The sequence below is a fragment of the Artibeus jamaicensis genome, unplaced genomic scaffold (assembly GCF_021234435.1).
Source record: "Artibeus jamaicensis isolate MK-2021 breed Jamaican fruit bat unplaced genomic scaffold, CSHL_Jam_final contig_415, whole genome shotgun sequence".
NCBI classification, from domain to species: domain Eukaryota; kingdom Metazoa; phylum Chordata; class Mammalia; order Chiroptera; family Phyllostomidae; genus Artibeus; species Artibeus jamaicensis.
In genome coordinates, this window is record NW_026521823.1 from 37,625,429 (window position 1) to 37,685,134 (window position 59,706).

At 48.2% G+C, this 59,706-nt stretch overlaps 3 protein-coding genes across 8 annotated transcripts; 2 read left to right on the forward strand and 1 right to left on the reverse strand.

Annotated features, from left to right (window-relative positions):
• The first annotated feature begins 588 nt into the window (after positions 1-588).
• Positions 589-14,859, forward strand: MED4 (mediator complex subunit 4). Its single transcript, XM_037129639.2, has 7 exons — positions 589-762; positions 3,053-3,119; positions 7,922-8,092; positions 10,152-10,209; positions 11,294-11,380; positions 12,455-12,586; positions 14,026-14,859. The coding sequence occupies exons 1-7, from the start codon at positions 638-640 to the stop codon at positions 14,196-14,198; spliced, it is 813 nt and encodes a 270-aa protein (XP_036985534.2). The 5' UTR covers positions 589-637; the 3' UTR covers positions 14,199-14,859.
• Positions 11,346-26,915, reverse strand: NUDT15 (nudix hydrolase 15). 6 transcript variants are annotated; one of them, XM_037129598.2, is made up of 5 exons: positions 26,740-26,915; positions 22,991-23,187; positions 13,831-13,945; positions 13,469-13,731; positions 11,346-11,435 (listed from the first exon to the last, which is right to left on the reverse strand). In XM_037129598.2, exons 1-5 carry the CDS (start codon positions 26,895-26,897, stop codon positions 11,428-11,430), a joined length of 741 nt encoding a protein of 246 aa, XP_036985493.2. In that variant the 5' UTR covers positions 26,898-26,915; the 3' UTR covers positions 11,346-11,427. The 6 variants fall into 6 exon arrangements, with proteins under 6 accessions (XP_036985493.2, XP_036985512.2, XP_036985485.2 ...); XM_037129590.2 differs by lacking the exon at positions 11,346-11,435 and adding an exon at positions 12,580-12,694; XM_037129617.2 differs by lacking the exon at positions 13,469-13,731 and having other exon boundaries at positions 11,358-11,435.
• Positions 26,916-34,435: 7,520 nt separating this feature from the next.
• Positions 34,436-55,050, forward strand: SUCLA2 (succinate-CoA ligase ADP-forming subunit beta). The gene is made up of 11 exons (XM_037129578.2): positions 34,436-34,561; positions 36,987-37,167; positions 40,667-40,766; positions 40,953-41,115; positions 44,152-44,280; positions 46,379-46,517; positions 49,572-49,733; positions 49,832-49,974; positions 50,929-51,049; positions 51,382-51,470; positions 54,282-55,050. Exons 1-11 carry the CDS (start codon positions 34,472-34,474, stop codon positions 54,354-54,356), a joined length of 1,392 nt encoding a protein of 463 aa, XP_036985473.1. The 5' UTR covers positions 34,436-34,471; the 3' UTR covers positions 54,357-55,050.
• Positions 55,051-59,706: the final 4,656 nt, after the last annotated feature.

The window sequence follows — 59,706 nt, forward strand, 5'->3', positions numbered from 1 at the left end:
GCCCTGGGGAAGGGGAATGGGGTGCGTAGGGAGTCTCAGTGTCACGGAATGAAAGGGGTTCTGGAGCTGGGTGGTGGATGATAGCACAATGAGAATGAATGTATTCAGTACTTACTGCTACCGAATCTTACATTTAAACATGGTTAACACCGTCAACTTTGTTATGTGTATCTTACCACCATAGAGAAAAACTGAAGGAAAAACAGGAAGGATTATGGTTCCGGTGCCAAGGTGCGTACACCCTCACAAGAGGCCAAACAGCTGAGCGGGAATAGTGTTAGGGAAATGCAGACTAAATAGAGGTTCACACTGCGCAGACACAGTCCATCTCACGAAGAAGCTGTCACAAGAGGCCATCACATACTTTCTTCCAATGCTTAAAATGCGTAGAGCAGAAGCCTTCCATTCCAGCTCGCAGAACAAATGTTTGCACTGAACTTGACCTGGTGGCACCTGCCCCTTCTCTGGCTTGAAACCGAGAAGCCCTTCCGGCCCTGCAGATGGCGCCGGCGTCCGCAGTGCACCTCCAGACCCACAGGGGGCGCTCTGCCAGAACTTCACCGCCTCGCCCGCAGAGCCTGCCCACCTCCTCGCCAGCGCGCAGGCGCGCAGAAGCCGCGGCGGGCTGGTGGGAAGCATGGCGGCCTCCTCGCTGGGCGAGAAGGAGAAGGAGCGGCTGGCCGGCGGCTCGGGGGCGGCGTGCGGGAACAGCACGCGCGAGCGGCTGCTGTCTGCGCTGGAGGATCTGGAGGTCTTGTCGAGGTAAGGCGGAAGGCCTGGGGGGTCGGGCCGGGCTGGATCGGAGGACTGACTCCGGACCGGCCGGGCGGGGCGACTACCGCTGGGTTCGGGGTCTCGGCCGAGGAGGGAGACCCCGGCGCGCTTCCCGAGACAGGGCGTGGCAGTCGTGGCCGTAGCGTCCGTCGTCCTCCAGGGCTCCGAGACGGCATTCCCCCCGGTAGAGGACAGGTTAGTGATGACAGTGACCCTGGCACCCCAAGACTGTCAGAGCCGTAGCGGACCTTAGCGATCGCCGGGGCGAGTCCTTCGACGGCGACGGGAGAATGGAGTGACCGGCCGACTCAGGGTCAACAAAGAGTTGCTCCCTCGCTGCCAGCGGGGAAGACGGACGGGCAAACAGGGACGCAGCAGCCGAGTTTACCGGCTCCCCTTGGGACGCGGTCCCGGTCCCCCGGCGTCATCTGGGCCGGCATCGGGGGGAGCGGGGGAGGACTGGCCGCGTGGGACGAACGCGTTGGCCAGATTGATTCCCTGGGCGGCGTGTTACCGGAGAGCCGAGTACGCACGACGCGGGCCGGTGCCGGTTCGGGATGGCTGGACGCATCGTGCGCCGCAGAGGCGACAGTTGAGATCCCGCGTCCTCCTTATTCCCTCCTCCTTCGGCAGGGTCTAGACAGTGGTAGCCCCTCTTAACGTCCTCACGTTCACTCGGATGTTAAAGTGGTTTTGCTCAGATTTGACCTCTTGTTCCCATCCCCACAGTTGTACGTCGCCATCACAAGTCTTTCTTTCTTTCTTTCTTTCTTTCTTTCTTTCTTTCTTTCTTTCTTTCTTTCTTTCTTTCTTTCTTTCTTTCTTTCTTTCTATATATATAAAATCCATTATGTAAATATATATATAAATAGACATGGATTTGCTGTTCTGCCCATCCATGCACTCACTCATTGGTTGAGTCTTGCCTGTTCTCTGACCCGGTGGCCCCATCATAGATCTTACTTAATGTAGCCCCCCAACAGCTCTAGTTGCCTTCATGCATCTTCACTCTGTTTTGTCCAAGGGCAGAGAGCTGTCTTTTTAAAGGGCATCTCATTTCACTTCTGCTTTGAAGTATCTGTCAGGGTCCCATTGCCCCATGAGCTCAAGTCCATATTCTTCAGCTTAGTGTGTGATAGATGAAGCCCTTCTCCACTGTTATTTACCGCCGCCTCCCTCTACCCCCACGCCCCTCAATGCTGCCTCCCCCAGGCTCCCCAACCTCTAGGAGGGCCTTGCCCTCCACCTACAGCTTGATCGATCCTTCATTCATCCTGCTCAGCTATCCCCTTTTCTGCAGCCAGCATTCACTGACAGCTTTGGAATAAACTTTATATATTGTGTGACCAATCAGCATTTTATCTGCTGCGATTTAGTCCTTGCCACAGCGAGCATGACTTACCAGATTACTAGGTCAGTACACCAAGAAATGATGTTATGGAAGCACACAGACAGCACAAGTTAAATAGGGCTGAGTGGTAGCGTCAGGTAGCAGTTGTGAAGCTGTTCCGTCCTGCGTAATCTCTGAAAAATCTCATCTCTCAGCAAGTTTGGAATATTACTGCCAGTCACCCTTTCCTGCTCTGTATACTAGTTTTCTTAAAGGATTGGCATCTCTACTAAATGAGCTTTCTAGACAGACAGGATTTTATTACAGTATGCAAGACTCCCTTTTGTCTGATACCTGTTTGGTTAATGTAAAAATTTCAGTCATTCCCTGGCCAGGTGGCTCGGTGGGTGCATCGTCCCACACAGCCAAAGGTTTGGCTTGCAGACGGTCCAAATGTAGAGTTTTCCGAGCAGAAACCCCTGATGCTTCCGCTGCCAGTTCTAAGCCTGGTTTCTTTAACGTGAAGTGAGGCGCCCTCTGCCGGTGTCTTCGGGCAGATCTAGCGGAGCGTTCTGACTTCCCCCTGGTTCTCACCTTGTCCTTTTCCAACCTCTGTGCAGTCTTCCCGAGCATGTGCCTGTGGTTTTTACAGAAACAACTTTTCCATTCACTCACAGTCACATTTCATTGCTGTTGATGTATGTGTTGGATATTGATTTATACAATTACTGTAACAAGTAAAACTAATAAGTCTGACAACACAGCTGGCGAGAGTGTGGTGCAGCTGCTGGGGGTGGAGTGGGAGGCAGTAGCCATGCGCTGGGGGCCGTGGATGCTGTGAAAGCTGCGGGGCTGGTGGCGGTAAGCCGAGGGGGCCTCTCATGTATTGACTTTGCAAAGGTTTGGGGTTTTTTTGTTTTGTTTTTTAACTTTTTCATTTTTTTTAAGGGAACTTATAGAAATGCTGGCAATTTCAAGAAACCAAAAGTTGTTACAGGCTGGAGAGGAAAACCAGGTAAGTGACTTCCTTTTTAAGGAAGTACCAAATCAGTACCTTTCAAAACAGTACCAGATCAAACCATAATTTCTGCAAGTTTCCAATTTACTTTGTGTGAGAACAGTAAAATCGGACCTTTCTAAGTTACTCATCGAAACTTTTAAATGGATACCTGTGTCATTTCGGTAGGGAGACTGTGCTCCAGAAAACAGTTGTCAGGGCTTTCGAGGTGTTGTTTTCTGTTACAGTTCTAGTTCCGGTCACACAGTTGTTCATTTTTATCTTTTGAATCAACCGACAAAGCCTTGTTAGATGGAGAGGAAAACGGGTTCTGGAACCCAGAGGGTCAGCCCTGCATTGTGGGCTTGCTTTGGCCAAGGCAGCCTGTCGGAGAATGGAGGTGGAAGAGCCGAGAGTGTTAGTGAAGGTTACTGGCTTTGTGGATGCTGAGTTTACGGGTTGATTTCCTTTTCTTTATGCTTTTCTGGGCTTCCTAATTTTCTTCAGTGAACACGTTTTTTTCTGGTTTAAAACTTTCTTTCCTTTATTTTTACTGTTGACACTACGACAGATGTCCCTGTTCCCCGCCTTTGCCCATCTCCACCCAGCCCCCACTCCCCTTTCCCCCCTGGTCACCCCACACCGTTAGCGGTGCCTGTGTATCACGCATGTATGTTCTCTGGCTGATCCCTTCCCCTCGTGTCATCCAGTCCCCGCTCTCCCCCCTCCCACCCTCACAGCTGTCAGTCTGCTCCATGTGTAGATGCCTCTGTCTGTTTTGTTCGTCAGTTTAGTTTGTTCATTAGATTCCACAAATGAGTGAGATCACATGGTACTTGTCTTTCTCTGACTGGCTTATTTTCACTCAGCATAATGCTCTCCAGGTCCACCCCTGCTGTCGCAAAAGGTAAGAGGTCCTTTTTTATGGCTGCATAGTATTCCGTTGTGTAAATCTACCGCAGCTTTTTTATCCACTCCTCAGTTTTGGAAGATTGTATGTTTCTAGGGGTTTATGTATTTCTTCCACATTGTCCAATTTGTTGGTATGTAGTTGTTCATAATATTTTCTTACAGTCTTTGTATTTCTTTGGTGTCGGTTGTTACTTCTCTTTAAATTTCTATTGTATTTATTTGGGTCCTTTCTCTTTTTTTCTTGGTGAGTCTGGTTAAAGGTTTGTTGGTCTTGTTTATCTTTTCAAAGAACCATCTCTTGGTTTCACTAATCTTTCGTGTTGTCTTTTTTTTTAGACCCTGTGTCATTTAATTCTGCTCTGATCTTTATTATTTCCTTCCTTCTGCTCACTTCAAGCTTTGTTTGTTGTTGTTTTCCATTCCTTTAAATGTAAAGTTAGATTGTTCGGAGATTTTTCTTGTTTATTGAGGTAGGCCTATAATGCTGTGAATTTCCCTCCCTAGGATTGCTTTCACTGTGTCCCTTAGGTCTTGGATTCTTGTGTTTTCATTTTCATTTGTTTCAAGGTAACATTTGATTCCTTCTTGTTAGCCCATTCATTGTTTAGTAACTTGTCATTTAGCCTCCATGACTTAGTGTGTTTTTTAGTTTCATAACATTTGTGCCCAGAGAAGATGGTTTCATGCAAATCCTTTGTGGCCTGAAATGTTTCTGTGGAGAGACTGGCTGACAGTCTTATGGGAGCTCCCCTGTAGGTAATTACCTGCTTTTAAGATTTTCTCTTTGTCTTTAACCTTTGGCATTTTAATTACGATGTGTCTTGGAGTGGGCCTCTTTGGGTTTATCTTGCTTTGGATTCTCTGTGCTTCTTGGACTTGCATGCCTTTTTCCTTCAGCAGGTTAGAGAAGTTTTTGCTCATTATTTCTTCCAGTAGGTTCTCAATCCCTTGCTTGTTCTCCCTTTTCTCCCCTTGTACTCCTGTGATGCAGATGTTGGTAAGCTTCAAGTTGCCCGCCCACCCCCCCACCAGCTTCCTTAAACAGGCCTCATTCTTTTTCATTCTTTTTTCCTCTTGCTGCTCCATTTGGGTGTTTTTTTCTAACTTCCAAATTGCTGATTTGATCCTGTGCTTCAGCCAACCTACTTTTTATTCTTTCCAGTGTGTTTTTCATGTCAGGCATGGTATATTCTTAATTTCCTACCCGTTCTTTTTCTTGGTTTCTGTGTCCTTTCTCATGCTGTTGTAGTTCTCACTAAGTTCCTTGAACAGCCTTGTAACCATTACTTTGAACTCTGCGTTTGGTACGTTGCCTGCCTCCATTTTCTTTAGCTCTTTTCCTGCAGATTCCTCCCATTTTTCCCTTCGGGGCCTGCTTCTTTGTCTCCCCATTTGGGCTGTTCGTACTTGTTTCTGTGTATCAGATCTGCTGTGACTCGCAGTCTTGGTGGGGTGGTCTTATGTAGTAGGTGTCCGGGGGACCCAGTGGTGCAGTCTCCTTGATCTCCTGAGCCAGGTGCTCTCGGACCATCCCGTGTGTGGGTGACTTTGGTCCTCCTGGCGTGAGCGAGTCTGGATTGCCGTGGGCCTGTGGGTGCCCAGGCCCGCCCTCGGGCTGGCGGCCTGAGAGGCCCGACCCTGACCGTGGCCTGTGAGCTGCTGTGCTGGTACAGTCTCAGTGCGGTACAGACGTAACTACTCAGCTGGTCTTTAGTTGGTTATTCGGGGTGATTGTTCCCTGGTTTAATTGTATTTCCAGTTTGGTCCTGGAAAAAGGTGGGTGCAACATCCACCCCTACTCTGCCACCATCTGGAAAAATCTCTCCTGGTTCAAAATGTTTCATAGAGGCTAAATTTCATAGTATGGGGGTGGGGGGGTGCCACCATCTTTTTAAAAGCTTTATAGGAGAAAATAGGAAGGATTAGCCTTTTTAAAGATGTCGTACAGAAGACAGTGTCTGGTAAACCTCTTCTCCCGACCCCGTACCCCGTGATTATCTTCATTTCGCTTCACATCGTGTGTCCAGGGCGGAGCAGCCTGATGCAGTCGGCACAGAGGGGCCTGGACTGGTTCCTTGGAGGACGAATTCTCCCAGCGGGAGGGGGGACCAGATGAGGCTACAGGTTGAAAAAAGAGGGGGTGCTAGGGTGGGGTTTTTTGTTTTGTTTTCAGAAAAAGAAAGAACCTAGAGACAAATGTGTTACTAGAAGAATCTCAGTTTCAGATGCTTTATTAATAAATAGCATCTGTGATTAATTTGTGGTTAATTATGAATTTACACAAAAAGAGCAAAAAGTGAAATGCGAGTTTTGACCTGGTTCCCAGGCACTTAGTGAGCCAGGCGCCCGGGCTGCTCGGGGCTCCACCGAGACCTGCACAGCCCCACTCGCCTCCCGCACACCGTGTGAGAGCAGGCAGTGCCGGGAGTCGAGTTCTGTACTGAGTGCTGTGAGTTCCTGTACGGTGTGCATTAAGACTGTTTAGTGTCTGTGGGGTAGCCCATGTGAAAACTGTCTGACCGCCATGCTGTCTTTATACTTGCATACGTGTGGACTTCTGAAGTTAGAAGGGACCTTCGTGGCCTTCCAGGTAACCTCCCGTGAGATTGCTTCAGGGTGAAGGAATGAGCTAAAAGTTCATGGACAAGCAGAACTAGATTCCAGTTCTTCTGACTTTAGTTGAATTATGTTCTCTACTCAACAATAAAATCTAAAGAAAATTTTCCTACTCTCTGGTAGCATATAAAAAATAGGTCAAACTGTGTAAACTTCTTACAAGTTGTCATGGAAATAATGTGTACTGCTCACTTTGGTGTATGATTTCTTCTAAATAAAGCTTTTATGGAAACGGAAACCTAGTTCTCCTGTGACTCGAGAAGAATGTGGATTATAGGCCTGTTAGGTACACTTCGTACAGAACACACTTCCTGGAGTTAAGTAATACAAGTTTTCGGTTCAGGGTGAGACTCAGCCTGTTGCGTAGCTCACAGAAAGGAGAGGAATTAAATAGCAGAAGGAGCTTGGGAATGCATCTGTATTTCTCCATCTTTAACAAATTTATGGTCATATTTTTAAATTGATTCTGAATTTTTATAGCAATTTCCTGTGGGATACATTACTTCCTATTACGCAGTAAAATAGGGGTGTTTAGGTCAGATGGCATCTCCTGTAGTGGGGGGGTGATGACTCCCCTCCATTGAGCTTTCCTATGTGTGCTTGGTGTGCATGACATCACGAGTCCTCGCGCCAACTCTGAGTGCCCAGGTGCTGCTGTTCCACCCTCTTCCCAGTGAGAAGACAGACTCAAGGGTCAGGTGACCTTCCCCTGTCAGGCTGCTAACCCATGAGAGCCTAGAGATTTGAACCGGAACTTTCTGCTGCTTAAACTTCACAGTTATTGCCAAAATTGATTTACTGTGTTTTGAAATCACCCTTTTATCCCATTAGAGAGGACTAGGCATTAAGTCACAAGTTCTACGTGACAGTTATACTTTTCTGATATTAGTGCAAATATGTAATAGTGAAGGATTTTTTTTTAAGTTCTTGTTGCCAATGAAAATCACCTCAAGTACCAGAATTTAGGGGAACCTTCACTGCATTATGTTTTCAAGGATAAACAAATTTTTTCTTCCCTGGGAGATGAATAAACTAATTCCCTTTGGCATACTGCTAGTTATGAAAGAATAGTTTTGTTTTGTATGAAAGAATAGAGTATAATTACAAAAAGAAGAAAATCTTAATCTGTTTCCCAGAGTAATTACAAATAGGCTATTTTTATTTTTAATAAGGATTAAACATATCTGGAGGTGTTAAAATTTTATGTCCCCACATTAGCAGGTGGAATCTTTGTTTCATTGGAATGTGCTTTTTAATATTGTTACCTCCTTTAATCAACTGTTGTTTCGCAGGTGCTGGAGCTGTTAATTCACAGGGACGGGGAATTTCAAGAACTGATGAAACTGGCATTCAATCAGGGGAAAATCCACCATGAGATGCAAGTTCTAGAAAAAGAAGTTGAGAAGAGAGACAGTGATATCCAGCAACTGCAGAAACAGCTGAAGGAGGCTGAGCAGATACTCGTGAGTTGGCAGTCGGGTCATTTAACAGGGATATTGTTTACTTAGTCTGTTTTTATAAAGACTTTTAACTCATTTATTTTTAGACAGGGAGGAAGGAAGGGGGGAAAAGAAAGGGAGAGAAACATCAATGGCAGAGAGAAACATGAGCCAGTTGCCTCTTATTATGCACCCCAACCAGCGGACCAAACCTGCAACCCAGCCGTGTGCCCTGACTGGGAGTTGAACCCAGGGACCTTGCAGGATGACACCGAGCCCACTGAGTCACACCAGTCAGGGCTATTTAATGTATTTTTGAGAAATAAGTCTATTATTAATATTTTGAAGTGGCAGAACTTGATTTTCCAAGTCTGAAAGTGACAACTTGTCATTTCGGTTTAATGAATGGCTGTTGTCATTTTCTTCATTTCCTGTTCCAGACAGTCCCATTGCGGTTGAACCACATTTTTATTATTTAAAGATCACATAGTATTGAATTATAGAAATAGGAAGCTTTACTCATGTCCTGAATCAAGTAGTAGTAGTTAATACTTTAAGTCTTTACTTTAGTTATAAAAATCTGTCAAAATATGTACCAACTTTATAAGTAAAAATTACGTCACTTAGTTTCCGTCCTACACCAGGTGGGGTCAGGGTCATGTCAAGGGCTCTGCTTTCCCTTTCCCTCCTCGTGGCTCCCGTTTTGAAGAGGCAGTTTATCTGCCATCAGTGGCCCAGTTATTTCACTAAGTGCGAACTGATGTCATTGCTGCGCGGCCTTGCAGACACAGCTGAGTTTGAGTCTCACACGGACCAGGCGTAGCGGCCTCCCCAGCCTGGTAAAGCTCTTCAGAATGTCTCGGGAGGGGCTCCGGTACCCAGGGGCCAGAGAGGTTCAGGGCGATTAACCACTTCTGCTAGAGAAACAACCCCAAGTAGATATTTCTTTAAAAATATATAGTCAATCTCGTTTTCATTAGGAAAGTAATACTTTTTTATTAAAAGATATTCAGAAAATGCAAGAAAGTAGGAGAGAAAGAAAGGGCCTTTAGTCCCACTGCTCCGGGACAGCCACTGTTCCCGGTTCGGTGCAGAGCCGCAGTCCCAGATGCGTGCATTTCTCACCGAATCGTGATGAGCAGGGTGCCGACAGACTTTGTTACTCTTTATTAACACTTACCCATTTTTCCCATAATTATATCCTCGTTTAATTTTCTAACTTTCTGATACAAATAATGCTGTGGTAAATACCCTTCCAGAAAAGCTTTATGCCCTGTGCATTCCTGATTGTATTCTTTAGGCTAAGTTTTCAAACCTGTAAGCCCTGAGCCAAAGACAGGCGCCCTGGGTTCCTCTGTAGACGCCGCGGCAGCCGGCAGTCAGCGGGCACTCGTGCGCCCGCCAGGCCCCGTGCTCCACACGCCACGTGCGTTATCTCGGTCTGCACAGCGATTCTGGGCGCCGGCACCCTTTTCTCATTTTAAAGCTGAAGAAACCGAGATTTTAAAGGACTTCCTTGCTCAAGAAGGGTGAAAAGTAGAGATGGCATTTAACCCTAAATCTCCCCAGTGCCGTACTCTTAACCACTGGGTTTGGTCGAGGGTGCGTGTGCCAGGCTCCCCCCATTTACCCATAGTGTCTGTGCCTTTGTGGGGCCCACAGCAGGCAGTGAGCTTGGGCGTGGTGGTGTAAGGGAGTGAGAGCGTCCACCCCGGGAGATACCTTGTAAATGACAAGGATGTCGAGGTATTTTATCCTCGAACGAGGTGAAAGGATAGTGGTTCGTGGTCCGTATCTCTTCTCTGTGATTGGAGACATAAAAAAATCGTTGGTGAACAGTCCAATCTGTGCAGTGTTTCCAACAGCTAATTTGGGAATGAAGACCCATTCGGGAATGTGTTCCTTTCCTTAAGTGTAAGGGTGATGTCGGTGACACTGAGCGCTGTTTCAGAGTGCCGCACGTGAGCTCTGGGGGGTTCCAGACTGGATATTGGTTCTGCAGGATAAACGGTGTTGTGAATTAAGGGAAAACTGTGCCTGGTGTAGTTAAGAATAAACCGTCTTTCTCTTCAATGTTCTTTAGGCGACAGCTGTATACCAAGCAAAAGAAAAACTGAAATCAATAGAAAAGGCAAGAAAAGGTTAGTATGCTGAATGACCTGAAAAAATCCAACTGTTAGTCTCAAGAAACTGACGACAGTGTTATTAGCGATCATGTGCTGCTGTCCGAAGGTTCTGATTAATTTTCACTGTAAACAGTCTGTGTCTCCTGGCGCTCTGCCTGTGCATCACATCGTTTTTCAGGTTATAGGCGGCAGTTACGTGGGGCCAGTTGCGGCTGTGGCCCCGAACGTGTAATAGAGACAGTGGGTCTGCAGAATCGCTGGGGGAGAGAACGGCAGGCCGAAAGCAAGCAGGAGTTGCACTGGGTATGAGAGTCAGGACAGAGATGGGCAAATACCCGTGGTCCACCTCAGTGGGGCTAAGAACCTCACGGAGTCGGAAGCACGGCTTTGGGGCGTGTGCACGTTCTGCGGACCGTGGCCAGCTCACCCTGTGCTGCTCTCTGTCCCACGGGGGCCCTTCGTGTGCCTGCTGGGGTCAGTGGCAGTGACAGGTCTGCTTACTTCCTCCCAGCAGCCTGTACTTCGTGGTCTCGACTTGTCTGACTTTGCTCTTCTTGTTTCAGAAAGCCACTGGTGATACTTGGTACATGTCCTTCCGGACTGTTCTTAGATCTATAAAACATATGTACCAAGAACAGTCTGCATACAAAGATGTGCATGTATTCTAAAAAGTCAGGTTAGGCTGTCCATACTGTTCTACAGCTTACTCTTCCCAGTCCGTGAGGATGTAGTGAATGTCTTTCTCCTCCGGTCAATGCCGAGTGGCAGTGTGCGCCGCTGCCCTGGTGGTACGGCAGGCGGGCCCCTCGCTGCCCGTGTGTGCTGGCTGCTGCCTCCAGAAGATCCTCATTGTCGGGGGAGTTAGGCACTGAGGTCCCTGAGCGCTGCCACGTGGCATCCCAGAGTTACTGCTTTGGTCACGGCAGCCGTATGTCTCGCTCTTGAGCTTACCTATGATTTAAGTTTACGATGTACACGCAGATACCAGGGAAGGCAGGTGACGCAGATCGTCTTATCTTCAGGTGACGTAACATTAAGTACCGTATGTGGCGGCCTCGAGCATGTTTAAACCCGTGTGTCCTTGACTCCTGACTCGCAGGCGCCATCTCCTCGGAAGAAATCATTAAGTACGCGCACAGGATCAGCGCCAGCAATGCCGTGTGCGCCCCGCTGACCTGGGTTCCCGGTAAGGACGCTCCTCTCTCTACTAGATTGATGCGGCTCTGAGGATCCTTAGGTGACTGTGCGCAGAAATAGGGGAAAAGAGTTAGATGTGGAATGCATTTAAACATAGAACGTGTGTAAATCTATATATTTTCATATCTTTAAAGTCATAAGAATACAGCTCATGGGTTTTATCAGTTTGGATTTCTACAGTGTGATTGTTGCTATGGACTGTGTTTGGTTTCTTTTTTTTAAATAATAATCAATTAAAAAAATAAATTAAAAAGTAATAATTTTTAGAAGTACAATATATGATGATTCTAAAGCTATAGATTTATGTATATTAAAACTCCAGCTGGTTAGAAGCCAACTTCTGGAGCCAGTAGGATTTCCACGAAAGTCCCAGCCTGGGACACAGACAGTCCCGACCCCTGGTGGCAAAGGTGAAGCCCTGGGCCCCCGAGGCACACGTGCGGGGCCGGGAAGAGCCAAAGCCAGAGCCAGAGCAGGACCGACGGCAGAGGGGCCGCGGCCACGGCCGAGCCACCAGACGGTGGACGGACCATTTGCGGGGGACAGCCGTCTCAGCTTCAGTAACTCCCGGTGGTGTTTCAGTGCTTTTGCCATAGTAAAAAAACTAAGGGTAACTACACTGTTTGGGCTGTAACAGGAAGTTTGTGAGAAATATTACCGAACAGTTGGTCCAAATCTGGCCAAGATTTTATCAACCCCAAACGCTATTTAGCCCGCTTTTGTGGTCGGAAGTAACGACCACTGGCTCCCGCTGCCCCGCACACCAGAAGGTTGCGGTGGGGTCCCAGCTGCGGGTCCCCAGCTGCGGCAGCTTGAGAGGCGGCTGGTCAGCGTTTCTCTCACTTGCTGTTTCTCTCCCCCCCCTTTCCTCCCTCCCTCCCTCCAATCAATCAGTGTATCCTCACTTAGTAGCAGTTGATAAGATGACCTTTGTATTCCAAAACTAAAAATACAGATTGAGTTTTTCAGAGTGAACCAAGGAAAACCAGTACTTCAGGGGAGGCATGAATACTTAGTCCCGTGTGATTAAACTAAAAGTCCTCTGTTTTCGGGTATTTTTTAGGGGACCCACGGAGACCGTACCCAACTGACCTGGAGATGAGAAGTGGGTTATTGGGCCAGATGAACAACCCCTCCGCCAACGGCGTGAACGGCCACTTGCCTGGGGACGCACTGGCCGCAGGCCGCCTGCCAGGTGTGTTAGCTGGGAGGGCGCCGGCCGCGGGGCCGGCCCACCTCGTCCTAACAGCGAGCCCCCCGCCCGCTTATTCCGCTCTCTGCTTCCTCTGGTTCAAAGGCAGTTCTAGAGGAGGTTACGAAATAGGGTAAACTGAGTTTTCTCCTCATTCATGAACGTGCCATTTTCCTCAGGCTTCTCTTTTATCATATCTATTGTTCTAAACATAATTTTTTTAATTGTGAAACATGCTGCATAAACAGTAACAAATACATATGTTCGGTTTAAAGATTATAAAGTAATGCACTCCTGAAAGACCCCCAACTTAACAAATGCATAAAAACCTTCTTACAGGCTTTTAATGTTAAAAATAGCACTTCTGTGAGACTTGGTCTATCCTGAGCTTCAGCCTTCCTCGGGCTTTGCACGTGGGTTTGTGCTGTCGTTTTAGGTACCTAAGGTTCCCCTATTTTACCTGTTGTAGAAGTGGCTTGTTTGATTTGGTAGAACATTTAGAAAGTTAAGGAGAAAGCCGCCCTGTTCATCAGCCACTTTTTGGTTTTTACCCGTGTCCTTGCTCCCCCGGAACATTCGCACTGTTGACAGCGTGCTCCGGACGACGCAGCCGGGGCCTCCCCACACACTTGTTTCCCCGGGGGCCCCTCACTGTGTCCCTGGGCTCTGTGCCCCGTCACGGGAGGAGCGGCAGCCGCCACCTCCAGGAGCAAGGCAGGGTGCCCAGGGTCCCCCCACCCCTGCCTGAGGACTCCGCTCACGTCGTGACGCCCTTGGTACAGGGGCTGTTGCCGTGGCCCCTGGACGGCAGAGCAGTTCCGTGACGGGTCACAGGCCAGGGCCGGCAGGCAGGAAACGACCCACTAGAGTCCCAGGAAGACTCACCAGAAGGCCACACTTGGGGGAGTGGTGAGACTTGCCGGGAAGCCGTCCTGCGGGGTGCCGCTGAAAATGGCCAGGGGGCAGCAGCAGGTGTCCAGCAGCTGGGTGCCACCGAGTCAGGGGAAGCACGGGGTCCCAGAGGAGAGGCCCTCCAGTGTCCTCTACTGACCAGGCTTAGTATTGCAGCTGCTGGCAAGGGAGCCATGGTCTCAGTGTTTCGGGGTCCAATGAGAAGAGTGGATCCGAAGGTCAAACCGCAGTTTAAACTTGTAATTTGCAGTACAGGTTATATTAGCTACTTACATGTGTAAAGAACACACAGAGCTTTCCCAGACGGCGGTGGAGTAGGTGGATCTTGTGCTCACCTGCCGGACCAAACTGGGGTGACTCCCGGAAGCTGCCAGGCCGACACTGCACGGCATGGGGCTCGCTCACAGGCTGTGATCGGGGTCGGGCCTCCCAGGTCGCGTCTCCCGACACCTGCGTGGAGGAAAGGGGCACCTAGAATGAGACGGTCACGGGGAGAAATGCTGTTCTGATGTGCGCCTCTCCCCCTCCAGACGTCCTTGCTCCGCAGTACCCCTGGCAGTCGGGTGACATGGCCATGAACATGCTGCCGCCCAACCACAGCAGCGACTTCCTGTTGGAGCCGCCGGGGCACAACAAAGAGAACGAGGACGACGTGGAGGTGATGTCCACCGACTCCTCGAGCAGCAGCAGCGACTCCGACTAAGCAGCGTCAGGGCTGCACTGCTGGGGGGGGGTTCTCGAAATGGCAGCCACCCGGCGGGACGAGCTGGGCGGTGCTGGATGTGGTGGGGTTGCGCCCCGATGAAAGATCACAGTGGACTTTCTTTTAAAGCAAAGATGTTTTAGTTCCAAGTCGTTCGGTGACTATTTAGAGGATAATCAAAATGGACTCTTGGGGGAAGAGGGTTCAGTGCAGTCCAGCCTTGCCCTGCTCCCTTCCAGCTGGGTTGGGCTTGCACGCAGTCGTTCGGGGGTGAGATTGGAAGGAAACGACCCGTGTCCCTATCACTAGTAGGCCTCCTGGAATTATCTAGAAGAGGCGGCGGATCACGGAATGTGCACCACGTCGATATAGCAGCAACCCTCACTGAGAGTGAAGGCTGTGCCCGGGGCGGGTCACTCGGTGGGTTGGGGTGTGGTCCCCGGTCAGGGCACACGCACACGCGAGAATCGACCGGTGAGTGTGTCAGCAAGTGGAAGAGCAACTTGGTTTCGCTCCCCCCCACCCCAACCTCCTTCCTCTCTTTAAAGTCAACAAAGAGAAAAAGTAAAGGTTGTTGGCTTCTGTTAACAGAAACAGGAGAAATTGCCTCAACTTGTACTACTTGTAATTTCTGTAAATAAACTAACTTATTTGTACTCCTTATACTGTTATCTTTGGTGTAGTTTAGAAAATTGTTTCTGTAAATCTAGTTGCATCTTACACGTATGTCACTGGTAGGACTCTAGCGCGTGACTGAACAGGATGCGCTACGTACCGCTGGACTGGCCATCACACCTGGCAGGTTTCTCGAAGGCTCACACTGCCATTCTTTATCTTCTAAAAGATGATAACCTTTTACTCATTTATAAGTAACAAAACTCATGTTAACACAAGTAACTTTCATGAAAAGTAACCATGAAAGAAAAACAAGAGGCACTGTCTCCCGTTTTCACACATTTCTTTAATGTCTGGTTCACGCCAGCAGAAGAGGGCTGGACTCACGCCTGCTTCTGCCTTCATTCTGTGACATCACAGGCCACGTGGCCTTGGGAAGACGGCTCTGTACACCCTCGGAGTACAGTGCGTAACGTACTCCTTGAACATTTTCCACCAGCACTGCCCGGAGGGTGCGGCTGTACTGAGAGAGAAAAGAAACCGCAATGCTAAGGGACTTTGTGGATAAAATGGAGTTGTTCTGGAACACAGACACTCCCTTCCGACCGGACCCTACTCTGCCCTTTTCAGTCAGGCTGTCTGGTCCCCCCGCAGGTGACCCCCTCTGTAGCCCCGCAGGTGGTCCAGGTCCTCTTTAAACGGGTCGTAGCCTTGCTCCTTCAAACCGCGCAGCGCCCAGAAAAGCTGGTCCAGTGGAGGAAACTCTTCCCAAGGAACCCACTCCCAACCTAAAAAAGAGACACCACAGCTATTTAGTTGAAAGGAAACAAAGGTTATTCGTTTTGGCAAATTAACCTAAACTTCAAAAATTAGTTAAATTTAAAAAGGTTTTTAAACTGTGGCACTGACGAAAGTGCCACAGCGGAGCGTGGCTACACAAAGGGTTTCGCGTTTAGAATGACGATTGGAGAAGATGGTAGAGACCATTTAAAACATGCTGTTACTTGAACACGAAGCCGAGTGTACAAGGCCCACTTTGTGGTAAAACCCGGACTTCGTGGGATTCAATTTCCATCCGAGTGTTGGGCTGAACAAAGTGCACAGAACTGGACGTACTGGAGGCCACACTAAACTAACGGCAGTTTCCTCACCTACAAGGAAGAGCACGTTTCCAAGCTCCCCTCCGTCTCAACACAGTAATGGAAGCTGCTGCACACAGAGGAAAAAATACTGGGTGCCAAATACACAGGGGAGTCGGGTTTTTTTTGAAAAATCTATGGAAGCAAGAAAGATGTAAGGGGGTCTCTTAGTTGTAAAATACATGAAATCCTAGAGAAATCAACTCTGTTTTGGTGCTAGTAACCTTGGGGCATATAAAATCACACTGCTTGATACTAGGGAATGGGATTTTCTTTGGTGATTTAAATGTAAATCGTGGACTTGCGGCCAAGATGGAGGCGTAGGTGGAAACACTGTGCCTCCTCCCATAACCAAAATTGAGGACAACAAAGATTTAGAAACAAAACCACAACCAGAACAGACAGAAAACTGAACTGTACAGAAGCCCAACAACCATTCAACCAGACGGGTAAGGGGGGGCGGAGCGGGGTCCTGGCAGGAAAAAATGGTGGTTGGTGGGCCCAGGGCACAGGGAGGAAAGGAGCAGACCCAGTGAGACACACAAGGCGGCTGGCTGACCACGGTCAAACATCCCCGTGCAGGTAAACCAAGCAAAAACGGGCAGCGAGACAGACTGCACAACCCAGGGCCCCAGCGATGGGAAATAAAGCTTAAAAGCAGCAATTGAAAAGGTGCCAGGAGAGGCTCCCAGCCTCACAGGAGAGTTTGTTGGAGAGACCCACAGGGTCCTAGAACGTGCACAAGCCCACCCACTCGGGAACCAGCACCAGAAGGGCCCAACTTGCTTGTGGGAAGCGGCAGAAGGAACTGAAATACGAGCAGAGCAAGCACCATTGTTCCCTCTCTGGCCCCGCCCCCACGTACAGCATCACAACCCAGTGACATACAGGTGGCCCTGCCCTGGTGAACACCTAAGGCTCTGCCCCTCATACGTAACAAACACAACCAGACAAAAAAATGTATGGCTCAAATGGAAGAACAAATCCAAGCCACAGAGCCAATTCTTTTAAGCAACCAAGAGATAGCCAACCAATCAGACACACAGTTCAAAACACTGGTGATCAGGATGCTCCAGAACTGGTTGGTTTTGGTCACAAATTAGATGAAAAAATGAAGGCTACACTAAGTGAGATGAAGGAAAGTACGCAGGGAACCAATAGTGATGGGAAGGAAACTGGGACTCAAATCAATGGAGTGGACCAGAAGGAAGGGAGAAACCACCAAACAGAAAAGAATGAAGAAACAAGAATTCAAAAACATGAGAGGCTTAGGAACCTCCAGGACACCTTTAAACGCTCCAACATCCAAATTCCAACGCCAGAAGGGGAAAAGGAAGAGCAACAAATGGAAAACTTATTTGAACAAATAATAAAGGAGAACTTCCCCAATCTGGCAAAGGAAATAGATTTCCAGGAAGTCCAGGAAGCTCTGAGAGTCCCAAAGAAGGTGGATCCAAGGAGGAATACACCAAGACACATCATAATTACATTAGCCAAGATTAAAATGAAGGAGAGAATTCTAGAAGCAGCAGAGATAAGGGGATAGTCACCTACAAAGAAGGTCCCATCAGACTGTCAGTGGATTTCTCAAAAGAGACCTTGCAGGCAAGAAGGGGCTGGAAAGAAGTATTCCCAGTCATGAAATCTAAAGACCTACATACAAGATTCCTCCATCCAGCAAAGCTATCATTTAGAATGGAAGGGCAGATAAAGTGCTTCCCAGATAAGGTCAAGTTCAAGGAGTTCATCATCACCAAGCCATTATTACATGAAATGTTAAAGGGACTTATCTAAAGAAAAGGAGATAAAAAAGATGAACAGTGAAAGGATAGCAAACTCACAGTTATTAACAACTACACCTACTAAATTAAAAAAAACTAAGCAAACAACTAGAACAGGAGTGGAACCACAGAAATGAAGATCACATGGTGGGTTAGCAACAGGGGAGTGGGAGGAGGAGAAGCAGGGAGAAGGTACAGAAAATAAGTAGCATAGACGGAGGGGAGAAAATAGACAGGGGGAAGGGCGAGAACAGTATGGGAAATGTAGAAGCTAAAGAACTTGTGACACATGGACATGAACTAAAGCGGGGCAATGTGGGGGGAGGGGTGTGCAGGGTGGAGGGGAATGAAGGGGAGGAAATGGGACAACTGTAATGGCATAATCAATAAAAGATGTTTTTTTAAAGTAAATTGTGAAAGCACAAATGCCCATGACAAGTGAATGTATAAATATAAGATGTACATTCCATGCTTTAAGCATGTTTCTTTATGACTACATGAACAGACCTATGTGTAAGTACCGTTTCTGCCATTAACGAATTCTCTCCCTATAAAACACAGGTATGTAGTTTACTCTGGCAAGGGCGGGGCAGAGAATCATGAAACTGGAGTAAGTTCAGGAAGGGCTGATGACCAACTGTGACCACAAACTAACACACGCACACACGCACACAAAGGGGAGAGACTGCCCCATGGAGGGTGGGAAGGTGCTGAACTGAGTCTCAGGAGAGCTGTAGGTGAAGTTGATCCCATCTCCTAGAAAAGGAAGTGTCTGGCAGACCCCCTAACGATAAGCAGATGGTTGGGTCGGACGGCTGGAGGGAGGCTGCACTAACGGGAAAACGGCAGCAGGACTCCGAGATCCAGGCCCCGGTGACCATGGGGCAGACACTGCATCTCTGCATTACAGAGAAAGCAAAGCCTCATCACTCCATTGCCTTGGTCAGGATGCAACTGGTTATCAGCCAGAGCTTTCAACTGGGGGAAAGTAAAAGTGATTTCTGCTGTATTATTACTAAGGAATGCAGAGAGGAACAGGTGATTCTGATCAACTCTGACCTGGTGCTAGTGACCTTGGGACTTACAAAATCACGCCCCCTGACTTGAGATTATTAGCATGTCAGAGGCAACAAAATGAAGATGGACACGCTCAAAAAAGTTATACAAATGAAAAAAATCACAAAGCATATAGAAAATACTGAAGATCACTACATTCTAGCCTGACAAAGTGGCTCACTCAGTTGTCCTGTACACAAAAAAGGTTACAGGTTCAATTATCCGTCACAGCACATCCCTGCACAATGGGTTCAACACCCGGGGCAAGTATGGGAGGCAACGATCGATCGATCAATGACTGTCTGTCTGTCTCTCATCAATAAACATGTCCTCAGATGAGGAATATAGTAAAAAAATTACTATATTCTAGGGGAAAAAACAACCCATACGACAATGTAGTAGCAAAAACTCTTACTACAGAACTTCATAAAGCAGAAGAGTGATCTCTTAGAAGGTCATTTAACGGGCCGATCCGGCTGCCGTACTGCAGAACCTCAGAGACAGGTTTGCTCACACCTCTTCCCCTGCTCCCTCTTCACCCCGTTCTGACACTGACTACAAGCCAGGCCCACAGTGTCAGCCCCGAAGAGTCAAAGATGAGTGAGCCCAGATCCCTGCTCTCTGTAGGCCCGTTAAAGGGGGAGAAGCATGACATGAAGTTGAACGGGTACGCTCCTCTGAGATGCCTTCTGAGCATCAGAGGAGAAAACCGGACGGCCACTAGAGGGTCTGCAGCTCAGGAGGGCGGGGTGAGACGTTACGGTGTGGCCCAGGGCTCGCCAGCTCACACCCCCCAGCACCAGCAGGGCAGGAGGACTGAGGACACAGAGGGGCCTGCCGGGTGGATGAAGCTCGTCAGCTCAGGGGGGCCTTCGGTGCTCCCTCCCCTGCCATTCCAGACTCGGTCACATCCATCTCTTCTAGTCTCAGGGTGTCCTGCCCGCAGGACAGAGGAAGGAAACCTTCTTTCAAGCTGAGGGCCCTGTGACAGCCATCTGTGCCGATGACCTGAACACGTTACACCTCAAAACAGGGTTTACACATTCAGTTCCATGCAATCTATGGTGCTTCACAAACAGTAAATAGTCCTACCAAAAATGCTAATATGGAAATAGGTATATTTACATTTCAATTTAATATTAAAAGGCCAACTAATCAACTGATTCTCTCCACAGCTTGCGAATGTCGAGACTATTGGTTTTTGTTTTTCACTGTTGACATCCTGGCCTCTCTCCTCCCCAGGCCCTCGTTTTATCTGGGATACTTAAATATGTCAGAGGTAGGGGGACTTGCACAGAAGACCACCAACGAACCGGGCACAGTTCTTACCTACGTCTCTGGCCTTCCACTCCTTGAGGTGAGAACAATTTTAATTTACCCTAGGCCAACTGAAGGCCTTTGGATATTTTGGGGGTACTGCTTCGTGTGATAAATAATATAAGAAATACACCCCTTTTTCCTGGCACAGAGTTCCTGAGCCCTCTGTAATTTCCTAAGTGGCAGGCAGAGATGAGAGAAGCATCTTTTTTACCCATAACACACCCCTTTCAACCACACCTGGGTTCATGCTAATGAGAGGACTGGTGGCCAGGGACCCCTAGACAGCTTCAGGGTCGGGGCTGGTCACCAGGGAGACCAAGGCATGAGTACAGGGTGGGCACTTTCAGCCCCACCTTAGGGGAAGAAGGGGAAACTGACACTGAGTCAACCACCAATGGACGGTCATGTGATCCAGCCTAAGTTCCGTGGGGGGAACCTTAGCAACCGCCCCACACAACTCAGCCTGGAGAGCCTCCAAGTCGGTGGGCACAGCCAGACGCTGGGAGGGCACAGAAGCGCCGCACCCCTCCCCCGCCCCCCGCCCCGGCTGTGCCTGAGTTTTACATCCTTCGCAATAAATGGGTAATGTAAATGAAGTGTTTTTCTGAGTCCTGTGGGCCATTTTAGCCAGTTGTTGATCCTGGCAAAGGGGGCTGTGGGAAGCCCAATGTATAGTCACGTGATCAAAATTACAGGAGGCCAGGCCTTCTGCAGGGCGTTGAAAGTGGGGGCAGCCTGTGCGCCCCAGCTCTTAGCTTTTGGGACCTGAGGGCGACTCTGCACAGGCAGGGTCCGAACTGAACTGCCTTACAGGCCAGCCGGTGGGTTTTTGCAGAGCTGGAGAACTGGCTGGTGCAAGGAAAAACCCGCCCATTTGGCACCTGCGGTGTTGTGAGTAGAACCGCTCAACCTGCACGCACTCCGCTAGTTCGGGTTAGGGGATTCCAGGTCATGAGCCGGACACCACGCTGGAAGAGCCCTGGAACTGCGGTGCTGTTACCGGCCAGCGTCTGGCACCCCGGTTGCCAAGAAGCACCTTTCACCACTTAGGCAGAGTGAACAGTAAACAGAGGCAGGGAGGAGGAAGGAGACGGGTCCCACACGCTAACTCAGCGGTCCTGCGGCTGGTCTGATAATATGCTGGTGTTCCAACATCACAAGAGACACTATGTTAGCAAGAATGAGGAAAGTCCTTGGAATTCTATGTAGCGTTTCCACTGTCTGGGAACGAAAGCCTTGAAACTGTGCTTTCATCCCAGGGCCTGGAATGCGGGGGAGGGTCCCCGGTGCCCAGAGAAAGAGCCCATAAAACAACTTTGGTTAGTTATCTACCTCTGGTCACTGTTTTACGAGGGGGTCCTGGGTGCTTACAGAAAGAGCCCATAAATAACTTTGGAAAGTGCCCCAACTTTAATTAACTGCCTCCTGTCACGTATTTGTTTTACAAGATGAACAAATGGGGTCTGGAGCGAGATAAGGATTCAGGCTAACAGACCCCCACACATCCCTAAGTCTGGGTATTCACATCCCCCAGGACAGCTGGCACGGCACTTACCCATCAATCAATAGGTGACTTTTTTCCTCCTAATCCCACCAACTACATGAGTCCTCAGAACAAAGGTGTCTGTGTGTGTGTGTCTGTCTGTCTCTCTCTCTCTCTCTCTCTCTCTCTCTCTCTCTCTCTCTCGGTGCTCTTGGCTCTCAGGTCACTGGTCCTCTGGCCACCTGGCCTCAGGCCCCCCGGGGGCTTGCCCCCCTGGTCTTCAGCCACCCTGCTTTCTGCCCTGCTTTGCCCTGAAACTCTGCCTTTCACCCCTCACTCTTCCTAGCCCTGTTCATTCTCTTCCCTGGAACACATCACTAATAAACTGACTTCACAGTAATGCATTTGCTGATCTGTAATCCTTTACAGGCGTCAGCTGGAAGAACCAGGTCTCTCCTGTCAACAGTTATTCTATTTAAAACATTCATATGACTCAAGAGACCTTTGGGCAGAACACACCCTTGGGTTCACTCAATCGAACCACCTCTGAAACAGTCAGACGTGATTTATTCGTTCTGTGCGCGGCACTTCCTCCAGATGTCTGCCTACATGGCCCCTCCCCGAGGCCCCGCCGGCCATGCACACCACTCTCTTACACGGCGTTTTCCTCCTCATCCCAATCGTCACTGGCACAAAATACCTGCTGATCGGCTGCCTTTCCCACTGTGAAAAGGTCAAGTCCAGGAGGGCAGGGACTTCACTTATACCCCACTGGTTCTTCAGTGCCTGCGAGACCAGTGCCTGGCACACAGGATTCGTTGAATGAAAAGGGCCTTCCATGTTAGAAGAGAAATGAAATATTTACACGGTGGACCCAGTATGAGGCCACTTGAGTAAAGTCTCCCAAGGCAAATAACCTAGTCATCAAGTTTGCTATTTTCCCCTTCAGCGCCTCTTCTGTTTACGAAACTTGGAGCGAGATGATACAGGCCGAGCACTGAGAACAACGCTTAACATGGAGTAAATAATAAAGACCAGTTCCTGCCTGCAAGGCCTTCAGAGCGCCCCCTTCCGCACGGGAGGTGACACACCACTGCTGTCGGGCTGATCACTCCCGGTAAGAGGAAGTCACTGCCTCTCTTGCACAGGTGAGAAAACTCAGGCAGGCACAGTAAATGTTTTGTTCAAAAGCAGAGTTTGTAAAAAAATAAATAAATAAGCTAAATACTCACACCAAAGCTAACATTTACTGCTTACTGTGTTCAGTAGGCTCCTAAATGCAGTAATTCCTCTTCCCCTCCAGTGACCCACGTGAGGCGTGTAACACAATATCCTTTCAGATGATATAGACTCTCCGCAAAAAGAAAAAAAAAGCATCATTACACATAAATCTCTTACTTTCATTTTTTTCGGGTTCGACATTCGTGGGTTCTGAGTCATAGGCCGTGTCCACCTCTCCTCTCATTAATATGGTGACATAATGGTAATTCTCCTTCTCCACGAAAGAGTTCACGACGGAGGCAAAGCGGACGTGCTTCAGGCGCAGGGCTGCTTCCTCCCAGGTCTCCCTCCGAGCGCACTCTTCCCAGCTCTCCCTGGAGAACGGAAACACTCCGCTGTATCCGATTCCATTTATTTACCTTATTTTTTTTTTTGCCAGAAGTTCTTGGCGAGAAACTTCTGGTGGAAAGCAAAAGGGACTGTAATTGGTTCATGCTGTAAAACAGTGACTCCAACCCTGCCTCACACACTCAGCGTCTCCCGTGTCTAGTCATCTGGAGACGGATCGTGAGCCTGGAGCCAGCTCAGCACTAGTTCCGATGCCTGGACGCCGTCAGCGGCCAGGACCACGGACGGCGGTTCGGCCCGGTCTGTTCCCGGCACAGGCTGCGAAGCCAGCCAGACGCAGGTTTGAGTGTGAATTCCATCCCTCTCTACCTGGGGCAAGTGAAAAGGGAATAATGTATTAAAAAAAAAAAAAGAAGAATGTTAGTGTCCCACGGACTTGCTGCATGTGTGTCAGGAAGGGGCTATGTCTTTTCCTGCAGCCTCAGAATTTCAAGCCAAGCCTCACAATGGAGAACAATTCCTCCAAATTCCCAAGCGGACAGAACAAGGGCAGACGGAGGCCGCATGAACTTGAGGGCCTGCTGAGGCGGCCAGAGCGCCCGCCCTGCCCGTGCACACAGAAAGTCGGGAGGTCCCTGGGAGGCAGGAAAGCTGGGAGTTTTCCGCCTGGTGGGCATGTTTCCCTTCCTCCTGATGTGGGGCCAACTCTGCCCCCAAACCAGGAGAATTAGTCCTAGAGACAGGGTGCGACTCCCAAGGAGACACTGGCCGTGCCGCTGCCCTGCTGAAGACGTGCGTGACGAGGTGCGAAACTCTTGGCCCTCATCAACGCATCACAGTAGAGGTGTCGGGAGGGCGACAGCTCTTGGACGGGTCTGAAACGTGTCCCTCGGTGCATTGGGATGCTTGTCCCTGCGGAGGTCACAGCTGATCTGAGACATACAAAGCCTTTCCTTAAATACTGTTACATACATCAGGTGCATAGGTTCAAGGTCATGTCTGGCTGCGCAGTTGGACATGACTAATGTTACACCACAATGTTTAAGCCATCAGTTTGGTTATAACGCATATTTTATAAGAGTGTGTATCTCTCACATACACACGACCTCCGCAGGGTTGTAAACACAGAAGCTGCTGCTCATTCCCACTTGGGACACCTGGAAGGAAGGAGACTGGCCAGAGCTGCCCACAATGGTTGAACGAGGAAAAAGGGCAGCAGCGAAGGCATTATTCCCACTGCGGATTCCTTTGGGGCCAGGCAGACTGCTGGGGACCCCAGCAGAAAGAAAATGCAGGGTGGTGTTCTAAAAGCAGGAGCCAGCAGAGGGGGACCAGTGCCACCAGGAGTCAGTCCCCTGCGTCAGGGAGCTGTGCAGAGCGGAAGTCCCTGGAAGGCTTCCAGATGACCACCAACCACACCCAGGAAGCCAGTGCACGTGTGCATCTGCTCCCAGCAGGCACCTGCGGATGGAACAGCAGCACCAGGCTGTGAAAGGCTCGCGCCTCCTCCTTCCCCGACACACTGCAGACAGAAGGAGCCCAGATGCAGGGAGAAGAGAAGAAGGTGGAGAAAGCAAAACAGCAGCCCGCCCGTCCTTTCTCCTCCACAGGAGAGAGAAATGCTCGGAAGTGGATCATAACAGCCAAAATGTGATTTACTTTTATAATCAAGAGACAGGAAAATAGAATTTGCAGGAAACATCGTAGAACAGCAGCAATGGGAAAGACAAACCTTGTTTGAAGATAATGGAAGGAGAAACTGAGGCCATTTCCTGTTTCCCATTGAATGTAGCCCACCCAGTATACCAATTACGTACAGAAAAGGCTTACACGTGAAGAGCTTAGCACACAAAATACCTAACACTCAGCAGAAAGCTCACTGAAGTTCAATGTTGGCTCTTATCAGTCGATATTTGGCCAAGACTCCAACATCACCTTGTGTTATTAAGAATGCTATCACCAGCCTTTGCTCTAGCAATTACACACGAGTTAGACTAGTGCTTCGTTTGTGACCCAAGGTTGGCTAATGCCCACCGACAACTGACACCCTAATACGGCGTGTCTGTACTCACAACTTGCTCCTTAGTCTAGATATTTATTAACTGATGGCTCATCTTAATTCCCTGAAAGTGATAAACTGACTGATGCTTCTTAAGGTTCTGAACACTGTCCTGGTGCGTAGCTCAGCTGGTTAGAGCGACCTCCTGATACACTAAGGTTGTGAGTTTGATTCCCAGTCAAGAGGACACGTACCAGAAGCAACCGGTAAATGCATCAGTAAGTGAAACAACAAATCGATGTTTCGTTCTCTCTCTCCCCCTCCACCTCCTCTCTCTCTCGAAAATCAACTTAAAAATATACGGATTGTTAAAAAATAAAAAATAAAGTTCTGAAGACTTTTAAAAATCCCGTGTGCTAAAAGGTCATAAGAATCCCATAGTTTATAAAGAACAAAGTCTGATTAAAAGGCACTTCTAACTACCACTTTATGAGAAATGGATGGACGGAATTCTTCAATGTAGCCTGGGGGGAAGGTGGGGAGGGGTTAGGGTTAGAGATTTTAAAAATTAACCATAGGGGACACGTGCTCTTCCTCTGATCACAATTGGTGCAAAATAGTAAAAAGACACTTTTGGGACAATTGGGGAAAATGGCACAGGCTGGGTATGACATTAAAGAATATTTTGTTAGGTGTGAAAATAGCGTGGCTGTGTTTTAAAAAGTTTATTACTGGTACATACTTAACTGTTTCGGGTGGTATAACAGGATCTCTGAGATTCCCTTTGAAATGGTCTGGAAAACAAGGGGTGTGTGTCTCTGTTGGGGACAGCAGTAGAGATGAGACATGAAGAAGCCGAGTGACGGGTTCAGAAGGACTCACTATGTCCTCTACTTTGATGTATATTTGGAACTTTTGATACTAAAGGAGAAACCAGCACTGGGTCTGAATGCTTTACATGCCGTCTGTCTATTAACGCGAACGGTACTCTCACTTCAGAATGCACCTTCCAGCCCGAACCCAGGCAGACCTGCCTCTTAACTGTTCAACTTTCTCTGTCAGTCTGATAGATATATCCTCAAATCACAGAATGCCAAAGCAGAGGCCTTGCAAAGATTACTTCGTCTTCCTTCCCCATTTTAAAGATGGGGAACTGAGGCTCAGAGAGTTTCACTAGCCCCGCAACGGGACCTATGCGGGCAGGCACTAGAGTAAGAACACCTGCGTGCGTTTAAATCACCAGGAAACCTCGAAAATCTCTTAACTGACCCCGCCGGACTGCTCGAGGTTTACAAACACTCCCTTTGCCTCTTTCCTGCATAAGCACTAAGAAAAACACACATCACAAATCAACCCCCAGCCGCGGCACGGCAGACGCGGAGATGCAAGGACTGAGTGGGCGAGAGCACCCTTCCTCCACCCTGGTCCAGCTCTGCACCCGCGGTCGGCCGGCGCCCCGCCGCGCGGGGGCCCGAAGGAGGCCACAGAGGGAGCGAGAAAGGAGGCAGCGTCTAGCTGGTCCTACCGCGCGTTCCGCCCCATCCCCCCACCCCCCGCTCGGCCGCGGGGGTCCGCTTACCCGAACTCCAAGTGACCCCCAGGAAGTTGGAAACTGCCGGCTCCGAAAGACCCTTTCCTCTTCCCCAAGAGGACGCAACGAGGATGCACGCAGCTAGTCACCACCACTCCCACCCCAACCCCAGGCCGCCGCGCTCGCGCATCCAAGCAGGCGCTCATTGCGCGGATGGACGCGACGAGCCCAGGCGTCCTGACGTTAGCTCCGCCCCCAAAGCCGCCACCAATCGCGTCCTGAGCCGGCGCGGGCTCCGCCTGCCTCCGAGGCTGACTTTGGTACTTGGCGCCCGTGTCTGACTTGGTGTCAAGCTCACCGGAGCTGGGGCCGGAGTGGTTCCAGCTTGGGAAGCTGGGTCCTTCCCAAGCTCTCCAAAGGACCGCGTGCCAAGGGCTTCGTTTTTTCTAATGGCACTTACTATTACGCTTTTAACATGTCTTTACTCGCAGCTCCTTTCAAACGATGCATTCCCCAGCCACCTGCTTGAACCAACCTGTGCCTTCGCACACCCTATTGTTCCTTTGATCTTCTCCACCACAGTGACGTCATTCCACTAGAGCGCAAGTCAACGGACACATCGTGTAGAAACACCCTAACATCACCAATAGTATTCGCAAATCGTGGGGGGAAATAGCACTAAACAATAAATTTTTCTGGGAGTTTGTGACCCGTTCAGGAAAGAAAACAGACACTGTTCCAGTTCACACGCCTTGAACCAACACAAAATCTCAGCGGAGTCAGAACTGTAATTAGAACAAACTAAAATTCTCCCTCAGGATGGGGAGAATTGCCTTTTTTTTTTTTACAATTATCATAAATTGTTTTAGTTCTACCAAAATAATGTGCACATAATTTACAACGGCCAAATGAATGGTACAAGAAAGAAACAAGCAGTCTTACCCTCAAGTCCTCTTTCCACCCACTTTCGATTCTTTGTTATTTTTTATATTTGTTTATATATTTAAAAGAAATATGTTCATTCTGCATTTTGTAGTAAATGAAGATTAATTAAGCTGTGTTACAGCATCTCTCATTATTCCCAGGAATACAAGTTTGGCTTAAAAGTTGAAACGTCCATCGGTATAATTTACCATATTAACAGATGGAAAAAAGGAAGCACACAATCATCTTAATAGATGCAGGAAAAAAATTGACAAATTCCAGTACTCATCCATAATTTTTTTTTAATTTAAGCAAACTACAAGTCAAAGGGAATTTTAACCAAGATACAGGGCATCTATGAAGGCCTCCAGCTGACATCATATTTAGTTATTGTTATGGACTGAATCATTTTCTACAGTAAACTCCTGTTGAAGTGCTAATGACCGGTGCCCATGATGTGCCTTTCTGTAGGTAGGATCAATAAAGAGGGAATTACATTACAGCGAGGTCATTAGGGTGGATCCTCATCTAATCTGACTGGTTTTCTGGAAGAGTCGGGGCTTTCCGAGTCAGGGCTCAGACACCGAGGGGGGCCCTGTGAAGACACGGGGAGAAGACGGCCCTCTGCCAGCCAAGGAGGGAGTCCCCAGAAAAAACAATCCTGCTGACACTTCAATCTTACACTTTGGACTCCGACATTGTAAGGAAAAAAATTTGTTGTGGTGCTTTGTTACGGCAGCTCTAGCAAACTCATACAGCGGTGAGAGACTAAGGTTTGAGAGCAGCGAGGATATCCACTCTCCGAACTTGCAGTCATATTTCTGGAGGTGCTAGTTTGTGCAACCAATAAAATCAAGAAAAATCAGTAACGATACTTAACTTGGAAAGGAAGAATAACTGTCTTTATTCGCGGTGACTCTGTTTCATTTTGCTAAGTGAAAGGAAGAAGACAGAAAAGACTATCTGCTGTATGGCCCCACGTATGTGACCATAGGGAACAGACACAGGTTCGCTGTGGGTGCAGGAAACGGGGCAGTATTTGCCTGATGCGGAAGGTTTGCTACGAAAGGACTTGAGGAAATTGGGGGGCGGGGGGCAAAGGAATTGCTCTTCCTCTTGATTGTGATAACAGTGACGTGGTGACCTATTTGCCAAAACTCAAAGAACTGTGCACCAAAACAGGTGAATTTTACTCTACATATGGCAAACCTCAATAAATCTGGCTTTAAAATGAATCAGAATATTTTAAAAGTGCCATGTGGACTTGCAGAAAGAAAAAGTCGAGAGGCAACAGCAGCAGAGAGGTTCAGGGCAGTGCTAAGCCGAGGTGGACATGTCTCGGGAAGCCAGACTTCGGGGGAAGCGAGCTCCTCCTCTCACAAGGCCTTAGGCAGCTGGGGAGCCTGAGCTCTGGAGGATGATGTTCATGGCCACAGGCATTCCTGTTAGGGAGAGTAGGCTCCTCCTAAAACATAGTAGGACGTCAGGGGCTGAAATGGGTGGGTAAGGAGGGTCAGCCTATGACATTCAGAAATCACACTCGGCAGCCAGTTTAAAGTATTTCTTCACTGCGTTGTAATTTCATTGTACTATCCGAAGCCTCCAGTAGAGTCTGGTTACATGTTAGGGCCTGGTCTTGCCTGTGCCTCAGACAGCTGGGTGAGGCCTGGGTCTGCCCTTGCATTAAAGGAACGAAGAACAGAGAGCAACAGAGGCCAAAGGGCATGCGTTTGATCTCAGTGCCCACTGTAGTCAGAACAGTGATTAAAACCCAAGCGCCTAGTAAATGAAGACTTCAATGAAAGCTTCTCTTCTGAGTGTAACAAAACAGTCTCAGTGTAATTAAGCAAACTAGAGAATAACACCTCCCTGCCCCATTTTCATGCTGTATGTAGAAACATAGCATGATTCACATGAAACACAAGCGTTTAGGAAAGGAAAAAGGCACCAAGATGACGTTCATGACTCCTACAGAAGTATAAATCAACCTGCTCAGATGTCGCAAACTCTAATTTGAGAATCTACATATCGGATTTCCCTTCTGCAGGGTTTTCAGTGCGTGGAACACTAGCTTAAACCACGATTGACTGCAGCATCAGAACCATCCAGTTTCTTATCATCGCTTCTACCCAGTTTATCCAGATTCCCAGCTGAAGGGTAGGCTACTCCGGCACAGGGGCCCTCCCCGCCCAGCTCCAGGCCTGAACCCAACAGCACCCTTCTCCTCCCTCCCATTCACACACAAATGTCGCACACTCAGACTGGAGGGTGCCAGCTCCCCGAAACTGGCTACTTTGTCTGGCTCCAAAACTTCCTTATTTTAGTGGTACCTTATCTCTTTATTTTCCATGCCTCTTCTGTGTGTTTATTAGTATTGAGTCAGCTTTTCCCCTAAGGTTATCTGATACTACTTCACAGTTTACAGTAAAGCCAAGAATAGTCCTAGAAATGAATTATGAAGCATTCCTCCTTTCATTCTCCTTAAAAGAATTCTAATACACTTAGGTTATCAGATGGAATGATACAGTTAATGTAGATGCTGTCTAATTTCTTTTTCCTTCACCCATTACTTCCTCCTCGGGAGGCTTGTTTGGAGAAGAGCTACGATAGCCGGATTCCTTCCTGGGCCCACACTGCCCTTGGCAACCCTGTGCCAGTGGGATGGGCTTAGTTTTTATCCCACACCCAAGCTTCCGGCTTGAACTCACCCAGCATCTCCTTCTCTTTCTTGCCAGCCTGTCCCTGAGTCTGATATGTGAAGCTGTGTAACTTCAAAACTCAGGAACAAAACTCAGGAACCTACCTGTGGTTTTATTTAATATGGTATGGTATGTATTGTAGCAGAATCAAACATTTAACTCACACTGCAATTAAGATGTACAAATAAATACATAAAAAGTAAATATTTTTCTCTATTTCTTTCTATTTTCTCTTTTACTCTTTCTTCCTTTTTTTTTAAGAAGTCTGATTTTTCTCCCAAAACTCTCACTAGTTGGTGTATGGGTCTGTGAAGACTTCCTTAAACATTCAGTCTGATTCAAAGTCTCATCTGATCATTTAGAATCATTAAATCATGTGCAGTCTGTCCTGGTTCAAATGGCTGGCCTGTCAGTCTGCGTCCTCCTCCTTTTTTACTTAAGATCTTCAGGTGTATGGGCTTGTGCTCTTTTTAACACTTTGGGGACACGGGGTCCTCGGATTCCCGTGGTGCTCAGGGACGAGGCAGGCGAAGAATCTGGAGTCCACGCATAGGAGCCCAGGGTGGCAAAGAATCCCCTCCCCACCCCGCTCCGAACCACAACATGTGACCAAGAGGGTTTCGGTTCCTGGGACTTTCAAAGCAACTTCCTCTCAGAGCCTCCCACGGGAAGGGTGACGAGGCCGGGACAAAAGGAACCGCCCCTGCTTTCAACACCACCCACACTCCTGGAAGGAAGCTTCCTCCTCTGGGCCGAAGGGCTGAGGATCACGGAGAAGAAAAGCTGACACGTCACTTACAACCAGTCCTAAGGGACAAGAAGAAAAAGGTTGCCCCCTTCCATCTTTAAAATCTGTAATTTACGGCCGAGCCCCAGTTCTTCAAATTCTTACGACACGAAGGTCTGACTGGCAACCATGTTGCCCCCTGTCATAATCCTATTGTGAATGTTAGAAATTGAATAATAGACCGGTCTCCTTGCATTTCTTTAACTACAACTGCAAATTTTGTCTGTCTAAAATGAATATATCAGACGGGTATCAGTCTGTGGTAGATTACAGGTAATACTGGCCAAATTATTTGCTCCTCCTCCCGTCGTGAAGTGGAATTTAATGTCCTTTCCTTTGAAACTGGCCTTAGTAATGTTCCTGACTGAAGAAATCTAATAGAAAAATGGTCGGTAATAGGTCATCAGAATCTTTGTAGTTTTTCCTCCAGGTATGGATGGATGAATAAGCAAGATATGGCATATACATACAACGGAATATCATTCAGCCTTAAAAAGGAATGACAGACATGTTGACACCACACTAAGGATGAACCTGGAGGACACTTTGCTCAGTTAAAGAAGCCAGACGTGGAAAGACAAACACTGAATGACCGCACACTCACGTGAACCCCAGAGTAGTGAAATTCACAGAAACAAATAGAATGGTGGTTGCCAAGGGTTGCGGGGAGGGGAGGCACATAATTTAGGTTACAGAAGATGAAAAAACTCTAGAGATAGATGGTGGTGACAGCTGCACAGCAATGCTTAATGCCACTGGAAGGGTACACTTAAAAATGGTTGATTTTATGTAACCGTGTATGAGGTCTACCCAGAAGGTATCCAGCATGTAATATGAAAATAAACACATTTATTGAAGAAGATACCAGATACAAGAAACATTGTACACAGGGCAATGCCGCCTCAGTCCCCTTCAAAGTAGGCACCTTGGGACCTCACACAGTTCTCCCAGTTGCCAGCAGCTGCCCCATCTTATTTTTCTGAATCTCATTGAGAGTCTGAAATCTCTTCCCTTTCAAAAGTGATTTGAGTTTTGGGAAAAGCCAGAAGTCATAGGGTGCCAAATCTGGACTGTAGTGGGGCTGAGTCACCTGGGTAATTTGATGTTTCACCAAAAAACTTCATGAGATGTGGTGCATGAGTGGGTGTGTTATCACAATAAAGCTGCCAATCACCAGTTGCTCATAGCTGTGGCCTTCTGAATCATTAGAATAGTTTCCAGAGGAATGTTCAAACTTAAGGCAAAACTGGATGCAGATTCCTTGCTCTACTTGCTCAGTCAGTTTGAATGCAATGGCCACACAGCACACAAGCTCAGTCATCAGCACCTACAGCCCCCACTGACTAGTACAGTGAAGTCATCATTGTTCACACATGCGCATTGCAGTCCACTCTCCTTGGCTGCCAGGTTACATCGATGTTGTGCAAGCCATTCTTGTTGTATTAATCATGGCTGGACTTTTTCTAGACAGACTTCATATAAAAGCACATGAAATTTTTATATATGCAACTTAATTATATACAAATATGTATATTTAATATATGTAACACTGAATATACATTGTTTTATATATTTTTTTATTATATATATGTATGTGTGTGTGTGTATATGTATATGAAAGCACATGAAGGAGAGAGAGAAAGAATTCACGGCCCAGGTGTGAGGAGTGTGGTCAGCCAACACTGACCAGCTGTAAGCGCCTTCAGGGCCCTCCCCTCAGTGTTTGGACCAAGGTCACATTCTTCTCATGGTGCCCCCCAACCAACAAATTGCTCGAGTCAGTGGTGCGCATCGTTTTCACCCCACGCAGAGTTAGTTCATCTCAGAGGCGGTCTCCGCCCCAGAGCTCCTCACTGGGCAGCAATCGTGGCCTCCGGTGGGGTTATTCGTTCGATGGTACCCTGCCCAGCATTCCTCTTGCCTTTTCTCAGGAAGTATTGTTCTCTGACAAACCTTCTGCACCCCTATTTCCTGGGGAGCCCGATCAGCACAACTTCATTAGGAAGGACTTCCTGCTCCCCTGGCCAATCTCCATCAACTTCAGCCCTGCCCCAATCCTTTCTCTTTCTCCCATTCTACACGTTTCTTCTACACGACTCTGTTGGTTTTCTTTTTATCTCTCACCACACTTAAATTCTTAGTTCATTGGTTATTTCTTTTCCTCAAGCCATGATTCTGTAAGCTCTGATGACAAAGGATACTTTCTAGTCCGAATCAGTGAACCGAAACACAGCAGAGCACCTGACATGTGCCAGCCTAGTCACTAGGCACACATTTATTTGTTAAGTGCATGCTGCGTGCATGAATGTAGTACAGGACTTTCCAAGGCCCCTCTTTCATCGGAGGGAGGAACTATAGCTTTCTGGGAGGAATAGGGGCTTTGCACACAGGCTTGCACTCAAATTCCTTTCCTGTCCTTGTGTATTAGTTACTTTTGCTGCATAACAGACTACCCCGAAACTCGATGACTTGAAACAACTCTTTATTTCAGTTACGATTCTCAGGCCCAGCTGCATGACCACGTCAGCTTGTCTGTGCTGGGGGAATCGTTGTTGTAGGTGGTGGTTTGCCTGCTGTGGATGGCCTCACTGGTGTGGGGCCGGCTCTTGGTGGAGGCAACTGGATGCGTGTTGCTCCTCATCCAGAAAGGTAACTGGACCTGTTCTCGGGGCAGCACGATTCATGAGGAACGCCAAGAGCAAACCGCAGAGTGCAGGAATTTCTCAACCTCTGCTTGCCACGTTTGTCTCCCGGGCCCACACATGTGACATGGCCAACTCATTTAAGGAGAAGTCGTCTCCACTTTTTTGTATGCCCTGAGTGTATAATAATAGTACCTTTTTAAATTTATTGGTTTTCAGGGGGAAAAAGGGGGTGAGGGGAGAGAGAGAAATAGGGATTTGTCTTCTGCTTAGCTATGCAATCATTGGTTGATTGATGCATGTGCTCTGACCAGGGATCAAATCCGCAACCTTGACGTACATTGGGACATTACTCCAATCAACTGAACTACCTGGCCAGGCTTGGTCTTTGAACGCACATCATCTTACAGATGAACCAACCGAGACTCAGAGAAGTTAAGATCACACACACAGGTGCAGGTGCCGGTTGCCCTTCCATTACCTTTCACTGGGTTCAGGTGCCCTCTGGCCGCAGGTCGGATATCGAGGCAGCGCCCAGTTCCAAAGACCAAAGTTCGCCTAAGCCTGCTTATCCTGAGCCCAGCAGTTTCTGCTTTTGCCAACCCCAGGGCGTCCGGCACCCGCCTCGTTAACCCCGGGCCCCGCCCCCGCGCGGCCAAGCAGCTGCGTCGCGGGCGCCCCCCTTGCTGCGCCTGCGCAGGCGCGGAGGGGACGGGTCGGGCGCAGAAATGGCGGCCTCCATATTCTGCAGCCGGCTCTTAGTCGCAGCTACCCTAAGGAGCCACCCGCCCCGGAGGGCGCTGGGGGCCGCCGCCCAGGTACGGAGCCCAGCCTGCTCGTGCTCGGAGGGTCGGTGGGAGGAAGGGCGAGGCGGGAGACTCGGCCCCGGCGGGCCAGGTTGGGAAAGGATCGGAGGCCCAGCTGACATCGGTGACATTGGCTGACACCAGGTGCACCGCGGCTCTGCGGGCGGCTCGCCCGCGACTGCGAGCCGGCTTCTGTCTGCGTTGCTTGGCTCCGGCCCTCAGTCCGTGAGGAGCCTGGGGACTCGGCTGCCGCTGCTCCTCCCGGTTCGAGGGGGCGGCGGGGGACTGGGGTGGGGTCCGAGGGCAGGTGCGAGGTCGGGCGGTCCCTTTCTGCCCTTCCCGGTCCTGCTAGGCGGGCCGAGGCTCTCGCGGTCACCTTTGGGGACGGGAACGTGCCCTTCAGATGCACTCGGTGTTCCCGGGGAGCTGTCGGAGGTGGGGACCGCGGTGTTTGCTGACGGCTTTCTTGGGGCGAGGCGGGGAAGTTCGCTGTCTCCCTCCCGCGGGCCGTCGAGTACCGCTCGCCCCGTTTGCTCCTACGGAAATGAGATGATGTTTCCCAGGTGACCAGCTGGGGAAGTAAGAAAACAGTGTTTTGGGTCACTTCATTTCTGGATACATTATAGCATCATGGCCACAGGTTTGGTTTGGTTTTTAGTGTTTCCTGTGTGCCAGGTATGTGCTGAGCATTTTGCACGGAGTCTCTTACTAGGCTTTTCAGCAGCACCGCAGGGAGGCCTTAACGTCCTCGCCGCTGATGAAGCAGCTGTCGCCAAGAGGGCGAGTAACTTGGGTTAGGTCAGGAACAGGTAGTAAGGTCGGAGCTCAGGTGTAATTCCAGAACTGTCTGGCCCGAGCTCGTGTGCTTGAAACTGCTCTACAGTTTTTTTCCGGGCCCTGATTCTTTTCAATGCTGATACGTTGAAACTTGAGGAAGGGCATAATTGGCTTTGTAAGAAGTAACTCCTCAGACGTGTAAAGGAATTGATTTTGACCCTTGTCTTTCTCTTTTAGAAGCTGTTCTCATTTTCAGCCTAGAGATAGTGATTTTCAGGAGTTTGCTTTCTAATAGGAAACATGATGTGTTTTGGCCTTGGACTTTCTTCTTATGAATCGTAAAGGGTGCTGTCTAGTTTTTAGATTATGTTTTCATCATAATCATAATCTTTATACTTTTGGATATTCCTTTGTAAGCCTTTGTGTCTCTGTATGGAGATGCCTGGTGTATTGTCTTAATAACATCTTCTCTTCTACCTCACATTAAGTAATGAGGCTTTAGAGTTTGGAAGGACCTTGGTAGTCTGTCCCCTTGCTTTTGTAGATGAGGACTTGGAAGTGCAGGGTCCTAGGAAACTTTTTCAAGGTCACACGTTGAATTTTGGTATGAAAGGATGAGATACTTCAGATATTTTTTAAAAACCTTTAAAGTGGTATAAAAGCTCTCAGCAGTGCCCTCTGTGTCCTGCTAATTCTCTGTAAGTATAAGTAGTTGAAAGAAACTGTACAGATACACAGAAGTCTCCCGTTCACCGTGGGGACGTGTTCCCAGACCCCCAGCAGGTGTCTGAAACCACGGACAGCACCGAACCCTTGGGTGTGTTGTTTTTTCCTGTACATGCATACCTGTCGTAAAGTTAATTTATAAATCAGGCACAGTAAGATCTGCAGCAGCAACAGAACACACTGGAACAATTATGGTGATATACGTGTTAGCACGTGGGACAGAGGCTTTGGGGACACCCCGAGGTAACATAAAGGTGGCTTGCACACAAGCATTGCGATACATGGCAGTCGATCTGGTAACCACGGTGGCTGCTACGTGACTAATGGGCGGGCAGCGTATGCAGTGTGGATGTACCCGACAGAGGGATGACTCCCATCTCCGCTGAGAGCAGCCCGCACTCCCGGCAGCTGGGGCTGCGACCGCCGTGGTCCTGGAGGGAGGACTGAGCCTTGTGCTACAACGTCCAGTGCAGGCTTTTGAGTCTTGAGTGTGTGAAGGAGTGATGGTGCCCAATCGTTTGATTATCACATACCAAGTGCCAGGCAGTTTGTCAGGTACTGGAGGAATGGTGGAGAGAAGAAAGTTGGGAAGGGTTTTTCAGTTGGGAAAGAAGATTCATTTTAGATCTGCTGAATTTGCCCTTGAAACAGAAATGCTCTGTAGCTCCTTGGAGATAGTGTGGTAAAGCTCAGATGAGAGGTGACGAGGAAGGAAGTAAAACTGCAAGGGTCACATTTGATATCTGGTAGATTAGCTTTTAATTTTATGTTGTGATTTGGGTACTGCGTATACTACATTTTATTGAGCATAACAAGTTTGTTACAGTTACAAAGAACCAACTATCCATAGAAACAAAGTGTTTTGAGAAGGTGTCTTTAATAAGAATGACTGCCAAATGACTGTCATATGTAAATATATCCCCAATTTCTTCAGGTTCTGGGGAGTTCTGGATTGTTTAACAACCATGGACTCCAAGTGCAGCAGCAGCAACGAAGGAATCTCGCTCTGCATGAGTACATGAGCATGGAGCTGTTGCAGGACGCGGGGGTCAACATTCCCAAGGGACATGTGGCCAAGTCACCAGACGAAGCTTATGCCATCGCCAAAAAATTAGGTACTGAATTAAAAAACTCACGCCACCTTGACATGGCAACTCTGAGAAGATGAGAACTTTACTTTTGGTGTAATGACAACTTTTAGTTTTTATTTTATTAATAAAGCTAAAAAAATAGTTTACTTAGAAAGCAGGACTTTATGATTGTCGATGCTCTAAAATTAGTATGAGTATGAGCTCCTACAGTGCTAGTAACTTAAGGCTTTCTTATAGTGTGTTAGGAAGCTCAAGTCCGATCTGTAGTCAGCTACAGTGGAGTGAGAGGGAAATTATGTTTTACAGCCCCGCAGTCTAAAAGTGTGGGTGCTGTGGTGATTCTTCAAAGAGCGGTGAAAGACAGTCTAGCCATTCATGTGATTGTAAAGAGGTTCAGTATCTGCCCCCCAAACCTTTCTGGACATTAAAAAACAGGGAGCCAAGAGGAGAACAGAAAGTTGAGTACTAGAATTCAGACTCCATGAGAATAGAGCTTCTTTGTCTAATTCCGTTCACTGACATCTCCCCAACTCGGAGAAGAGTAAGAGTGCCTGACGTTTGGGTAACCAGTAAATATTGATGAATTAAGAGTAATGACTATAAATGAGTTATGTAAGTGAACATAAATGAATTATACATAAGGAATATAAATGAGTTACAGTGAATATAAATGAATTATACATAATGAATATAAATGAATTAAGTAGTTGCCTGTGTCTGTTAGTAGGTTCTTTAATTGATAACAGAAATCTTAATAGCTTTTGTTAATTCGAATTTAACCTTGTAATTAAAACATAAATTTTGACTTTAGAAAATAATCTTCAGTTTATTTTTTAATGATATAATGAGAGAATTTAATAATGAGTAATGTACTAGCTATATAATATGTTTTGTTTTTTAGCAGTACTTAAAATTCTACCAATATCTGCCCTGGCTGGTGTGGCTCAGTGGACTGAGTGCCAGCTTCCAAACTTAAGGGTTGCCAGTTCGATTCCCAGTCAGGGCACATGCCTGGGTTGCAGGCAAGGTCCCCAGTAGGGCACACATGAGAGGCAACCACACACTGATGTTTTTCTTCCACTTTTTCTCCTTCCCTTCTCCTTTCTCTAAAAGTTTTTTTGAAATTTAATTAACTAATTAATTCCACCAGTATCTTTGTGGGTTGGCACAGTTAATCACTCCTGTATGTACCTTTGATTACATGGCTTTAATTGTGCTTTTATGAAGACTTTGGTGTTACTTATTGTTCAAGAAAAACACTTGGAACATTCAAAAATGTTTTTAAAAGTTTAAAGTTCCCTCTCTGCTTGTACTTGCTTGATCCAGAAGGGTTTTTTTTTCAGCAGTGAGGGCATGCTCACAACCACAGTGGCCACGTGTCACAGACTGAGCTTTCAGACGTGGTTGGTGGCCGTGACTTCCGTGACTTGGAGCGTGATTTTTCATTCACCGTTTTTGTTGTTGTTCATCTGAAACATTCGTTTTAATCTGAAACATTAGATTACAAGCAAACTTCTTTTTATTTAGCAAAACCTTGTGTAAATTCATGCTGATTTTGGTGAAATTTTTGTTAATTGATGGTGACCTGTAGTTTGAACTTGGACATGGTAAAAGATGGACCTCATTGTTACCTTGGAAGCACCATGTATAAAAGGCTCTTAAGGGTCAAGGCTGGAAGAAAACTCATGATTGTACTTTATATTTCTGTAGTATTTCTTGCAAAGGCTACTTTTTAATAAACTGCCTTGAGATTCAGTCTTTTTATATATGACCTAAAATGTTAATTTCTAAAGAAGATCTGTTAGGAAAGAAGGAAAACTTGGAAGTGTAATTGAGAAAGTTAGTTTTTCTTATTCTGTCCTTGTGTCCTCAAGGATGAATTCCCAACCCTTTGACTTTCTTTTTTTAAAATTTTTGTTACTTTAATCTTTTGAGTGATTTTTTTGTCTACCAGTTCTTTCCTTCATAATAATGCTGAATGTTTTCCATACCAGTAATATTAGTAGGGCCCGATTTATGCATAATGAAGTCAGTAAAAGCTGTCTCTTCTTGTTTCCAAATTTTATAATTATCATAATTTTTTTTGAAAATTTTCATATATTTCCTCATTTAGTCTTATTTCACTGTTCTTCTATTAGAAAAAAAATTGTAGAACTCTCATAAAATGAGTAGGATTTATTTGGATGCCAAGCTTTTGAATTCTTTACTGTCTGTAAAAATCTTTAGTGATTCTTAGCTATGGAAGAAAAAATAGTTATGTGTAAGATACAGTGCAACTGTGATTACTTCCAGCAAGTGCTCTAGGTTTCGGACTCACAAGTGGTGGGGAGCGGCAGGTGGGCAGCTGCAGTGCCGAGCCCCGAGGGGTGGACGGCATCTGCCCCCCCCCCCCAGAGTTTGCTCTCATTGAAGAGCACTGCGAATGGTGAGTACAGTGACTAGACAGGGACCTCTACATCCGGGGGACAGAAAGCTGCTTTGTGAAGGATGTGCTCAGTATCTGCTGTGCAGAGGTCGACAGTGTCTGTCCCAGCGAGTCACGAATATCATTAAGACAGTGGTTATGGGATTTAATTACTCGGGTGTGGTATGAGTTACCTTAGAAATACACCTGCTTTTGTCCATCAGACTGGTGAGTCCCAGTACTGATTCTGGCTGCCTTGCCTCCTGAATTACTGCACAATTCACGAAGTGCTAATGCACATTTCTTAGAACCTCGTACCTGCTGACGCACTAGGGTAAGCGCAACGCAGGTGTCACAGACTGGTGCTTCCCCTCAGTCCTGTGGGTGGCAGGAGAAGCCAGTCAGTGTGGGGATGAGGCCACTGGGCCCTACAGCCGGTGACTTCGGTCGGGTCGCAGCGAGTCACCAACATCACAGCAGACAGATGTGGGGTCTGACTGCACAAGGCGTGGCGCCCCCTGGTGGAACACCGGCTGCTTTTTTCTCCTGCTGCTTTCAAGGTCCGCTCTTTGTCTTCCACCTTTGGCATCTCAGTCGTGACGTGTCTCGATGGGGGGCCTGTTTGGGGCTCCCTGTGCATCCTGGGCTTACATGTCTTCGATGCTGCCTGGTCAGGGAAGTTTTCTGTCGTCATTTCCTCAAACAGGTTTTCAGTCTCTTGCTTCTCCCTCCTTCCGGTGTCCTCATGATGCGAATGTTGTTAAGCTTGTGATGGTGCCAGAGGCCACTTAAACTAGCCTCAATTTGGGGGATTTTTTTCCCTGTTTTAATTACAAGATTAAATTTCTGCTACCTTGTCTTACAAATCACTGATTTGATCCTCTGTTTCATATAACCTGCTGCTGATTCTCTCTAATGTATTCTTTTCAGCTATTGTATGCCTCAGCTGCTAGTTCTTTTTTAAGTTTTCCGTCTCCCCTTTTGTGTTTCCTGTATCTTTGTTGAAGTTCTCACTGAGGTCATCTACTTTTCCCAAGTGCACTGAGCATCCTTAAGACCACTGTTTTATCTCTGTGGTAAAACCCATGCTGCTTGTCTAATAGAGTGTTTCTCTTCTAGGTTCAAAAGATGTTGTGATAAAGGCACAGGTTTTAGCTGGTGGCAGAGGAAAAGGAACATTTGAAAGTGGCCTCAAAGGAGGAGTGAAGATAGTTTTCTCGTAAGTCACGTTTTTGGAAAAAGTCACTATTGAAGAGAATCACACGTTGTAAAAGATTCCCCTCCTTACTGAATTGATGAAAATACTGAAATTTAAATATTAGATGAAATGAGATTTTGGCTATCATAGGCTTTTGTTTTTCTCATTTGGAGGAAAAAGAATTTTGAATTCTTTTTCTTATTTCAGTCCAGAAGAAGCAAAAGCTGTCTCCTCACAAATGATTGGGAAAAAGCTGTTTACCAAGCAAACAGGAGAAAAGGGCAGGATTTGCAACCAAGTGTTGGTTTGTGAGCGGAGATACCCCAGGAGAGAGTACTACTTCGCGATAACAATGGAAAGGTCATTTCAGGTGAGTAGTCATGATCTACCTCGGGTGATTTTAATACACTGTTTTAAAACTTGAGTATTACTTCTGTTTGTGCGTGTCATAGCACAATATTTATTTTGTGTCATTTAAAAAATAGCATGACTGATGCCATAACATTTAATATATAATATTGTGGTAAAAAAAAAAAAGCTGTAGGCAAAGCCCTGCTGAAATAAAATCCACAGGATTTCTAAATTGTTGATTTGCTAAGAACAACTGAAATCACATTTTTGCCCCGATTTTTTAGGGGAAAACAAGGATGCGCATTATACATGGGTATAATAATGGGGCGTAACAATCCCATGTGTAACGCACACAGAAACGTGGGTGCACGTCATACACAGCAAGATGCGGTTCTCTCTTGAGGTAGCACAGCACATGGCAGTACATGGCAGTGAAGACCCACTCAGGACGTGAGACGGCTCGGGTGTCCTTCCCTCTGTGGGTCCCCTGTGTGGCAGAGCTCGGCCGTGTGGGTCGTCCGAGCAGTCCCATCACACATCACACACATTGGCAAAAACCGTGTTTTTACAAACTCACTTCTTTTCACTCTATTTTTTCCTTTTTATTGGTATTCTACATCAGCATCTGTCATTTCGTTACTGTGTTCTTACTTTTTGTTATGGCTGAAACCAGGTGTGTGTGCCTGAACAACTCGAGACGGAGCGCCGTGACACAGTACATCCAGAGCAGCGCACAGTGACTGGAGTACCTGTAGCAAACAAAGTGTGTCAGTACAGACGTCACCGTGCACCACGCAGGTGTTGTTGGAGATTAGAGCATTAGGGAAGAGGATGAAATCTGAGTTCACTTTAAGGATGCAAATTGTCAGAGAACTATTTCCGTCTCAAGGAAAAAATGTTATTTCGTTTGCAAAATGAAATACAAAAAGTAATACATAATTATAATAATTCAGACTAAAATTTGATAGTACTAGTAAAACCATTTGGCCAAAGACATTATTATAATGTTCTTGATGCTCTCATCTTAGACCGCTGTGGAGTTGGCTGGTGTTACTTTTTGGGATACAGTGAATTTTTTGGAATCCCTGTAGATAGATCCCGGTTAAACAATGAAATAATTCATCAGCCCCGGCCAGGTGGCTCAGTTGGTTAGAGCACTGTCCTGAAATGCTAAGGTTGCAGGTTCAATTCCCAGTCATTGCACATACAAGAATCAACCAGTGAATGCATGAATAATTGGAACAACAAATTGATGTTTCTCTCCTTCCTCTCACTCTAAAATCGGCTTTTAAAAATGCGTGCTGATATGACAGCTGTCACATACAATCTAACAAAATTGTTCTGAATGAAGTTAAGGACAACTAAGTACTACTAGAGCCATGGTATAGAAAAAAAACAAGTGAACTCTGTGGCCACCCCAATATATGTAGGGTTTGATACTATGCAGTTTTAGGCATCTACAGGGGGACTTGGAATGTGTCCCCTGCAAATAAGGAGGTATCACTGTATTGCAAACAATGAGAAAGCTGTTTGGAATGGAATGTGAATGTCGTGGCCAAGCAGGAATGGAATGTGAATGTCGTGGCCAAGCAGGAATGGAATGTGAATGTCGTGGCCAAGCAGCCACGTGCTGAGGAGAGGAGTGTGGGTATGAAGCACACACACGGAGACGGGCCCGTTGGCCAGGCCACGAGGCCTGCAGACCTGGGTCACAGCAGCCTGCGCTAAGGCTTCTGTCCTTTGGGGACACGTCCATTCAAGTCCGTCCTCCATTTCTGATTTGGATTGTGTGTTTTCTGTTGTTGAGTTGTAGTTCTCTGTATATGCATATTTAGAATATTAATCTCATTAAATGCACAGTTTGCAGATATTTTTTCTTACTCTGTAGGCTGCCTTTTCACTCTGCTGATGGTTTTCTTCTGTTGCATAGACATTTTTGTTTGGTATAGAACTGCTTATCTGTTTTTGCTTTTGTCTCCTGGGCTTTGTTGTCTTATCCAAGAAATTCCTGTCAAATCCAATGTCATGAGGCTCTTCCCCTATGCTTTACCTTGGGAGTTTTTACAGTTTCAGGTCCTACATTTAGGTCGTTAGCCCATCTTGAGCTGGTTTTTGAATATGGTATAAGGTAAAGGTCCGACTTCCTTATTTCACTCATGGATACCTGGTTTCTGCAGCATGTTGTTGAAGACACGGTCCCTTAGCCATGGTGTAGTCTTTGGCACCTCTGTCTAAGACTGTTGGACCACATACGCCGGGTCCTCTGTTCGTTCCATTGTTCCCTGTGTCTGTCTGCATGGCGGCAACGCTCTCTGGGTGACTGTAGTTTTGAAATGAGGAGGTATGAGGCCTCCAGCTTCGTTTCCTTTCTCAAGATTATTTTGGTTATTCAGAGGCCTTTGAGAGTCCATATGAGCTTTAGAAAATTTTTTTCTATTTTTGCAAAAAAAATTGAAAATGGAAAAAATTGTATGGGGGAAAATACCATTGGGATTACAGTATGGATTCTACTGAATTTGTACATTGCTTTGGGTAATGTTGGACGTTTTAACAAAGTCGGGGCTCAGTCCGTGAACACCGGATGTCTTCCTCTTTGCACCTGCCTCGGTTCCCAGCGGTGTTTCGTGGTTTGCAGCATACAGGTCTTGCACCGCCTCGGTTAAGTTTATTCCTGACACGTGATTCTTTTTGATGCTACTGCAAATGGATCGTTTTCTTAACTTCCTTCTTGGGTTTTTTCCTGTTCATGTTACTCCAGTTGTCCCCCTTCGGCTCCACAGTGAGTCCCAGCGCGGTTGTTTACGTCCGGGGTGGTGCACGCCTTTCCCTCATCGTGAGCCGTTGTCTTTGCCTTTTCCCTGTTCCGCGATCTCAGTTGAACATTTAGTACAGGGGCCGTTGTGCAGGAGGCACTAGGACCAACCCTCCAGCGCATTTAAAGCAGCAGTGGGCAGTGACCGGTGTGTAAGTCTGACTGTGCACAAGTACATTTTACACCTTTACTGATGGGTCCAAAATCAAATCTGAAAGTTTGGGCTGGTTTTTCTCCCCATAGGGCCCTGTATTAATAGGAAGTTCTCAGGGCGGTGTCAACATTGAAGATGTCGCTGCAGAAAACCCGGAAGCCATAGTGAAGGAACCTATCGATATCGTGGAAGGCATCAAGAAGGAGCAAGCCGTCCGGGTAGGTCGCATTCCGAAACACTTCTAGCTTTTGGTTAGGAGATTATAATATGGGAAGAAAGAGAGGTAACTTTGTACAAGTGAAATGACTGACAAAACTTAAAATAATTTTTTTGAGTGTCAGGGCATGTTAATGTCTTGTTTGAAATGGAAACTATTAGAAGTATGTACAATGTATAGCCACACCCAGTCCAGTGAACAGTAATTCTTCATATCATCACTGGTCCGGTCATTCCCAGTTCCCGATTGTCTCACATTCCTTTTCTCTCGCACTCTGTGTGGGTGGGGACTGACGAATCTGCCGAAAGCTGTGGACTTTCTCTGTGTGGGCACGTGCGTGATCGAGCCTGTTCTCAGCTTCACTGGTCGTCTGCGTGCTTCTCGTGAGCTTCTCCTTCCCTTCCCTTCCGTTTCCCCCGCCCCCGCCCCACCCGAAAGCACGCAGACCCGGGCATGCGGTTGAGCGCGCCGCGTGGCCTGCTCGGTAACGTTTGCAGCACTGCTGCCGAGCAGGCTGTTCAGCTTGGATATGGAACTCAGTGACTTGTGTTCAACGAAGAGTCGGAGTATTAAAGTTTGAGTGACATTTGTGTGTGTTAGTGGGAATTGTCAGAAGAAGCTTCTGGTATTGAAGTCCAGCAGAGTAAGACTTGACTGCACGAAAGTTTAGAAGGGACAGAGAAATTTTCCTGATGAAGCTGGAAGTGAGTCATCAAGACAAGCGAGTGGCATACAGGTCAAAAGGGGACAGAGGTCCGACCCAGTAGGTGTTTGTGTGAGGTGGCAGCTGGGGGTGCAGGCGAGCAGGGAGCAGGGCCTTCGTTTCCACGGTTCTCGGAGGAAGACTCCGCTGAGGCTTTTTGAGCATGGAGCACAATTAGCACCCAGCACAGTGCTTGGCAGATCAGTGTCATTCTGGGTCGATCAGAAGTCTGCCGGAGTTCCCAGGTGTTCAAGCCTGAGAGTGGGTTGTGGCCTGTCCGTTGCCTCTTGTAGTCCCCTAACCAGGGCCTGGCCCGCAACCCGTGCTTGTGCCCTGCCCAGGAATTGAACTGGTGACCCTTTGGTTTTGGGGATGATGCCCAACCCACTGAGCCATGCTGATCAAGGCTTGTTATTTTTTATTTGAATTCAGCCTTAACCAAAAATGGCATTTCCTAGCTTGATCAGTTACTTTATATATTGGCACTGGACTTTTTGCAGAAAATCACATTCACCCTCCAGGAACTTGAGATCCTGTCACTGACAGCGGGATGTGGTGTGGCCCGTGACACAGCCCGGGAGGAAAGCCCTCTGTGGCGTTCCTGAGCAGCACAGCGCGGGGGGGGGGGGGCAGACTCGGGGTCCACTGTCGGGCTAGTGAGTCAGCTCTTCTAGGCCGGGTCTTCACTGATGTGCTCTGTCGGGAGCTCTTCGTGCCTGTGTAGTTAGCAGCCTCCGCTGAAGCCTGTGGACTCCTCCACGAGAGCGGAAGCTCACACGAGAGCGGAAGCTCACACCCTGTGTCTCCGGGGCCTGCCACACCGGGTGGGGCAAAAGCAGGTCACAGTTGGGAGTGTGCAGAACACAGAGTTTGCTTGTATTATTATTTACCAACTGTTGTGTTTCCGTACAAACATCTGTGAGCTCCCTCGACCCCCTCTGCCCACCATGTGCTCAGTAGTGTGTGGAGTGAGGGAGGTGACGCCTATGTGACAGGTACGGCCTCCTTGCTCGGTAGATGCTCTTCACAAATCACTCAACAGGCGACACACTGTTTGGGCCCCTCGGACCGTCAGTGCACCACCGTCTGTATCCCTGGTGTGGTCTTAGTGCAGCGTTAACCAGGCCGGCCACGAGGCCACGAGGCCGTGTGGAGGCCGTGGGGTGAGCACGGACCGAACCCGAGGTGAGAGAGCGGCCGGTGCGTGGGAAGTGGACGCAGCCTGCCCCGTGCGGAGGGTCTGGGGGGCAGAGGTCTGTTGAGGCTCTCAGTGGCGGCAGTGGCCCCCACACCTGACCATGCTTACCGAAGTAGCAGAGGGACCCGTTCTGACGTGTAGTCATTGAGTGTCGTCTGGGTATGCATGGCATCCCGTAAAGAGACAAATTGCTTTCAGCTGGCGCAGAAGATGGGGTTTCCGCCCGGCATTGTGGATTCTGCGGCAGAAAACATGATCAAGCTTTACAACCTGTTTCTGAAGTACGACGCGACCATGGTGGAGATCAACCCGATGGTGGAGGACTCCGACGGAGCCGGTACGCTGTCCCCTCACCCAACCCTGGTTCCGTGCTCACCCACCTACTGTGCACTTGACTCAGAGAGCTGAACGCATAAGGAAATGAACTCGTTCCTATGTAGGAGCTTGTTTTGTGATAAACAGGGAATGTAAACATTAAAGAGGCTCATTAAAGCAAACACTTTAAATATCTTAGATTTGTATTGAGGTACACACAGAGGGCGTGAAGCTGCATTGTCCAGTGTGGTGGCCACCGGCTGTATGTGGCAGTCAGGATTAATTAAAATGATGACAAGGTTCAAGTACTCCTCAGTCACAGTAGTCACGTTTCAGGGGCCCCACCTGTGGCCACACGTAGGCACTGCATGGGACAGCACGCAGACAGAACTGCCGGAGGCTCTTCTGGGCTGTGCCGGGCGGAGTGCCCGGTGTGGCCTCGGAGGCGCCGCAGCTTTGGGGAGTGCGCCGGCCTGACCGCCCCGAGTGTTCGACCGCAGAGACACAGTGGGTCTTTATTTTTAGCCACTGGAGAAGTGCAGGTGGCTTGTCCCTTTGACAGCCTTTGTTCTACATGTGTTGAAAAGGGTAAGACTGAAATATCATGTCTTTCATTAAAACTTTTTTCATTATGGAGCTCAGGCCTAAGAAGTCTGCTTCCTGGGGATTTCACCCCAAGAGTGTTCGCAGTGGAGAATCACCCTCCACTGGCTCCCGAGTGAGCCTGTCTCGGTCCTTTGGAGTCTTTACCCAAGAGACCCAGTAAAGGCTACTGCCTTTGCTCTGTGCTCCTCACTTAAGGTTTTGAACATAGTGGATACACACACACACCCCTTACCCCACATTTAAAAAAAATTAATGCCAATTAAAAAATAAAATATTGACCTACAATTTAAAAGTCTCAACAAATAGGTAAGAATAACATAGTTAATAGTCTTTAAGCACACAGCAGTAAAGTTAGAAATTAATGTAAGACATCATCCTTTTTTTTAAATTTAATGAGAATACTTCATGAGTTAAGAAATAATGGAAATGAGAAAATATTTAGAACTGAGCAAACTGCAAAGTATGTAGTGCTCTTTGGAAGGAAGAGTTATCAAAAGTGGTCAGTTTCTTAGTTGATATATAACTTAAATGCATCTAAGAATTTTGAATATGAAAAATGGATCATTACATAGTTCGTATGGGAAATAAAAGGATAAAAATTGCCAATATTTTTTTCTGAACAGAAAAAAATTTGCTGCTGCGGCAAAAAACATGATCAAGCTTTATAGCCTGTTTTCCGTTCAGCAGCATCGATTTAATATGACGGGTGAACTTCTGCTAAGTCACTGCTCACTGTGAATGTGGTGTTATATGCCCCCCAACTTTCGGATACAGAGAGAAAATGGTGCAAGGGACTCCCCTTTACCGTCTGCTCCACATCGCCAGTCACGTACATTTTGCGTTATTTGCCTTATTCTTTCTTTCTCTACATAGTGCACGTGTGTGCAGATAGGTTCTTAGAGTCATCCAAGCACCAATTGGAGACACTGTTCTTGGTCATCCCGAACTATGTTAGTGTCTAAAAACACTCCTTCATATAACCTCTATGTTTATCAAAACCAGGGATTTAACGTTGATAAAGTGCTATCTAGTCCACGGCACATCCGCCAAATGGAGACAGGCCCCCCCAACTCCTGCCTGGTCCCGCGCCCCGGTCCAGTGCCAGTGGGTTTGGGTGCCAGCTCTGTGTGGCCTCAGCGCCTCGCCTTTGCTTCGTGTCTTGGCCTGGACACACGTTCAGTCCATGCTTTTGTTTCTGTGGGGAGGAGTCATCTATTTTGCGGCACGTTCTTCCGTTCAGGTCTCCCTGCCTGAGTTACGTCGTGGGGTTTTGTGCTTCCCGGCAGGCGGTGGCAGGAGGCGTGCTCCGAGGTGTGCTCCAGCACTGACCGTGTTAACCGGCATCAGCTGGCTCGGGTCGTGTCCACCAGAGTTCTTGACGATCGAATCCCTGGTTTTTCCATTTGCAATTATTAGGAAATTCGTGGGAAAGTGTTTTGAGACTGTCCCTGATCACACTTGTACCTGTTAGTTTGGGCATCTCCTGACCATTTTCGGACCCATTAGCCCCTGTGTCGACGGCCTAGCATTGCCTTGTGAAGAAGAGCACTCCCTTCTTCTCCACCTGCTCGTTCATCTGTTTATGTCAGACGGGCTGTGATCCAGGTTTCATCCATTTCCTGTTGCTCAGATTACCCCCAATGTGGCCAGTAGAAGCACTTGTAAGCTGGCTCCTGTGGCCTCTTATTCCTTCTTAATTTTTAAAAAGATATTATTTACTTATTTTTAGATAGGGGGAGAGAGGGAGAGAAACAGCAGTGTGTGGTTGTCTCTGGCGTGCCCCCTACTGGGGACCTGGCCCACAACCCTGGCCTGACTGGGAATGGAACCGGCAACCCTTTGGTTCACAGGCCGGTGCTCAGTCCACTGACCCACACTAGACAGAGCTATAAACCCATTCTTAACTCACAGGCCAAATCTGGCCCTTGGGCCATAGTTCCCTGATCCCTGGTTTTGCTGTACAGGAAGAGAAGAGTAAGGCAGATGTAAGGACTGAAATATGTTTTCTTTTTATTAAGATGGAGGAAAGGACCGTGTTTTTGCAAGTCATTTTGATTTAGCCCATAGCAGGGGAAGGAGGTACAATGTGGGGGAGACAGACCTGCTGGCGCCGTGTCTCTGAGCAGGTGGGAGGAGGTGGAATTTGGGGCCCAAGTGCAGGGGCCCCAAGTTGGCCAGGGGCACAAACAGTTAATCGGCAATTTAAAAAATACTCCTGTGCTTTGAGGTGTTTCTTCTCTTCGTCTGTTGCCTAGAATATATATAGAATAAGTAACTTTGAAGAGGTAGTTTCAATTCCAAGTTCTGTTTTTGAAGAAAGTGTTGAATCCATTGTGAATGAACATAAGTTGAAATACTTACAATAAAGTAGCAGAATGTGTTTTTCCCCTAAACTGAAGAATGTTTGGTTATTGGACGGTGTACTGTATCTGCCTTGAAATTAAGATCACTTTCTTTTTCCCCCTTTAAGTGCTCTGTATGGACGCAAAGATCAATTTCGATTCTAACTCAGCTTATCGCCAGAAGAAGATCTTTGATCTGCAGGACTGGACCCAGGAAGATGAAAGGGACAGAGACGCGGCGAAGGCAGATATCAACTACATCGGCCTCGACGGGAACATAGGCTGTCTCGGTACCGTGTTCTCGCGTTAAGAGTCGGGCCAGCTCAGCTCACTGTGCCGTGTTTTCGTTGTGCTGTTGCTCACACACACTATTCCCCCCCCCCCCCAGTGAACGGTGCTGGTCTGGCCATGGCCACAATGGACATCATCAAACTCCACGGAGGGACGCCAGCCAACTTCCTGGACGTCGGCGGTGGTGCTACAGTCCATCAAGTAACAGAGGCATTTAAGCTCATCACTTCCGATAAAAAGGTAAGGGCAGGGCTTGTGTTTCAGAGTGCAAAGGTGAGGCAGCGCTGGATTCACTAGCAGATGTGATTGGTACCCTAGCTGAGCATTTCAGTTTAAAAGTCCTCCATCGTGGGAGAACATCTCCATCGTAGGAGAACATTGGCTGCAGTCAAACTCAGTAAAAGTCAACCACAGAAAAAGGCAGGTTCCCATTGTGACTTAGAACACAAGATGAAGAGATGCTAGATTGTTAGTAAAAATGCTAGTGATTTGGCATGGAGGTGTATTCCTTTGAAAAGTCTTAAAGCTAAAAAGAAGAAAATAAAAAATCATCTCCAGTTCTGTCCAGAGACAACTTCTGTAACTATTGATTTACAGTATCTCGATCCGTCTGTAACTCCACCAGGGTGCAGTGCATTAAAAAAGGAAAAGGATCTTCCTTCATAAAAAGGAAGGATCTTCCTTCCTTTTTATGAAGGATGGAAGATCAGTGACTTGGGTTATCGGTGTGATGGCGAAGGAACACAACCCAGCAGGCCCCCAGCTGGGTGTGACGTGCAGCTGGGGGGCGAGTGCGTGCACAGAAGGGGGCGGTCCTGGGGCCTGGCTGCCTTGAACAGTGTGTTGGGTGGGCGGGGATAGGGGAGGGGAGAGGACAGTCAGTGAGCACGAGCAGATCTTGCCTGCGACATGGCCTTGCTGCTCGTGGTCAGGGTGGTCCTGCTGGTGGACGGCTGGGTTAATAGGGGACAGGTGACTGGCATCAGGAGGTCTGCGCAGGTGGGGCGGAAGGGGAACAGGAGCTGGATGCCCGGATGTCAGCGGTGTGGCATACAGAGGGGCGGCTCCTTGGTCTGAAAGGGGTTCCACAGAACTAACTTTTATCGTAAGGGACAAACGCTATTTTCTTGGGAAGGAAGGACACATACGCATTTCTTTAAAATTTTAACCTGCTAAAAACCACATTACTGACAGGTACTGGCCATCCTGGTCAACATCTTCGGCGGCATCATGCGGTGTGACGTCATTGCCCAGGGCATCGTCATGGCGGTGAAGGACCTGGAAATTAAAATCCCCATCGTGGTGCGGCTACAGGGTGAGTGGGGCGCAGCCCGCACCCTGAACCCTGGCTGCTGAAACGTTCAGCTCTTTTAAAACACAGCTGTGTCTTTCAGATGAGAGCTCTGTGTCACAGGGAATTTAAGCAGTGTGGCATTAAGTTTCTTAGCAGGGGGGCAGAGCTGTTCACAGTTTCGCTCGGTACAACCCGAGAGGTTTGTGTGTCCCCCGCGTCTCTGGTGTGGTGTGTGCCGCGCTGAGTGACGAGCGTGCTCGCACGCCACGGTGTCGCACTGTGCATGTGGACGGGCGTCTTTAGTGCCTTTGTGCAGACATTTGAAACGCCTTTCATCACACGACACTTTCCAGGTACACAAGTAGATGATGCCAAGGCACTGATCGCAGACAGTGGGCTGAAAATTCTCGCTTGTGACGACCTGGACGAAGCTGCTAAAATGGTGAGTGGGCCCTGGCGCTGCAGAGTGGCAGTCTGTACGCGCTGCAGTCGGTCTTACGTCTCTGTCCATCTGTAGACTCCTTTGTTTTTTGTTTTCCTGGAGGTTGTTGAACAGGCTGATGGTCGTGTGGCCTTTCCCATAGTCAGGACAGAAATGAGTGTGTCCCTGGGGTGTCTTCTCCCCGTATTTCCTGTCCACTGGCCATCCTGGTCGGTCAGTTCGGTCGTGTCGTGTGGGTATTTGGTTTTGGGGAGCAAGGAGCAGGAATATTTTGTAGCTGATGTTGTGTAATTCCACAGGAAAGGTGTGATTAACATCAGGTTATTCCTCATTAGATGGCCCTGGCAGTCACTGGCAATTATAGCTTAGGCCTAATGGTGTTTCGTAAATGCCAAGTGCTACTGTCCTAATTCTGTTATTCTTTACCATACGGAGTGCTTGTAAAAAGTGAAACTACCTGGTATCCACAACTGTTGGTTATCAGTGACAGGAAGTAAGCTGTGGGTAGGAAAAGCAGGACAATTACTTGGTTATTTGCTTCACTGATGAGTTCTCAGAGTAGTGAGTTCATTCCTCTGTCCTATGGAAGTGCCCCGGGCTTTGTTCTCATTTCGTTGTGAGGTATGTGTGGAGTCTGTGCGCGCGCACACACACACACACACGCATGTGCTAGCTTGACGTCAGTGGATCTATGCCTGTTTGATGGGCTCCAGTCCATTTCAGTTGTTCTTACTGATGTGCAAGGGGTCCCCCCTGTGGGCAGTGGGAGCCTCTTCAGGGGGCTCCCGAGTCCTCCCTGCCGGCCCTGTGATGGGCTCTCTGCTCTGATCCGATGTACCAGGCTCACCTCTACACTGTTTGCTCCAGGATCAGGCACATGGTGTTTAGACGTCACATTTGAACTCTAAAGGTTCGTGTGGCTGCTGGGTTGTTGGTCATTCCTGAGCTTTTAAAATGGTAGGTGTAGAAAAAGACGTTGAAGACGAACAGCAGAAATGTAGTAGTACAGTCTTCTCTTGTCTCTTCTCCCCCCGAGTCCCACGGACGCACAGAGTGATGCTCACTCACTCAGCTTACAGAGCAGACATGACAGTCGCGTGGAAACGGTGCCAGCAACACGACTCCTCACCTGCTGGAAGCAGCTCAAGACTTGTGTGCGCAACTGCAGGGATTTTAAATAAACGCACATGAAACAGCTGCGTGTGGTATCCCAGCTTGGGATACAGTCGGTGTCATTCAGTGCCGTCTTCCTAAGGAATTGCTTTTGTGTATTAGATACTTACTTGGTCCAAAGTGTCATGACTGTCGAACAAAGTACACTCTGAGAATCTGACCGCCACACCCACTCCATTTCTCCTGCCCCACAGTCGACTTTGCAGGCAGTGTGTGGGCACATGTATGTATGTGCACTGTCCCCCGTAAAACGGTCATTACACACGTTTTCTCTCACCTGTTGCACTTTGCACTGTGTCTTGGCACACTCCGCCACACAGACACACGGATGTTTCCAAAGGAGAACCCTGGGTTCTTCCCACCTGTGATTGCAGACATTTCCCAGCATGCTCTTGAGGGCTGTGTGGGTTAGTGAGTTAGGGGGCTTTTGGGATTTGCTGAGTTACTGTCATTTCATAAGAGGACAACTCTGGGAAAGGACCTGTTAGTAAACAAGTCTCACTGCGGTTTACAGACAGAGGATCTTATGTGCAGTCCTGAGTTTAGTTTACAATCTGAGCAAGGGGGTGGCAGGGAGAAAGTGGCTCAGAAAGCCTGTCTGACCTTGAGGGATGGAAGGAGGCTGGCGCGGGCAGTAATCAGATGTGCAGTGAGGTGAGGGTTTGGGATGGGCTGGCTGCAGCCTGTCCCTGAAAACGTTCCTGTTTGCAGCGAGAGCGCAAATTAAGGAAAGCTTCGTGGACGTGGAGAGCAAGGAGGAGAGTCGGTAGGACCCTGAGCCGAGGGCACAGGAGGGGTGAAAGTGCACAGCCGCTGATCTGCCCTGGGCCGCAGTCCTCTGCCGACCGGAAGACTGTGGGAGGCACGCGTGTTAGTGAGGCAGTGACACAGCAGCTGCTGCTGTGTGTCACCCACTTCTCATGTTTGCCGTGCTGAGCTTTTCCCAAGTGTCACATTACTGCCTGTGAGTGCGGTGGTGTAAGGTCATCTTAGGGATGAGGAAGGAGGCGGGATGAACGACCTCACCCAGGTTCACATGTCATAAGCGTTTGAGTGAGACTTGAAACCAAGGTGCCTCACTAAAGTTGCCTTCTGACGACTCTGTGGGGAAGGTGAGAACCTGCATTTGTCGTTCGTTTGCAGAATTAATCTGCGTGATGTTCTATGTGGCACCAGCTGGGTATTCTCAGAGAGACCACAGCAAGAACACCGGGGTTCAAACCAGTAACTGTCACCTCACTGGCAGAAAGTAAAATACTAACTCTAGATCCAAACTCCCATCCCGGTGTTGTTAAGACTGTCCTTTCTCTAAAAAGCAAACTTATTTATGTGTGGTTTGCAATGTGTAGCATCCAACCAACACACTGTTTTCGTCTTTAAGAACGATAAAACATAGGCAGTAAAACAGAGGTGTACCCACACGTCAGATACGCAGCACCTTCTGGTGTGCGCGGTCCCCGGGGGCAGCTGACGGCGGGGTTGGCCCGAGTGCTCTGTGCTCCTGCAAGTGGGAAGTGGCTGACAGCAGGACAGCCCGCGGTCCCCACGGAAAAGAGGGGGAGGGCGTTAACTTCACGTTGACCAGTAATTCCGATGTCGCGTTTCTGAGAATGGACAAAGATTTTTTTTTTCTTTCAGGTTGTGAAGCTCTCTGAAATAGTGACCTTAGCCAAACAGGCCCAGGTGGATGTGAAGTTTCAGCTGCCAATCTGATGGGACAATAGAGCGGGCGGCTGAAGGTTCCAAACACGCTACGACCGTTAAAAATACTGTGTTCTGTTATTCTGTTCTCTTCGGTGTGTGGAAATTATAGCGCCACCAGGCACAAAACCTGTAAAGCAGTCGGTCCGCATCTAACCCTGCTGTTGAGAAGGGTTGTCTGTGTAAAGCACGTGTGACATGGCCACCTGGTCTCCTTGGTCCCCGTCCCAGCCTCCCCGCCACCTCCGCAGAGTGCGGTTTGCACTGGGCCAGTCCTCACTGCTGGACACGATGTTCTTCGTCAGTGAGTCCTCTGAATAAAATAAATATGACTATAAAGCTTTATTCTTTAGCATTAGAAACATCGTACCTAATTAATGAGCCTCCTTAGTAGAGCAGTGTAATAAAATGATGTTCTATGTAAGTGTTTATTTTCAACACCAAATACCTAAGTAAATATGTCAATCACTATTTATAGACACAGCTTTCAAACACTCCTCAGAATGTTCTTTTAAATATTCCAGTGCAGTAACTTGATTATTTGAACACTGTTTAACCATTACAAACACCAGTGACGGCAAGTCAGCCTGACCCCGTGGTACCGAGAAGAGCCTAGGGCGTGGATGGAAAAAAGGCGTGTTTACCAAGGATTTGGCAGACAGAGCTGATGATGTCGATTTAAGTTAATAAAAGTCGCCCAATGTGACCTGGAGCAATGATTTCTTTTCTGAGTAGGCACGGTAGGAGGCGGTGTGTCTGCTGCTGCACGGAGCACCTCGGGGAGCTGCTCCGCAGGCCGCGGGCGGGGCCCTGCAGTCCTGACTGCAGTCGGACTGCTCGTGGCTGTTTCGCTGGAACCCGGCTCACACGGGCCACCTCAACGGCCCACCTGTGCCGAATCTGTGCCTTCTCCAGAGACAGCACACATCGTGTCCCTGTACCTGTGTGTGACCTTCTGTTCACTGCGCGGGTAACTGCTGAGTGCTGAGTACCGTGGAAGGAAACACCAGCCGTGCAGTAGGCAGTGTGACCACAGTGATGCGTGTGGGAACTCCCACTTGTTCCGATGCCTGTAGCATCCCAGCAGTGGCCGTGAGCACAGGATTCTCCGGGACCGTCTGGGCCGCGCCCCGGCTCTACAGCTTACTAGCGCCAGGTGATACCGCCGGGTGAGCTGGCGCAGGTCTCCCAGCCTCAGTGTGCTCGCCTGTTCTCACTCCCATAGCAACTCTCCAGCGCGGAGGGGGAGGAGTCACGAGCGAGAACACACGGAACCCACGGGCGCGCTGTCTGTGCACACAGCACTGTCAGCTGATCGCGCCCACCTGCCTGCCTTCCCCGCCATAGTCATCACCGAATCAGAGCTGCTGAGGCACTGAAACTGCAATGCAGGTATAATTAAAGTCCAAGTCTTCACTTTAAATTTTAAAAGAGAATATAAAAATTGATCCCAAGGAGTGCCAATGAATGACTGATTAGCCTGGGAGAAAGTGGCATTTGTATTAGGATCTAGTCAGGCATTAAAAACATGGAAGGACCTGTGGGCACCGCAGGCCTCACCTCCAGATGCTATCGCCGTGGGCATCAGCTCCGACACGAGAGTTTGGGGGGGGCCAGAAACACTCAGTGTGCAGTGAGGCCCAGGTGGAGGCCCTTCAGCGTCCCTTTGTAAGAAGTGAAAAGCCGTTTCTTCCCGCCGCCTGGGTCCGAACAGCCCCTGGGCTGTAGACCAGAGGCTGGCGTGTGGCCGCTCCCCGTGGGGCGGGGCTGCAGGGTCACTGTGGCCCCCCTACCGTCTACCCCTGTGGGGAGCGGACAGGGTTCGGCCGCACATTCGTCACAGAACGACGACCTCCTAGCTCTTCTCCCCGATTCTGAACCGGAGAACCTCTCCGGTAGGCTGTTCCAGGTCCCCGTCACTGCGCTGTACTTCTATCTGCATTCAGTTCTAGAGGGAAACTCACTCCAGATTCCAGAGCAGAACTTTTTTCCCCCCTAAAGCAGGCCTGTGTAACCCTATCTCTGTTGCTGAATAATTAGGAGAATTAGATCCAGCTAAACTACTTTGAGCTCCTTGCCAGAACATCCCCTGGGGAAAAGCATCTTGCAATCCAATCAAAACAGCTTAGGCTAATGAGAGATATTCAGGTGCAGAAGCCCCTTCATCGAGCAAACAGCAAAATCTGCCCCAAACTAAAACCAATCCGCCAGCCCCCCCATGACTCCCCTCCCAAGTGTCCGGGTCCCTGGAGGGGGGCACGACACTGGCCACACTGGGCTCTCCTTTGCTCACCCGACACCTCGGCTCTGCTGTCAGTGAACTGGAGGACTTCCTGCTGGTGGACGTCACAGGAGGCCCTCTGGATGCCTGGACCGGCCCTGTGGTCCTCGCCAGCTTGCCTCCTGCCAGTGCTGGCTCCCAGGCCGCCACACCAAGGCCTCGGTGACGTGCCTGACTCCTGTAATTGAATAAAAGAGCAACAAGCCCCTAGAAAAATGGGCAAAGGGTAGAAGCTGACAGTTTAAGGTAGACGAAATGGAAATGGCTCAAACATTATTTACATAAATACCCAACCTCACTCCTAATAAGAGAAAGCAAGTAGAGAGGGCTTCTGACCAAGATGGAGGCGTAGGTAGACAAACTGTGCCTCCTTGCACAACCAAAAGGACAACTAATTAAAAAAAACAACACCAAAACTGACAAAATCAAACTGTATGGAAGTATAACAACCAAGAAGTAAAGAAGAAACACTTACCCAGACCATCAGCAGGCGCAGAGATGGGCAGCCCAGCGGGGGGACTCATGGCAAGGGGTTGGCTGGTGGACGGGGGTCCTGCATCCACGTGTGGATAAACCGGGAGGAACTGGGGAGCAAGACAGACCCCACTACCCAGGGTTCCAGCAGGGAAATAAAGCCTCAAACCTCTGACTGAAAACACCTGTGGGGGTTGAGGTGCTGGGAGATTCCCAGCCTCACAGGAGAGTTTGTTGAAGAGACCCAAAGGGTCCTGGAACGTACACAAACCACCCACCCAGGAATCAGCACCAGAAGGGCCCACTTTGTGGGAAGTGGGAGAAGTGACTGAAATCTGGCAGAGTGCGGAGCAAGCAGCACTGTTCTCTCTCGGACCCTCCCCCACATACAGCGTCACAACCCAGTGACTGGGTGCCCCATCCTGGTGAATACCTAAGGCTCCACCCCTCAGTACGTGACAGTCATGACAAGAAAAAAATAGCCTAAATGAAAGAATAGATCAAAGCTCCAGAAAAAAAGCAACAAAGAGATAGCCAACCTATCAGATACAGAGTTCAAAGCACTGGTCATCAGGAGTTCACAGAATTGGTTGAACAAGGTCACAAAATAGGGGACGAAATGACAGCTATGCTAAGTGAAATAAAGGAAAATGTATAGGGAACCAACAGTGATGGGAAGGAAACCAGAAGTCAAACTAATGCTTTGGACCAGAAGGAAGAAAGAAACATTCAACCAGAACACGATGAAGAAACAAGAATTCAGAAAAATGAAGAGAGGCTTAGGAACCTCCAGGACATCTTTAAATGTTCCCACACCCGAATCATAGCCATGAAAGGCAAGGACCTACATCCAAAATGACTCTATCCAGCAAAGCTATCATTTGGAATGGAAGGGCAGGTAAACTGCTTCCCAGGTAAGGTCAAGTTAAAGGAGTTTCATCATCACCAAGCCCTTATTATATAAAATGTTAAAGTGACTTATCTCAGAAAAAAAGATGAACAGTAAAATGGCAAACTCACAGTTATTAACCACCAAAAGTAAAAAACAAAAAAATGAACTAAGCAAACAAGTAGAACAGGAAGAAAATCACAGAAATGGAGATCACGTGGAGGGTTATCAGTGGGGGAGCTGGAGAGGGAGGGAGGGGGAAAGGTACAGAGAGTAAGTAGCATAAACAGTAGGTAGAAAATAGGGGGGGCAAGAATAGTATGGGAAATGGAGAAGCCAGGAAACTTACATGTATGACCCATGGACATGAACTAAAGGGGGAGAATGCAAGTGGGAGGGGGTGTGCAGGGCAGAGGGGAATAAAGGGGGCGAAATGGGACAACCGTAATAGCATAATCAATATATTTAAAACAAACAAAAAAGAGAGAATGCAAGTGGAAACAACAGCAGGACGTCGTTTTTTACACGTTCAATTGGAAAACGCAGACCTGGTATCGCTGGAGAGAGTGTACAGGTATTTACCGGCTGATGATGGGAGTGAGAACCCTGGATGCCTACGTGCTAACATGGGCACATGCTACTACTGTCCACGAAGTCAGTCCCAAACCTGAAGGTTTAAAGAGTGTGTCTGACCCAGGGTTCAGAGCCAGACGCAGAAGACAAGTCTGAAAGGGCCGAGAAAACGCTCCAGGCCGCAGCTTGTTTCACACCCTGACCCCAAGGGGACAGCGTGAGCAGGGACACCCGTGGTGCCAGACTAGGGGCGGGGAGGTTCCTGGGGAAAGCAGAAGGGATGCTCCCACACTGGACAGAGCAAGACGGAGAGACAGACTTCCTTTACATTTGTGGGGACAGGACAGTCAACCCCGGACAGAGTTTACAGAGCGTGCAGGCAGAACAACGAGTCGTGTTGGGGCCTCCGCCCAGGACCAGCGCTCCTCTCCGAAGGTCTAGAGCGTGGACCGCTCCGCCAGTCCACCTGCGTGAGTCTAGATGCTCGAAAACCACGCAGAGCTCGCCCACGGAACGGGCGGACCTGTCCTGCGGCCCTGGGACGTGGCGCCCACTCAGCACTTCACACGGTCAGAACCCCTTCCGTGGCCGCTCGCGGTCACTGAGCCCGACAGGCACGCCAGGTGGCAGCCCGTCTTTGTTCCTGTCACACAGGCAGGCAGGGGCCCCCTGGCCCACAGACGGCGCTGCTAGGCCCTTACCCTGCAGTCACAGAGATAAAACTCGTTACGTGGGACCCTTCATGGCAGCCTGGTCCAGAATACTGACACCATTTAAGTGTCCGCAGGCCTTTAAAATACGAGGAGACAGGTTAAATATCACAAACACACACAGTGGGACCTTGCACAGTCATTAAAAACGAAGCAGAGCTTGCCCTGGCTGGGTGGCTCAGTTGGGTCCATGCACCGAAGGCTGTCAGTTCAATTTCTGGTCAGGGCACATGCCTGGGCTGCTGGTTCGATCCCTAGTCGGGTTGTGTGCGGAGGCAACCAATCCATCACGTCGACGTGGCTTTCTCTCCTCTTTTCCTCTAAAATCAATACAAATGTTGTTGAGTAAGGATCTAAAATAATGTCACTTGTTAAATAAAGATATTCAACGTCACTAATCAGAGAAATGTAAAAACTACAATGGGACCACCTCAC

Coding starts and splice junctions, on each gene's coding strand:
- MED4 (XM_037129639.2), top strand. CDS start 638: ATGGCGGCCTCCTCGCTGGGCGAGAAGGAGAAGGAGCGGCTGGCCGGC. Junction 3,120..7,921: donor AGGCTGGAGAGGAAAACCAG/GTAAGTGACTTC, acceptor GTTGTTTCGCAG/GTGCTGGAGCTGTTAATTCA. Junction 8,093..10,151: donor AGGAGGCTGAGCAGATACTC/GTGAGTTGGCAG, acceptor AATGTTCTTTAG/GCGACAGCTGTATACCAAGC.
- NUDT15 (XM_037129584.2), bottom strand. CDS start 26,897: ATGAGCGCCTGCTTGGATGCGCGAGCGCGGCGGCCTGGGGTTGGGGTG. Junction 23,188..26,739: donor GGGGGTCACTTGGAGTTCGG/GTAAGCGGACCC, acceptor TCCGTTCTCCAG/GGAGAGCTGGGAAGAGTGCG. Junction 13,946..22,990: donor CGAACCCGAAAAAAATGAAA/GTAAGAGATTTA, acceptor TCCTCCACGCAG/GTGTCGGGAGACGCGACCTG.
- SUCLA2 (XM_037129578.2), top strand. CDS start 34,472: ATGGCGGCCTCCATATTCTGCAGCCGGCTCTTAGTCGCAGCTACCCTA. Junction 44,281..46,378: donor AGAAGGAGCAAGCCGTCCGG/GTAGGTCGCATT, acceptor AATTGCTTTCAG/CTGGCGCAGAAGATGGGGTT. Junction 51,050..51,381: donor CATCGTGGTGCGGCTACAGG/GTGAGTGGGGCG, acceptor GACACTTTCCAG/GTACACAAGTAGATGATGCC.